This window comes from Phoca vitulina, unplaced genomic scaffold (genome assembly GCF_004348235.1).
Source record: "Phoca vitulina isolate PV1807 unplaced genomic scaffold, GSC_HSeal_1.0 scaffold3, whole genome shotgun sequence".
Lineage (NCBI taxonomy): Eukaryota > Metazoa > Chordata > Mammalia > Carnivora > Phocidae > Phoca > Phoca vitulina.
The window spans coordinates 51,863,147-51,935,235 of record NW_022589706.1 but is presented as its reverse complement, the minus strand read 5'-3'; the positions used below and the strand labels follow the sequence as shown (position 1 = coordinate 51,935,235).

At 38.7% G+C, this 72,089-nt stretch overlaps 2 protein-coding genes across 2 annotated transcripts; one reads left to right on the top strand and one right to left on the bottom strand.

The window, feature by feature from the left end:
* Positions 1-6,845: 6,845 nt before the first annotated feature.
* On the bottom strand, positions 6,846-7,786 carry LOC116628111 (glyceraldehyde-3-phosphate dehydrogenase-like). The gene has a single exon (XM_032398223.1). The coding sequence runs from the start codon at positions 7,769-7,771 to the stop codon at positions 6,890-6,892; it is 882 nt and encodes a 293-aa protein (XP_032254114.1). The 5' UTR covers positions 7,772-7,786; the 3' UTR covers positions 6,846-6,889.
* Positions 7,787-21,883: 14,097 nt separating this feature from the next.
* Positions 21,884-61,317, top strand: GC (GC vitamin D binding protein). Its single transcript, XM_032398215.1, has 13 exons — positions 21,884-22,349; positions 34,032-34,101; positions 34,710-34,842; positions 36,089-36,300; positions 37,436-37,568; positions 37,895-37,989; positions 41,350-41,479; positions 50,241-50,443; positions 51,173-51,302; positions 51,763-51,860; positions 53,685-53,817; positions 58,885-58,939; positions 61,161-61,317. The coding sequence occupies exons 1-12, from the start codon at positions 22,292-22,294 to the stop codon at positions 58,912-58,914; spliced, it is 1,425 nt and encodes a 474-aa protein (XP_032254106.1). The 5' UTR covers positions 21,884-22,291; the 3' UTR covers positions 58,915-58,939; positions 61,161-61,317.
* Positions 61,318-72,089: the final 10,772 nt, after the last annotated feature.

Genomic DNA, 72,089 nt, shown 5'->3' with positions numbered 1-72,089 from the left:
ACTCGATCCCAGGACCCTGGATCATGACCTGAGCCAAAGGCAGACACTTAACCTACTGAGCCACCCAGGTGCTCCAGAGTTGTTTTTCTGTTGTTGTTTTTTATTCTTTGTTTGTTTGTTTGTTTCTTTTTTTTAAGAGCTATGATTTTACACCAAATTTTATTTGTGGGAAGGAAGTAGAGTCCTGATATCTGAAGAGGACAAAAAAATAGAATAACAGAAATAGCCAGTGTTTGTATCCTGCATATCCCTTTAATTGGACTCCTTTTTCAGAGCACATCTTGTATAGAATTCACATGGCAGTACTTTGAATAAAGCAGAACAGGGAGAAATAGGTAATTTATCACCATTCATTACACATTAACCTGTTGAAAGTCTCCATATTTGAAGTGACAATCAGAAGTGAGCTTTCTAATAGGTAATCAGATGTCTTTCTTTAAAAAAAAAAAAAATTTGGTTCAGAAATAGACTGAGAATAAATTTCTGTTACCAGAAAACTTTTCTTTGCTAGTTCCTTTTATCCTCAACCAAATTAGAGTTTATGTATGACATCAAACTGAGTTCATCAGATCTTTCTATCTTAGTCCCCCATTTGAGTATTCCAAATGGTGGTTTGACTAAACTGGGCAGCAATTTGGCTGCTATCCAATCGATTCAATCAAAAGGATGTTTGAATAGCACTAATTAAACTCTGGGATATCGAGAATGAGAAAACCAATGTGAAAACAACTTAAAGGTTCTGTACGGTTTGATTTTTTAATTCCCTATAACATCACAAGTGTTGATGAGACTATCCTAAGGGTCTTGTTTTTCTGTTAAAGAACATATAGACCTAACCTGATCAGTGTAGGCACAGCTCTATGCAGATATGATCTTGCATGTGAATAATGCCAATATGATCTTGCATGTGAATAATGCTAGAAGGTAAATATCAAAAGAATAAAAATATTAAGCTCAAAGTCTAAATAAACATTAATTGCAATAATTAAAAGCACTGGAGAACCTAAGACTATTAAAACAATGAAGTATTTATTGGAATAGGTAAGAGTGAAAAATAAAATAATAAGTGTATGGAGCTACTAGAATAAAAGCTTAAATCCAATACTTAGTCAAGACAAATAAAATCTACTTTCCAAAGAAATAAAGGCATTATTCAAGACTGACTACAATTAAGTCAATTAGCTCAAAAAAATATTTTGCTCACTTCTACAAATTTAAAATTAAGTTGGTATTTTCAAACACTTAGTTTTTCTAATACTGATTAATTTTCATCTCAAAATCAACTTTGAGAACAGGTAAAAAGAAACTACCATGAAGTTATAGGAAAGCGGAATACAAATATTTAAAAATTAAAGACTAGTCATTTAAAAATATGACAGTGATATTTTTAAATAATTATTGTCAACACTTATAGGCAGAGCTTTTATATTTTAGGTATTTGTAATTCTGTTTATGTATCAAGAGTATATCCTCTTTCAGGTATGAAGGAATAACAGGAAAATCAAATACCATGCTAGAATTCCTGCTGTAAGAAACCATTAATGAGGTACCTGCTTTCAGGCATTAGACAACAGTTAAATTTGAATCCCTCTGAATGAGGAACCTCAGAAGCTAAGCCCCAAGGTCACCCTGGCTCTATTTGTAGAAAATGTGCTGACCTCAACTGCAACAAGCTGCAATCCATGCAGAGCACAGTGGCCCCACTATATGGAGGAATTTGCAGCATAGGGTATGGGGTGGAGGAGGAGAATATGCATGGTAGTAGGAAATGTGCTCAGGAGACAATGAGCTTCCCATTTGATCTAGGACAAAGATTGGCTGTGCATGCAGAGTGCAAAAGACATATAAGCCCTGCTTATGCATAATTTTTCTTTTTGATAATAGCTTTATTAAAATAAAATTCACACACCATATAATGCCTCTATTTAAAATATTAATCTATCCACAGATACATGCAATCATCAGCACTGTCAATTTTAGAACCTTTCATCCCCTCAAAAAGAAATTCCAGAACCCCTGGGTGGCTCAGTTGGTTAAGCAACCGACCCTTGGTTTCAGCTCAGGTCATGATCTTGGGGTTGTGGGATCAAGCCCAGCATTGGGCTCCACACTCAGTGGAGAGTCTGCTTAAGATTCTCTTTCTGCCCACTCTCCTCCATGTGTATGCATGTGCACTCTCTCTAAAATAAGTAAATCTTAAAAAAAAAAAAAAAAAAAGGAAAGAAAGAAATGCTATACCCTTTAGCTATCACCCCACTGATTCCCCCATTTCCCTAAACATAGGCAACCACTAAGCTACTTTGTCTCCATAGCTTGGCTTATTCTGGATATTTCACATGAATAGAATCATGTAATAGGTGGTCATTTAGCATAATGGTTTCAAGGTTCCACATGTTAAACATGTATCCTTACTTCATTCCCAGTATTCTATACGGATATATCACATTTTGTTTATCCATTCATCAGCTGATGGGCAATTAGGTTGTTTGTACTATTTGGCTATTATGAGTTGTGCTGCTATAAACGTTTGTTTAAAAGTTTTTGTGTAGACATAAAGTTTCATCTCTCTTGGGAAGAAATCTAGGAGTGGAGCTGCTGGATCACATAGTAACTATATTTAACCATCTGAGGAATTTCCAGACCATTTTTCAAAGTGACTGCATCATTTTATATCCCCCACAATCAGTTTATGAAGGTTTTAATTTCTCCACATTCTCAACACATTATCCAACTTTGAGATTGTAGTCATCCAAATGGGTATGAAGTGGTGCCTCATTGTGGTTTTGGTTTGCATCTCCCTGATGACTAATGAGGTCAAGCATCATGTGTTTTTTGTCAGCTTATATACCTTCCTTGGAGAAATATCTATTCAGATCCTTTATCCCCCCCCCCCTTTTTTTAATTCAGTTGTCTTTTTATTGTTGAGTTGTCAGAGTTCTATATATTTTGGTTACAAGACCCTTATCAGATATAATTTGCAAATATTTTCTCCTACTCTAGGGGTTGTCTTTTCAAGCTCTTGGTAAAAACCTTTGTCCTACAAAGGACGCTAGTTTTGATGAAGTCCATTTATCTGTTTTCTCTTTTGTTGTTTATCATCCTCGTGTCATATCTAGGAATCCATTGTCATGAAGATTACCCCTATACTTTCTCCTAAGAAATTAAGAGTGAAATAGAGCTGAGCACTCAGTGGCGGGAGCAGACATCAGGCCCAGGTCACCTTGGTGTGCCTCTCTTGTCCTTGAGCTCCTACGCACAAACCACAGCAAGGGCAGTTAGGGCTCAAGTTTTCTCAGTGATGCCATGCCCAAGGTTGAACCTATATCCCATGAGCAGGAGCTGGGCAGAAAAGGGGCACTTACTTTTCAGCCACACTCACCTGGAGCTTAGCCTCAGTAACAGGTAGATAAAGGTAGGAGGAGAAATGCTGGCATCCTGGCCCTCTGCTGGGTAGCCCTACCAACTGAGAGAGGAGGGAAAAGGGAGTCCTTTGTACTTATACTTGTCTTGCTGAGCTGGGAGTAAGGAGTGAGTGGGTCTTGTTTTAAATACCACAGACTATCCAAGTTTAGAACTACCCTACGATCCAGCAATTGCACTACTGGGTATTTACTCCAAAGATACAAATGTAGTGATCTGAAGGGGCACATGCACCCCAATGTTTATAGCAGCAATGTCCACAATAGCCAAACTATGGAAAGATCCTAGATGTCCATCAAAGGATGAATGGATAAAGAAGATGTGGTGTGTATATATACAATGGAATATTATGCAGCAATCAAAAAATGAAATCTTGCCTTTTGCAACAATGTGGATGGAACTAGAGGGTATTATGCTAAGTGAAATAAGTTAATCAGAGAAAGACAATTATCATTTGATCTCACTGATATGTGGAATTTGAGAAACAAGGCAGAGAATCATAGGGGAAGGGAGGAAAAAATGAAACAAGATGAAAGCAGAGAGCGAGACAAACCATAAGAGACTATTAATCTCAGGAAACAAACTGAAGTTTGCTGGAGTGGAGGGGGCTGGCAGGGATGGGGTGTCTGGGTGATGGACACTGGGGAGGGTATGTGCTCTGGTGAGTGTTGTGAATTGTGTAAGACTGATGAATCACAGACCTGTACCCCTGAAACAAATAATACCTTATATGTTAATAAAAAATATATAAGTTGCCTTCTAGTCTTTGTTCTACTAAATAGTATGCGAGGGCCATCTCAAAGTTGGTTTCTAGTGACTGATTTTTATCTGGATTATCGGTGACATTTTTCAGTTTCTTTTCATATGTAGTAACTTTTTCATTGTATACTGGACACTATTGAATGTTATTTAAAAAAAAAAAACACTGCATTCCATTATATTCCTATAAAGATTTGACTTTTTTTCAGTTGTCACTTCAATTATTGGCCAAATTCATCTTAAACTTGTGTGAGCTTAATTTTGCCTTTCCTTAGGGTGGATGAGTGAAAAGCAGTGTTTCTCAAGCCCCTGTAACTTGGAGGGACTGAATCCCTCTAAATGCTGTCTTTTATTGCTCTTATAAGGACTTGGATATTAGGCTCTGTACAGGTGGATCTAGAGTAGATCTTACTCTCCAATGAGATCTATATGTCTAGAGTGTAGTCTTTTTAGCATCTTAGCTGGGTGTTTTGATGTTTAAAAAGGTGGTGATGAAGCCTTTTCACTAGTGGGGTATGGAACCTGGGAGGTTCTAGCACTGCTTAACCTCTCTTCTCTTTTCCCTTCTCAACACAGTAACCACATTTTGGTAAGCCTCATATATTCTTTTTTTAATGGCAAAATTACTGAGATGTAATTTAAATTCCATAATGTTCATCTGATTAAGGTATAAGATTGAATGTTTTTTAGTATAGTCAGGCAACCATCACCATATCTAATTTTGGAACATTTTCATCATCCCAAAAAAGAAACCTTGTAGTTCCTTTGGCATGATAATATGAGGAACGCCATGGACTTGCTCCCCCAGGGAAACTAGTGAAAGTCTCTGGAAATGGTTCTAAGGGTATATAACAAATGAAGAAACATTTTTTTCCCCAAGAAAATCTAAATTTGGTAAGGGTAGCTCTATTTTCAACTTTTTGAGGAATCTCCATACTGTTTTCCAGAGTGGCTGCACCAGCTTGCATTCCCACCAACAGTATAGAAGGGTTCCCCTTTCTCCACATCCTCGCCAACATCTGTCGTTTCCTGACTTGTTAATTTTAGTCATTCTGACTGGTGTAAGGTGGTATATCATTGTGGTTTTGATTTGGATTTCCCTGATGCCAAGTGATGTTGAGCACTTTTTCATGCATCTGTTGGCCGTTTGGATGTCTTCTTTGCAGAAATGTCTGTTCATGTTTTCTGCCCATTTCTTGATTGGATTATTTGTTCTTTGGGTGTTGAGTTTGATAAGTTCTTTATAGATTTTGGATACTAGCCCTTTATCTGATATGTCATTTGCAAATATCTTCTCCCATTCTGTCAGTTGTCTTTTGGTTTTGTTGACTATTTCCTTTGCTTTGCAAAAGCTTTTTATATTGATGAAATCCCAATAGTTCATTTTTGCCCTTGCTTCCCTTGCCTTTGGCAATGTTTCTAGGAAGCAGTTACTGCGGCTGAGGTGGAAGAGGTTGCTGCCTGTGATCTCCTCTAGGATTTTGATGGATTCCTGTCTCACATTGAGGTCCTTCATCCATTTTGAGTCTATTTTTGTGTGTGGTGTAAGGAAATGGTCCAGTTTCATTCTTCTGCATGTGGCTGTCCAATTTTCCCAACACCATTTGTTGAAGAGACTGTATTTTTTCCATTGGACATTCTTTCCTGCTTTGTTGAAGATTACTTGACCATAGAATTGAGGGTCCATTTCTGGGCTCTCTGTTCTATGTGTCTGTTTTTGTGCCAGTACCATACTGTCTTGATGATGACAGCTTTGTAATAGAGCTGGAAGTCTGGAATTGTAATGCCACCAGCTTTTTCTTTTTCAACATTCCTCTGGCTATTTGGGGTCTTTTCTGGTTCCATACAAATTTTAGGATTATTTGTTCCATTTCTTTGAAAAAAGTTGATGGTATTTTAATAGGGATTGCATTAAATGTGTAGATTGCTCTAGGTAGCATAGACATCTTCACAATATTTGTTCTTCCAATCCATGAGCATGGAATGTTTTTCCATTTCTTTGTGTCTTCCTCAATTTCTTTCATGAGTATTCTATAGTTTTCTGAGTACAGGTTCTTTGCCTCTTTGGTTAGATTTATTCCTAGGTATCTTATGGTTTTGGGTGCAGTTGTAAATGAGATCGACTCCTTAATTTCTCCTCTGTCTTGTTAGTGTATAGAAATGCAACTGATTTTTGTGCATTGATTTTATATCCTGTCACTTTACTGAATTCCTGTATGAGTTCTAGCAGTTTTGGGGTGGAATCTTTTGGGTTTCCCACATAAAGTATCATATCATCTGCAAAGAGTGAGTTTCATTTCTTCTTTGCTGATTCAGATGCGTTTTCTTTTTGTTGTCTGATTGCTGAGGCTAGGAGTTCTAGTACTATGTTGAATTGCAGTGGTGAGATTGGACATCCCTGCCGTGTTCCTGACCTTAGGAGAAAAGGTCTCAATTTTTCCCCATTGAGAATGATATTCGCTGTGGGTTTTTCATAGATGGCCTTTTTTTTTTTTTTTTTTTTTGGCTGGGTACAGTATACCTTATTGATGGTACATGACAAGGTAGGGCTCCCAAAGCCCCTCCCCTTCTTCAGGGGGTCTGGGATGGAAATGATGGAGGTCAGGAGATTCTTAGTGTTTGTGGGGATAAGTTGGGGCAGGGACTCCCCAGCAGCTGAGGGCCTCTCTCTTCCTCTTGCTCTCATTGGGGCTGGTGGTCCAGGGGGCTCTTACTCCTTGGAGGCCATGTGGACCATAAGGTCCACCACCCGGTTGCTGTAGCCGAATTCATTGTCATACCAGGAAATGAGCTTGACAAAGTAGTCGTTGAGAGCAATGCCAGCCCCAGCATCGAAGGTGGAGGAGTGGGTGTCACTGTTAAAGTCGCAGGAGACAAACTGGTCCTCAGTGTACCCCAGTATGCCCTTGAGGGGGCCCTCTGATGCCTGCTTCACCACCTTCTTGATGTCGTCATATTTGGTAGCTTTCTCCAGGCAGCAGATCAGATCCACGACGGACACGTTGGGGGTGGGGATACGGAAGGCCATGCCAGTGAGCTTCCTGTTCAGCTCAGGGATGACCTTGCCCACAGCCTTGGCAGCGCCAGTGGAAGCAGGGATAATGTTCTGGGTAGCCCCTTGGCCATCATGCCACAGCTTCCCAGAGGGGCCGTCCACGGTCTTCTGGGTGGCAGTGATGGCATGGATGGTGGTCATGAGTCCCTCCACGATGCCAAAGTTGTCATGGATAACCTTGGCCAGAGGAGCCAAGCAGTTGGTGGTGCAGGAGGCATTGCTGACAATCTTGAGGGAGTTGTCATACTTCTCATGGTTCACACCCATCACGAACAAAGGGGCATCAGCAGAGGGAGCAGAGATGATAACCCTCTTGGCCCTGCCCTTCAAATGAGCCCCAGCCTTCTCCATGGTGGTGAAGACCCCAGTGGACTCCACAACATACTGAGCACCAGCATCACCCCATTTGATGTTGGCAGGATCTCGCTCCTGGAAGATGGAGATGAACTTTCCATTGATGACAAGCTTCCCGTTCTCAGCCTTGACTGTGCTGTGGAATTTGCCATGGGTGGAATCATACTGGAACATGTAGACCATGTAGTTGAGGTCAATGAAAGGGTCATTGATGGTGACAACATCCACTTTGCCAGAGTTAAAAGCAGCCCTGGTGACCAGGCGCCCAATAGGGCCAAATCCGTTCACTCCGACCTTCACTATCGTGTCTTGGGGACGCGGCTGGCACTGCACCAGAAGATGCGGTTATCTGTGGAACAGGGAGGAGCAGAGAGCCTCATAGGTGGCTTTTATGATATTGAGGTATGTACACTCTATCCCTACACTCTGAAGAGTTTTAATCAAGAAAGGATGCTGTACTTTGTCAAATGCTTTTTCTGCATTTATTAAGAGTATCATATAGTTCTTATTCTTTCTTTTATTAACGTATTGTATCACACTGATTGATTTGGGGATGTTGAACCAACCTTGCAGCCCAGGGATAAATCCCACTTGGTCGTGGTGAATAATCCTTTTAATGTACTGTTGGATCCTATTGGCTAGTATTTTGGTGAGAATTTTTGCATCCATCTTCATCAGGGATATTGGTCTGTAATTCTTTTTGATGGGGTCTTTGTCTGGTTTTGGGATCAAGGTAATGGTGGCCTCATAAAACGAGTTTGGAAGTTTTCCTTCCATTTCTATTTTTTGGAAGTTTCAGAAGAATAGGTATTAATTCTTCTTTAAATGTTTGGTAGAATTCCCCTGGGAAGCCATCTGGTCCTGGGCTCTTTTTTGTTGGGAGATTTTTGATTACTGCTTCAATTTCCTTACTGGTTATGGGTCTGTTCAGGTTTTCTATTTCTTCCTGGTTCAGTTTTGGTAGTTTATACATCTCTAGGAATGCATCCATTTCTTCCAGATTGTCTAATTTGATAGCATATGCTTTCTCATAATATGCTCTTATAATTGTTTGTATTTATTTGGTGTTGGTGGTGAGCTCCCCTCTTTCATTCATGATTTTATTTATTTGGGTCTTTTCTCTTTCCGTTTTGATAAGTCTGGCCAGGGATTTATCAATCTTGTTAATTCTTTCAAAGAACCAGCTCCTAGTTTCTTTGATCTGTTCTACTGTTCTTTTGGTTTCTATTTCATTGATTTCTGCTCTGATCTTTATTATCTCTCTTCTTCTGCTGGGTTTAGGCTTTATTTGCTGTTCTTTCTCCAGCTCCTTTAGGTGTAGGGTTAGGTTGTGTATTTGAGACCTTTCTTGTTTCTTGAGAAAGGCTTGTATTGCTATATACTTTCCTCTTAGGACTGCCTTTGCTGCATCCCAAAGATTTGGAACAGTTGTGTTTTCATTTTCATTGGTTTCCACGAATTTTTTTAATTCTTTAATTTCCTGGTTGACCCATTCATTCTTTAGTAGGATGCTCTTTAGCCTCCATGTACTTGAGTTCTTTCCAACTTTCCTCTTGTGATTGAGTTCTAGTTTCAAAACATTGTGGTCTGAAAATATTCAGGGAATGATCCCAATCTTTTGGTACCGGTTGAGACCTGATTTGTGACCTAGGATGTGATCTATTCTGGAGAATGTTCCATGGGCACTAGAGAAGAATGTGTACTCTGTTGCTTTGGGATGGAATATTCTGAATATATCTGTGAAGTCCATTTGGTCCAGTGTGTCATTTAAAGCCCTTATTTCCTTGTTGATTTTTTGCTTAGATGATCTATCCATTTCGGTGAGGAGGGTGTTAAAGTCCCCTACTATTATTGTATTATTGTCGATGTGTTTCTTTGATCATGTTAGGGGCATAAATATTTATAACTGTTAGATCTTATTGTTGGATAGATCCTTTAAGTATGATGTAGTGTCCTTCCTCATCTCTTATTATAGTCTTTGGTTTAAAATCTAATTTGTCTGATATAAAGATTACCACCCCAGCTTTCTTTTGGTGTCCATTAGCATGGTAAATTGTTTTCCACCCCCTCACTTTCAATCTGGAGGTGACTTTGGGTCTAAAATCAGTCTCTTTCAGACAGCATATCAATGAGTCTTGGTTGTTTGTTTTAAAGATTTTATTTATTTATTTGACAGAGAGAGAGACCGTGAGAGAGGGAACACAAGCAGGGGGAGTGGGAGAGGGAGAAGCAGGCTTCCCGCTGAGCAGAGAGCCTGATGTGGGGCTCAATCCCAGGACCCCAGGATCATGACCTGAGCTGAAGGCAGACAGTCAACGACTGAGCCACCCAGGCACCCCTGGGTCCTGTTTTTTTATCCAATCTGATACCCTGTGTCTTTTAATTGGGGCACTTAGCCCATTTACATTCAGGGTAACTATTGAAAGATATGAATTTAGTGATATTGTATTGCCTGTAAGGTGATTGTTACTGTATATTGTCTCTGTTCCTTTCTGGTCTGTTACTTTTAGGCTCTTTCTTTGCTTAGAGGACCCCTTTCAATGTTTCTTGTAGGGCTGGTTTAGTGATCACAAATTCTTTTAGTTTTTGTTTGTCCCAAAGCAGCTTATATTAATATGAAGGAAGATTTAAAGAATATGCTTAAAGAAAAACAAATATGGTCTTAAGTAAACAAAGAAACATAGTAGCAAAATAGAAACTATAAAAAGATAGAAATTTTAAAACTGAAAAAAAATGCCAAATTCTTTGAATGAGATTGGAGATAAAATAATAATGAGTTTGAGGCTAATGAATTGGAATTATCCAAACTGAGGAAGAGAACAAAGGTTAAAAAAGCTGAATAGAACCTCAGGGACATATGCTCTGGGATAACATCAGATAGTCTAATATACCACTAGGAGCATGTGTAATTATACTCCCAAACAAAAGATTAGGGCAGAAAAGTCCTTCAAAAATAACGGTCAAACATTTCACAAATTTGATGAAAAACATTTGATGAAAAACACTGCAGACAATCTGTTCAATGAAACCTTGAGATAGATGTAAAAAGAACCACACAGGGGACACCTGGGTGGCTCTGTCGGTAACACCATCTGTCTTCGGCTCAGGTCATGATCCCAGGGTCCTGGGAAGGAGCCCCATGTTGGGCTCCCCACTCAGCAGGGAGTCTTCCTCTCCCTCTGCCTCCTCCTCCCAGCTCTTGCTCATGCTCTGGCGTGCTCTCTCTCTCTCTCTCTCTCAAATAAGTTAAAAAAAAAAAAAAAAAAGGCGGGAACCACACTGTGCACAAACGCTAGAGGAAACGAAAGACAAAGCACTAGTACTGAAAGCAATCAGACACACCATATACCTGAGAGCAGTAAAAACTACCACTAACTACTTATAAGTTAATGAGAAAACATGTTTAAAGTGCTAAATAAGGCAAGAAGAATAACTTAGAAAGGTTTATAAAACATGAACAAATACAAAAATAGTACAAAGGGTGGTATGGGTAAATGGTATTATACTGTGTAAGTTTTAAATGTATGAAATGGAAAGTGAAAATATGAAATGAGAAGTGGGAAAGTGGGAAATAAGATCTATCAAATGTTAAATGGGAAGTGTGAAGTGTCAGATGTAAAACCAATAAGCTTTGATATATTAAAGACAATGTTAGTCCTAGAGCAACCACTAAAAAATAAAATAGTTAAAAAGCTGAATGATAAAAATATTCAATTGACATGAAAGAGGCAAGAACAGAATATCAAAGAGAAAAATGGAAAAGCATTCAAGCACATGAAACAAATAAGATGGTAGATTCAAAATCATATCAATAACATAAATGAACTAAACACTCCAATTAAAAGAGTATGTCTTAATTTTTAAGAAAGATATAACTAAATGCCTTTTTCAAGAAAGTCACTTAAGTACAAAGACAAATATTTTCAAAGTAAAAACATGGAAAAAGATAAACCATGTAAAAAGTATAAGAAACCTGTCATGGCTATATTAATATTAGACAAAAGAGACTTCAAGACAAAGTATTACATAAAGAAGGACATACTGAGGAAGGGGTAATTTATCAGAAGTAATTATAAGTCTCTATGTATATAACACCAGTTTCAAAATTTAAGAAGTTAAAAAAGTACAGAAATGGAAAAAAAAAAAAAAAAAAAAGGAAAGTTCTCAGAACTGGAGATGGTAATACCCTTGTTTTCTTGCCTTTTCCAACTTCTAGAGGCTGCCTACATTTTGGGGCTCATGTCCCCTTTCCATTTTGAAAGTCAACAATCACATCATTCCAATCTCTACTTTCCTCTTCACATCTCTTATTAATCTTTTCTAAACTTCTGCCTTATTCTTCCATGTTTAAGGGACTCTTGTGATTCTATCGGGCCCACCCAGATAATCCAGGAAAACCTACATATTTTACAGTAGTCTGATTAACAGCCTTAATTCCCCCTTACCATGTAGAATAACCTGTTCACAGGTTCCAAGGATTAGGATGTGAACATTTTTGGGGCGGGGAGGTAGAGAAAAGGGCATTATAAGCATTCTGTGTTTTATTTTTAAAGATTTTATTTATCTGACAGAGAGAATGTGCATGCACAAGCATGGGGAGCAGGAGAGGCTCCCGCTGAGCAGGGAGCCTGTCAACAATAGCGCTCCATCCCAGGCCCCTGGGGTCATGACCCGAGCCAAAGGCAGACACTTAATGACTGACCCAACCAGGCACACTCCCATAACTTGGTTTATTAAGTTTTCCTTTACTGAACGTCGCAGATACTGTTTTTGGTTTTCTGTAAACACAAATTGAAGGTTTGTGGCAACCCTGCAACAAGCAAGTGTATCAGTAACATTTTTTCAAACAGCATTTTCTCGCTTTGTGTTTCTGTGCCACATTTGGTAATTCTCATCATCACCAATTTCAAACTTTTCCATTATCATTATATTTGTTATGGTGAGCTATGATCAGTGATTATAACCTGCTGAAAGCTCAGATGGTGGTTAGCATTTTTTTTTTTTAGCAATAAAGTATGTTTTAGTTAAGGTATGTACATTTTTTTAGACACAATGCTATTGTACACTTAACAGACTACACTATAATGTAAACCTTCTATGCATTGGGAAACAATAATTTGACTTGTCTTGCTGTGATATTTGCATTATTGGGATGTGGGTCTGGAACCAAACCCATAATATCTCAGAGGTATGCCTACATTCTGCCTATTATAATTAGTTTCTCAAAATTTCCTATCTCTTGACATTACAACCCCCCCCCAAAAAGAAATTCATGAAAACCAAGATAATCTAATAGATCCTACTTGGGGAAAATATGTTATCTTTTAATTGTTACAATATGATCCTGGAAATGTTAAGCCCATGTAATCCAATTTAAATATGAATTTCATTTATTCAGATTCCCAGCCTTTCCTCTTTAGAGTCCTGCTTATTAGAGAATGGCTAGAAGGCAACATTAGAAGCCCTTAATGAACAGGCTACGAATATTAACACATATTCCATTTTTGCGGACTTCATTCTCTTCTTAGAAATCATTAAAAAATGTGGAAAAGAAATATGTATATTTCAGTCACATCAATCTGTACTGTTCATGATGGATATTTTACTATAAATTGGCTTATTTTCTCATTCTTTCTTTTTTTTTTTTTTTTTTAAAGATTTATTTCTTTGAGAGGGAGAGAAAGCAAGCACAAGCCAGAAGGGCCGAGGGAGAGAGAATCTCAAGCAGACTCCCCGCTCAGCGCAGAGCCTGATGTGTGGGGCTCGATCTCACAACCCTGAGGTCAGGGCCTGAGCCAGAACCAAGAGTCAGATGCTTAACCACCTGAGCCACCCAGCGCCCTTTATTTCATCATCTTTTTTTATCTTCATTCTCTCATTTTCTCATTATCAACCCCTGCCTCCTTCACTCTAAATGATGCAAAAAATATGCTACCACTGCAACGTTCTCCAAAAAGTAATTGCGGTTTTCATACTCGGGCCTGTTTTCACAAATTACTTGGCGCCATTATTGGAAAATAGTTGAACAAGAAGTGGCTATAAAGGGATTTCTTTTTAATGAACCGAACATAGCCATCACTTTTTCTTAGGCATTCTCAGTTGGCAGTTCCCTAGTTAGGACTATAGCCGCAGCAGTTGTGACCACAGAATTCTTCATTCCATCAAGCAGCAGTGGTGCACAGAGTTGTAGCTACTTGTCTAAGGTTGAGGCAATCTCGTATGAAACTTGTTTCTGAGTTTTTTAAATTCCATTTTCTTTATGTTTGCTTTTCCAAGCAGAAGACAAAATTGATTGCTTCTAGTCTAAATAAGCATTTCTCTTAAATATCTGATGTTCTCTTCAGTGAGGTTTATTTCTTTATGAACATGTTCGGGGGGAAGTTATGATTATTTGCCAACGTATGTAAGACTTCTTAAACCACAGCCTTAGCAGACAGAACCATGGTAGAAGTTAATTTATCTCTAATTTCAACTCAAATTTTCCTTTTAAAATAAATGAAGTCATCTTGCTTAATAAACCCATATGTATTTGTGAGATTTTCTAACTCCTGTACTCTGTTGAATATATAATAGCCTCTTGTTTAAAATACAAAATGAGTCATTTGTAGATTTGCATGAAAGTGCAAAATTTAAATGAATTGACTTGTTCATATTTTACCTGTATTTCAATGAGCAAAAACAAATTATAGAGTTCTATCATAGTCTTTAATTTCAAACACAGGGTTGACAACCTCACTAGATATTTAACTTGCTCCATTACACTATTATTGAAGATTTACCATGGTGAGTTTCTGTGCTAGCTGTTGGGAACTCTTAGATGAACGAGTCTCAGCTAGAGTAAGAGCACTGTGGGTGAACAGAGCACAGTGCAGGAAGACTCAGTGCAGCCTAAAAATTCATGTCTCTTGTGCACTCCAGAGTAGTAGATCATGTGCCGACTCAGAGTTCCTTCTAACACAGCATCTTCCCCAAACTGTTTCCTCCAGTGCATCCTATCATAGAAAATGGCATTAATAGTCACCTACTTGCTTAGGCCAGAAACCTGGGTGCTCACTTCTGACTTTTTCTCCCTTCTAACATATGGTCAATCACCCCTGATTCTATGTCCTAAACAGTGTCCCCATCCCGTTGCCAGTACCACAAGCCAAGCAACTGTCATTTTTTGCCTGGATTCCTGAAGCAGCCTTCAAACTGACTTCTCTGTATCCACTGACCTCTTCTGCATTCTCCACATATTCACCACTCAACACATTTGCTATTTTGTTTTCATCATCTGTCTTCCTAAGTAGATTAGAAGGTCCATGAGGACCATAGAGGTCTGCATGCCATGGAACACCAATAGCTTTGCATGATACCTGGCAAAAAGTGGTGTGAAATAGATATATGTTAAATAAGTGAAAGGCTTCTTCTACTGAAAACTAAGAGAGCAGACACAAAAAAGAGTAAGAGCTCTTTCAAGGAAAAGAATGAAAACAAAGACCTTTGGGGCGCCTGGGTGGCTCAGTTGGTTAAGCCATTGCCTTCGGCCCAGGTCATGATCCTGGAGTCCCGGGATCGAGTCCCACATCGGGCTCCCTGCTCAGCGGGGAGTCTGCTTCTCCCTCTGACCCTCCCCCTTCTCATGCTCTCTCTCTCTATCTCATTCTCTCTCTCAAATAAATAAATAAAATCTTAAAAAAAAAAAAAAAAAGAAAAGAAAAGAAAGACCTTTGGAAACCCAGCAATGCCATGTGCTCAGTGAACCACAAGCAGTTCAGCTGTACTAAATTTTAATATGTGAGGCAAAGAGAACCTTACAGAGGTGCATAGGATATAGTCATGAACTTTAAACACGGGCAATTAACTAAAGGGTTGTAAGTAGGGAGGCAATAATATGGTCTCATTTACATTTTAGGTAAATGATAGCAACAGAGGGAAGATTGGTCTAACATGTTAGTTAGAAAGCTTTAATTGCAAATAAGGGAATTGCAGCATGAATAAACTTAAATAAAAAGGGAGATTATAAGAATATTGGGATTTCTCATGGGAGTCGAGAACAGAAAAATGGCTATCCTATAAAGAATACCCTGCAGGAAAAACAGAGAGATTTCCCCCTAAGGTCAGGAACAAAACAAGGATGCCCACTTTCACCACTTTTGTTCAACATAGTACTGGAAGTCCTATTCACAGCAATCAGACAACAAAAAGAAATAAAAGGCATCCAAATCAGCAGGGAAGAAATCAAACTTTCACTATTTGCAGATGACAGCACACTACATATAGAAAACCTGAAAGACTCCACCAAAAAAAAAAAAAAATGCTACTAGAACTGATAAATTCAGTAAAGTCACAGGATAAAAATCAATGTACAGAAATCTGTTGCATTTCTGTACACCAATAATGAAGCAGCAGAGAAATTAAGAAAACAATCCCATTTACAACTGCACCAAAAACAATAATATACCTAGGAATAAACCTAACCAAAGCAATAAAAACCCATACTCTGAAAACTATAAAACAATGATGAAAGAAATTAAAGATGACATAAAGAAATGGAGAGACATTCCATGCTCATGGATTGGAAGAATCTTGTCAAAATGTCTAGGCTCCCCAAAGCAATTCACACATTTAATTCCACCAGCACTTTTCACAGAGATAAAATAAACAATCCTAAAATTTTTATGGAACCACAAAAGACCCCGAATAACAAAAGAAGTCTTGAAAAAGAAAAGCCAAGCTGGACGTATCAATTCTAGACTTCGAATTTCATTACAAAGCTGTAGTGATCAAAACAGTATGGTACTAGCACAAACAGACACATAGATCAATGAAAAAGAATAGAAAACACAGAAATAAACCCACAATTATATGGTCAATTAATCTTTGACAAAGCAGGAAAGAATATACAATGGGAAAGACAGTCTCTTCAAAAAATGGTGTTGGGACAACTGGACAGCTACATGCAAAACAATGAAACTGGACCACTTATACCATACACAACAACTTAAAATGGATTAAAGACCTAAATGTGAGACCTGAAGCCATGAAAATCCTAGAAGAGAGCACAGGCCGAGATGTCTGACACCAGCCATAGCAACATTTTTCCAGATACGGCTCCTGAGGCAAAGGAAATAAAAGCAAAAACAAGCTATGAGGGCTACCTCAAAATAAAAAGCATTTGCACAGAAAAGGAAACAATCAACAAAACTAAAAGGCAACTTCCTGAATGGAAGAAAGTATTTGCAAATGACACATCCAATAAAGGGTTAGTATCCAAAATATATCAAGAACTTCCAAAACTCACCAAAAAAAAAAAAAAAAAAAAAAACAATTAAAAAATGGGCAGAAGACATGAACAGATATTTCTCCAAAGACAACCTACAGATGGCCAACAGATACATCATCAGTGATGAGCATCTTTTCGTCAGGGAAATGCAAATCAAAACTACAATGAGATATCACCTTACACTTGTCAGAAGGCCTAAAATAAAAAACACAAGAAACAACAGGTGTTGACAAGGATGTGGAGAAAAAGGAACCCTCTTGTACTGTTGGTGGGAAGGCAAACTGGTGCAGCCACTGTGGAAAACAGTATAGAGATTCCTTGAAAAGTTAAAAATAGAACTACCCTATAATTCAGTAATTTCACCAGTGGATATTTACCCCCCCAAATACAAAAAAAACTAATTCAAAGGGATACATGATCCCTATGTTTATAGCAGCATTATTTACAATAGCTAAATTATGGAAGCAGCCATCAACAGATGAATGGAAAAGAAGAGGTGATGTATACATTGGAATATTACTCAGCCATAAAAAAAAAAAAAAAGAAATCTTGCTACTTGCAAGGACATGGATAGAGCTAGAGAATATAATGCTGAGCAAAATAAGTCAATCAGAGATAGACAAATACCATATGATTTCACTCATCTGTGGAATTTAAGAAACAATCAAAGGGAGGGAAAAAAAAAAAAAGAAACCAAGAAACAGAATCTTAACTATAGATAACAAACTGATGGTCACCAGAGGGGCAGTGGGTAGGGAGATGGCTGAAATAGGTGATGGGGATTAAGGAGCGCACTTCTTGCGATGGGCACTGAGTGATGTATGGAAGTGTTGAATCAATATATTGTACACCTGAAACTAATATAACACTGCATATTAACTATACTGGAATTAAAATAAGAATTAGGAAAAAACAAAAAAAAAGACCAGCGGTAGCCTGGGTGGCTCAGTCAGTTAAGCATCTGACTTTGGCTCAGGTCATGATCTCAGGATCCTGGAACTGAGCCCCACATCAGGCTCCCCACTCAGCAAGGAGTCCGCTTCTCCCTCTCCCTCTGCCCCTCCCCCTGCTCGTGCACTCTCTCAAATAAATAAAATCTTAAAGTATTCTGCAATGTAGATCATGTTCTATTCCTGCTCTGCACATCAACTTTAAGGATAATACATACTTTATGCTATTAAGACATCCACCTCATGAGGTCATTCATCAGGGCAAGATACTGACACCACACTAATAGCATAGAAAGAACCTGAATTAAAAGAACACTCTGGCAAATTAAATCATTTTGAAGGCAATTTCTACTGTTATACTATAATGGAAGAGTTTCTAAGCAGCCTACAGCAGCATAGAAGTGTTCAAAATACAGCTTTGGTAAAGAGTGTATGGTCTAGGAGTTACTAAAAGAAGAGAAAACAGGGAAAGAATCAAGATTGGCTTTGTCTCACACTTTTGCCTAGAACTAGCCTTGCTTATGTAAAAAACCTGTATTTCTTCTAAAGCCAATGGCAAGATAAAGAGAAGACTACTTTTTTTTTTTTTTTTTTTTTTTTTTTTAAGATTTTGTTTTTAAGTAATCTCTATACCCAACATGGGGCTGGAATTTACAACCCTGAAATCCAGAGTTGCATGCTCTACCAACTGAGACAGCCAAGAGCCTCATTTCAATTCTTCACAGGTAAAACAACTCCTGTAAAATTCTACTGCTTATTTAATAAAGAATTCTTTTTAAAAATCTATTTCAATAATAAATTTAAGTTGCCGTAACTGCTACTGTAACACTTCAGATGTACTAGTCATTGCAACATGAGACTTCTCATTTAAGCCAATTAGGGTTATTTCTTCCCAAATTTCAAATCATTGTAAGCAATCAACATTTGAAAGATTAAGGAAACTTACAGAAATAAGACAGAGCAAAGATTCATATATTTAGCTACTAGCATGTGAGAGCTAATTTTCAGTTAGGAAAAGATACTCAGCTAAGGGAATGCATTTGGCAGCTTGTGTAGAGATTTCTCAAGAGGACACCTAAATGAGATGTTGCAATTCTTGCTACATGTAGTTTGTCATTAAACAGGAATGGTAGAGGCTACTGCAAAAGCAGAGATAAAGTTATCTTTTTTAAGTGCAAGAACAGGCTGATCTTAAACCCTGTAGCAAATTTAATGGGAAACAATATACTCTGTCTTTAAATGAACTAATCAAAAGATGACTAAAATACTGTTAAATTAAAAACTATAAGAGTACATACGTTGTGTTATCTTAAAAATGGAAACTAATCTGTCAGTTATTCGGAGTTCTGGGTTTCTTTATTTTTAAACTCTTTGGCCCTCATTTAGAGTTGATTTCCAAATAATTTACAAAAAGACTAAAGCACTTTTTTAATTAACTTACAGAGTAAACTCATAGTTTAGCCAAAGGAAAAGTTTAGAAGATTTTTAGTAGGCAGAAAGTTAATTTTTGAACAGTATAGAGTTGGTTCTTAAACAGCAAGACTATCTTCCCATACGGTCTCTAGCAAGGTTTATAGTATCTTTTCATCTCCTTTACCACAGATTTCTATTGGCCTTACAGAGGTAACTAAACAAGATCAAAGCAGACATCTTTTTCCAACTAACTGGACTCCATTTTCTGAACCTAAAACCCCACTATTTTCAATACAGATGGGGGATCAGACTAAAAATGTAACCTCTTAGAGCAGTTTACTAAGATTTGGATGGAATCTGCCAATGCAATTAATCCTTAGCTACTAAATGGATACTGAAATTCTAGATCATTTGTCTGTGGTCCTAGATCCAAGATACAGGGCTGGCTTTAAAATATTCCACTGAGTCCCAGTGACCTTCTTGGTTTGGAGAGCCAGCGAAGAACGTGAACAAAAACTAGAGTAAGAGTAATAGCTAACATTAACAGTCATAGATAATGTTAATGTCATCATCTGTTTGATATAAACCCTGCACATTGATTATCTTCATTAGCTCACAACAACTTTATGACAACAGTACTAGAGTTATCACCACTTTGCATACAAGAAAAATAAGGCTTAGACAAAACTTCCCAAGATTACAGGGCCAATAAGAGCTGAGGAAGGGGGCGCCTGGGTGGCTCAGTAGCTAAGCGTCTGCCTTAGGCTCAGGTCATGATCCTGGAGTCCCTGGATCGAGTCCCGCATCGGGCTCCCTGCTCGGCAGGGAGTCTGCTTCTCCCTCTGACCCTCCCCCCTCTCATGTGCTCTCTCTCTCAAATAAATAAATAAAATCTTAAAAAAAAAAAGAGCTGAGTGAGGATTTGGTTTCAGGGCTTGTGTCCCAATCCTGACCTGACACTATTTCTGGAAAAAAAGGGCTACTGCAAGACCCAGGCACTGACCCGATTCCAATGATGGGATGAATAACTGTGCCTCTCTGGCCAAGTTACAGAACCTATCTGGGACTTGGTCCCCTCTTCTGTAAAATACTCCCTCTTCTGCATTCCACAAGGCCACTGTGAGCTCTCAAGTTATACTATCCCAAAATACACTAATTTTATAGAATTCATAGAAATTTTTTTAAAAGATTTGAGAGACAGAGAGAGAGAGAGAAAAAACACAAGCCAAAGGGAAGGGCAGAGGAAGAGGGAGAAGCAGACTCCCCGCTGAGCAGGGACCTGACCCCACCCCCCCTCCCTGATGCCGGGCTCAATCCCAAGACCCTGAGATCATGACCTGAGCCTAAGGCAGACACAACCAACTGAGCCATCCAGGCACCCACATGGAAAGAACTTTAAATGAGCTCTAGGGAGTCCAAGATTTGCAACTAGCTTTTGTGATTTGGAGTAAGTCATTTACCACCACCATCCTAGTTATTTGCCTCACTTCAAGGGCTATTTTTTTTTTCCAGGTTTGGGACAATGCTTGTTTTAATGGTAGATTCAAGTACACATTGCATTCAGCTGCTACATATGGGTTCCATATAAAGCTCAATTTCCATATTATTTTTGTCATTTAATATCCTGTGGTATTTGATATCACTTACTTGTGAGGTTCCTTGATAGACTTGTACGGTCTTCCAGTTTAACATTAATTTATTCTTCTCATCTTTCTCAGTAAATCCCAGTAACATTTTCTAACCACATTAGAACTGGGCCTTAAACCAAGAAATCATCAACAGAACCATGCTGGGTGAAAAAACAGTAGAGGCCGAGCTTGTCACTTGCTGTTGGAAGTGTATGAGTGCAAAGGAAATATCACAAGACAAAACATCTCTACTGGTTTAAGGACATTTTTCTTAAATTAAAACTTAGCTAAAATATGAACACTAAAATGGTGACTTTAATGGAATTTTTTTTTTTTTAAAGATTTTATTTATTTATTTGACAGAGAGAGACACAGCAAGAGAGGGAATACAAGCAGGGGGAGTGGGAGAGGGAGAAGAGGCTTTCCGCGGAGCAGGGAGCCAGATGCGGGGCTCGATCCCAGGACCCTGGAATTATGACCTGAGCCGAAGGCAGACGCTTAACGACTGAGCCACCCAGGTGCCCCTGGAATTTTTGACTATGTATTCTATCCGAGGGGTTGAGGGGGGGTTTCAATGTTTGGAACTGGGTTCAATGTTTTATTTTAAGGGCTATTTTTAATATGTATTAAAATAAGGGTGCCTGGGTGGCTCAGTCAGTTCAGTGTCTGACTTCAGCTCAGGTCATGATCTCGGTCCTGGAATCGAGTCCCGCATTGGGCTCCTCACTCAGTGGAGAGTCTGCTTCTCCCTCTCCCTCTGCCCTTCCCCCCTCTCATGCTCACTCTGTTTCACTCAAATAAATATCTTTAAAAATATGTATTAAAATATGTCAGTGCTTCAAGAAGTATAATATAGCACATAAAGTACTATCCCACCATCTTCAATAAAATTTTAGAACATTAAGATTATGGAACTAGGCAACTGTGATAAATTGGCTTCTCATCCCCTTGTGCCTTAGGACTTAAAAATATCTAGTCTTCAGTATTTTAAGGTAATCTTTATTTGTAGTAAATTTGAAGAAAGAAAAGCAGACCAATAGAGAGAAACCTCCAGGTTTCCATTTATATATGAGAAGGGTAGGGAAGGTCAAAAACACATAACCCTGTAAGTGTTGGGGGGGAGGGATATGTGCCAATTAATACATTAATTTTAGAAAAAAGCAGCAGTGGGAAAAAATAATTCTATGTATTCCCTGACTCTTTGGCAGTTTGACAAAGTTAATGATTAAAATGTCCTACATTTTCCCCAGAGTGTCTATTTGCCTTGATTGATATTATTTTACCTCTTGTGGGCCAAGGATGACTGCCCTTGCTTCTGTGTAGAGATTAATAATTGATTAGTTCACAGTCAGGAATCTTAGTAAAAAGAAATTGGTTACTTTGGGCTGCTACTTTGTACTGGGTCACATACAGGAGACGGGGTGTTGCAGAACTTGCTGGCAGAAAAATGAAGGTGATCCTGGTTCTTCTGCTTGCTGTAGCATTTGTGCGTGCTCTAGAAAGAGGTAAGACCTTCCAGTGGTGCCATCACTTATAAGAACTCTTACTAGTTTGATTTTCCATTACCATTTTTAAAAGTTCTACAACAGGTGAAGAACAGAGTTGGTAAACATGTTGAGGAGTAAGGGTAGAATCAAAGAGGCACCAATCTGAGTTCAAATGGGGCATATAACATTGAATTGGAATGGGCAAGAAATCAAGAACCTCATAAAAAAAAATCATAATTTTTCAATTATCCCTCCCTGCTTTTTTGAAAACCAAGATCTGGAGAGAATTGCTTGAAATTAGAAATTTTTTCATTGTTAAAAGATAACACAAATGAGGGGCACCTGGGTGGCTCAGTGGTTGGGTGTCTGCTTTCAGCTCAGGTCATGATCCCAGGGTCCTGTGATCGGTCCCCTGTCGGGCTCCCTTCTCCGCAGGATGCCCTCTTCTCCCTCTCCCACTCGCCCTGCTTGTGTTCCCTCTCTGTGTCAAATAAATTTTTTAAAAAATCTTAAAATATATATATTATATATAATGCAAATGGAAGCTGTAGTCCATCACGGAGTATTTTTTCCCCCCAGACTTCAAAGATTTATTGTTTTTGAGAGCATAATATACCATATCAATGATGCATGAAGTCAGCTAAGATCTTTGATCCTCTTCAAGGAATTCTGTGTATGTGTAATATTTGAAAATGCATTATAGTTTCTAAAAGATCCTACATGAAAGAATTTAATAGATATGAAACATGACTCAATAATTAAGCTATATTTTTCATTAATATTCTTCAAATGATGTCTTTATCTCTGAGCAATGTTTAAAAACCTTTTTAAATGATACAAGCTAAAATATGTGAAGCATACAACTTCATGAGAAGTTCCCAAGTTGCAAAATTCATAATCTGTTCCAATTAACTTTTCTGGCTGATTCTTTAATGCTTATAAGGAAATCTGCATTTGTCTTGCTTTGGCAAATTAAAACTTCCATCTAGTGCTCTCAGTGAACAGCCTCGCCCATATCGCAGGGTAATATTCATATCGGTAACCTATCTAACCAGTAGAAGATGTGTATCCCAGAAATTGTCAGTTACTGTGACATGAGTAACCTTATCGCTCTTTTTACATTCACTTTTCCTTCATCTTTGGTCATTGAAGTTACTTTAAATTTTAAGTTACTCACTTACAGATTCTTAAGGAAGCTATGGGTCCTTATGTTAGACTACTAAGTCTGAGATATAAATAAATGGTGTCCTTTACAAGACCTCTGAATAGGCCAAATCCCAAGAAACCCTGACAGCTTACTCCTTTGCCCAAGGCTTCCCTGGGGCAGATCTGAACCTGAAAAATCCTACTGAAATACGTTCAGATCAAGATCTTCAAAACACAGAGGATCTCGGAGTGACTAGGTCCTGGGATTATGTGCGGACACCATAGCTTGGGGCATGAGTCATTTTGAACTGCTGACTCAGTAAGTATATATTAGATTCACCACAAAGGATTACAAATGTCCTCTGGAAAACAGTATTCTGCACCCTCTGTTTTGACATCATTCAGTTCTGTCTCATGCTCTGATGAAATGGATGCTAAAAACTACAATTCACCTTCCTTAAAGGTCTGAACTTCACAATCAACTTCAGTCAGATTACTTAGGTGCCACAGGTAGATGATATCCCGAGACATAAAATACATTTGTAAGTGATACATGTCCAATATTTGGGAACAGTAGTCCTGACACATCAGTCCTCTATTCTACAATACATGAGCATGACCCAAATGACCAAGCCAATGATTTACCTGGAAGCTAGGTGTACGGTCTCCTGGAAGAAAGTTACAAAGTACAGATTAAAGGAATTGAGAGGAGGCTTGGGTGGTAGGGGATGGGTTTGGGATCCAATTCTCTCTGCCTTTTATAGTTCCAGAAAGTGGACCAACAATCCACAGCATGTATCTAGAACACCTTTTTGAAAGTATTTCATTCAAGACTCCTCTTGGAAGAAAGTCTCTATGGCCAAACACATTTAAGAAATAAGCCATACATTAGTCCTTCTTGGTCAGTTTACAATCAAGGTCTTTGTTATCCTAAAGATTCTGAGAAATCATATAAGAAAGAAATCTTATTTAACCCAGTTTCCCAAACACATGGGCTCGTTCCTAAAGTGCCTTTGGGAAAGGAAGTGTTCTTTGGGAATCGTCAGGTTTAAGATGGACTGCTACAGCTCACCGTGAAGATCAGCTCTAGTTAGGCCAGGCCTCCCCTATCAAATGCACCGGAGACTCAGTTCACAAGACCGTGGGTACATCTTGGGAGAGAAGGCCCTTGCCAAATATGCCAAATCTGGATGGAGTCATAAGAAAATATCCACTTTAGCTACCCCATGAGAGGCAAGCAGTCTGTGCGTGCCAGCTGCCTCTCCACTCAGCTTCTTTCCTCAGGACTGAAATCTAAAATGCACCTTTCCCTGTTCCCAATGAAGCAGCAGGAAGGCTGCTGACACAGCTACAGGATTGCTAAGGAAATAATCCTACAGGAAACAAACCTCTGCATTTTATATGAGCTGTTGGCCATAACAGGTATTTATTATGAACATTTTCTTCTTTGCTTTAAGCAGCTCATTCTCAGCATATGTATTGTTACTAGATGGGATATCAAATAGTAAGAAGAAAGTAAGTCCTTTGGGTTGGTGGGTAAGCTGCATTTTTCCTTCTCCCACTCGCCTGCCAGACAATATGGGCTATCCCAACCTCCCCACTCACCACTGAATCACTGTTTCTCTTTTCTACAAGTTGCCCCTTCGTCAGCAGCCATACTAAAAACAAGTTGTCCTAAGTTTGATTCAGGGACATAGCTGTACAGAAAGCATGATAAGTAGGTAATCTTCTCTATTTTCTCAGAGAAGTCTTTATATCCTCTCTGCAAAACCTATATAATGGTTATTGAGGGGGTGACCTAGGATAGGAGATCTACATGATGAAAAGACAGCCATGCAAAGATCTAGAAGTGTGTTTCAAGCTGAAGGGATGGAGGTGTGGAAGTACAAGCCTGGCCTGATTCAAGTTCGAAAAGCAGCCAGAGTCGAAGCCCAAAAGAGGCTTAGCCAGGAAGGGGGAGGAGGAGGAGCTGAAATCAGAGAGATAACGAACTTTTGTCATCAAAGGCAATGTTAAGCTCCCTGGAAATCAACAGCGACGTGACGCTCCACTGTTGTCAGGTATAACGCCAGGTACGCCCTCACCACCATGTGTATAGTAGAGGGGCAGGTGTGCACGCTTTTGAAGGCCAGGAGATCACTCTATCAGTAAGAGATGAAGACTCCTTAAGAGGCATTGATTACCTGTCTCCCTGGGTACCTATGGCCACTTAACCTCTTTGTTCTGCCCACAGCTACCCTGCTCTGTTTTCCCCTTCACTCTGCATCAGCCACAGACCTCTACACTCTCCCACACACTACGTGCTCTGCACCTAAGGGGCTTGCACTAGCTCCCCCCTCCTCTTAGAACACTGACCCCCCCGATATCTACATGGCTCCCTTCCTCACCTCTTTCATGTGTCTGCTCCAAGTTCATGTACAGAAGAGGCTTCCCTGACCAACCTATCTCAAATAGCACTGACCACTTCATTTTTCTCTATCCCCTTACCCTGCTTTATATTTTTCTTTTTGGTACCCATCACCTTACCTGATCACCAGCTGTTCATCTGTTTATTATAACAAATACAAAATGTAGACCCTAAGCTCCATGAGATCAAGGAGTTTATTTCTGTTCCTTAATTCCCAGTTTTAGAATACCACCTGCCAGGTAGTATGTGTTCAACAGAGGTTTTGTGCAAAATCACAAAATTAGGATTGTTAGAGTACCGATCTCAAAAGGTAGTTTTGAGTATTTAAGGAAAATTGAGTTTCAATTAGAATACCTAATAGACATCCTGAAAGTAGTAAACTCTATTAATTCTAAAAATAAGATTTATAAATTATCCACTGTGAAACATTGGTCTTAGAGTCTATGCACTGAATAAAATAGACAATATTCACAATGTCCCAGCATGTTCAAGATCTTTTGAATAGATCTATTTCATCATTATAACACCCTGATCAACTCAGCATTATCATTCCCACTTTAAAAGTGAGAATCTGTAGGAGGGAGGAGTCAGTGGCTTATCTAAGGAAACCAAGCTAGTAAGTGGCAGAATCAGAATTTTAGAGCGATTAGTTAGGTTTACAAAGACAATGCTCACAATCATGGCTTGGCTGCCTCTCATGGGACAGATATCTGAACAATCTTTCACTAATATAAGAATAAGAGAGAACACCAGTTCACTAGCACCAGTTTAGGGGGAATTAAGTAAAATTCATGCTGCCTACTATGATCATCTGTAACTGATCCAAACTCTAGTTCATCTGTACTCCATGGATCCAGCTCTGTCTTCTAATTTCCCTATTTTCCCAGTACCTTGGAATCATTTATGTCCCATCCTGTAGAGACTTCCTGGATTTTATTGTATCCATTTTTGCTGTCTATATTTAATCATTTCCACATTCTACCATTTTCAGCTCCGAAATACATCAGCCTTATACAGAACCTTCTACTATAGAAAGCTCCTCGGTATTCCCTTTTTCTTCTCTCCTTTACCCTCCTACATGTTTCTAGCTCAAGGCCTGGTGAACACTACCTCTCATATCCACTACATTTCCACATACTGTCTTTGTCCAGATCCTGTTCCCCTTCACCTGACTATTGCAATGGCTTCCTAATCAAACCCTATCTCTTCCCCAATCAATTCATATTAAGATACAATACCAAACCTGATAATCTGGTAACTGGAATCCAAAAGATGAACTACATCAAAGTCAGGATCACTCTTGAGAGATTAATGAACTGATGAGCTTGAGCATGTACAACTGACTGGTAGGATTCCAGGGTTCAGGCTGTCTGATACAAATCCACCCAATTCTGGTCTCTGTTTAGAGCCACCTGATGGTGACTTGAGGCTTAAATAGGAATATATGGTAAGCAGAATAAGGGCCCTCCAAAATGGTCTACATCCTAAGGCCTAGAACCTGTGAATAGGGTAGGTTACATTGCAAAAGGGAATTAAGGTTGCAGATGAAAAAAGGAATCAGTGGTCTTTCAAACAGAAAAATAATGCCAGATTATCTGGGAGGGGTCAGTGTAATCACAAGGTGCTTTAAGGTGGAAGAGAATCAGAACACAGTCAGAGGAAGGTGTGACTAAGGAAAAAAGAGGTGCAAAATTGCTGGCTTTGAAGATAGAGAAGAGGGCCTGGACCCAAGAAATGTAGGCCACCTCTAGAAGCTGGAAGAGGCAAGGAAACAGATGATCTCCTTAAGCCTCCAGGAAGAACACAGTCCTACTGACACCTTGACTTTAGCCCAATGAGACGCCTGTCAGAACTATAAGCTAGTAAACTTGTATTGATTAAACCACTAAATTTGTGGTAATTGGTCACAGTAGCAATAGAAGTCTAGTACAGTAGGTTTCTTGATCCTGTGACAAGTTGAAACTTCTCAGAGAAAAAGAGCACTGAGCCAAGGCATCTCAGTGTTGACAGGCTACCCTTTTATTTGCCAGATCCAGTGAAAGCTGGCCAGGAGATGACTGGGGTGCATGTTAACTCATTTCCCTGCTCTCTGGGAGTTTTCTATTTTTACCTTCTCTTCTGTATTCTTACTAGAAAGTAATTTAACCTACCACCTGCAAGAAGGACTGGAACAAATCCCAGGACATCCACATCAGAAGATTACAGAATATCTGATAATATATATCATCATTGGATTTTGCTATAAAAAGTTGCTAATACAGGGTGTTCATCACATTAGGCAGGAGAGGTGCTAAGCATTTTTACTTAGATTAACATTTCATAGAACAGCCTCATGAAAGGGTACCACTGACTATCTTAAATTCAAGATTATTTTTCCTTGAATTCCCCTACAGGAATATATTTCAATGGATACCCCATTACCTAAAAAGTAAAACTTTGGCTTTAAAGCATGTGTTAAAGTCCACCTTTCCATTTCCTTATAGGACTTTTTTTTTTTTTTTTTTTTTTTTTCAGGTAGGACTTGTGATTTTTTTAACTTCAGATCTCTCCAAGTTGTTCTCTCCACTTAAAATACTTCTTCCAATTCATTTACTCCTGTTAAAATCCTGCCCACTATTCATGATCCACTTCAAGTAATAGTTTCTTTCAGGAGACTTTCTAAAAGCCCTCTTCATTCTGAGGTTTTGTAATGCTTTGTTTCAATCTCCTCTATGGCAATGAGCACTATTGGTGTTATATGCTTAGCTCTATGAGACGTCAGTTCCTTAAGTATTGGTGGCTTCAGAGTTTCTTGCATGGTACCTTTTCATTCTTATATTGCTTAAAAACTAAGCCCTGCAATGCATTCTAAATTTCTAAATCAGGTTGTTGAAGGTAGCACTCTCATGCATCCCAAAGATGGCAGAAAGAAACTTGCTCCCTAATCTTCACCCCTGCAAAAGCATTTGTAGATAACAAGATGCCCAACCTGTGAAGGGAAGGGGAGGTAGAATGAGATGCATGAAGGAAGAATGCCTCCTTTGAGACTTTGGTGGGTGTAGCATCTATATAGGCAACCGCCCGCAGTGGACCCAAGGATATTAAATTTGAATGAGTCTATGAAGTCATTCTCTATTGCAATTTTAGGTTTTGGGCAACTGACTCACTGACCCTGTATATCCTACTGCTTTTTTAATGTTCAAAGTCTAAAATGAAGATTTGTTCCTCTGATGGTATCCTAAGAGGTACATTTAATTTCCTCTAGATGGTTTAATATATAGATGTCATGTAGAGTTCTAGGTTTAGTATTAAAAAGATTGAATTTCTTTCTATGGACTCAAACCCAGAAAACTGCACACCTACCTGCAATCATTATCAATATGAAAAACCAGATCAATGCTTTATGATGTAAAATGTCAATAGATAGGAGAACCAAAAAAGCTGAAAAATGAAATAAAGTATTAATTTGCCACTTCATTGACAGTGTTTCCAGTAATAAATCAGTAGTTTTCTTTAGCTCCAATAATTAGGGCAGCTTCCTAAATCAGTCCAGCAATGTTCAATTTCTCAAGTAAAACCACTACCCTGCAATCAACATCTAACCTGACTAGTCAGAATAAACACTACAAACTATATTTTTAAACACACACACACACCAAATACCCTGGCCTTTTCTGACAAATTAGTCTATCAGTGTATAATAGAAATGAAAATGCCAAAGGAATGAAATTACAGAAATACAGAATGCCCAACAGAGCTCTGAAAGCCCATGATTCTCCAGAACACAATAGGAAAATAGCAACGTAATGTAGTTTCTAGCATTTTGTATAAGCATTTTTCAATTCAATGTTATTTAGAGTACAGCAATCATTCCTGGTATACAAACAACTTTTATAAAAGACCAAAATGGTTTCAGAGGAATATTCTAACTGTGGTTAAAGCGTTCAAAATACACTTTTTAGCGACGTTTGTACCAAGATGGTAGTAGCTGATTGTCTATCCCCACTAGATTGAAAGTTCCATGAGGGCAGAAATAGGTCTATTTTGCTCTCCATTGTATATTCAATACTGAACCCAATACCCAGTACAGGTCTTCAAAACATATCTGTTGCATGTATGAATATTGTTAGCTATGTTGAGAGGTACACGAAACAATAAAAATTTCCCGAAAATAAATCAAGTTTTCAAAAGTCTAGAATTAGATGCGATTTACCAGAATATTTCACAATACAGAGAGAAATGAGACAGGCTATTGCAAAAAGCAAAACTGTTAATGAAATTTGTAAACATTTAGTGCCAAGGGGTCACTTGATGTGAAAATGATTTCACCAGGGTCACTGAGATTATGCCAATATTTACTGGGACCATATCAAAGTTCAGATTGCCTTCTTTATAACCACATGGAACATTAAAGAACAGACTATGTCATTTACAATTCATTCTAGATAGGATTTAATTATATGAATCAAAGGGAGTTCCACCAGTATGAAAACATTTAGCAGTACTCCATGGAATAAGGAATCAATTTGTAATAATCACATTGCAAATTAACTTCAGTATTTGCTCTTTGGACCATGAGAAAATTATTAACATATTTGCTTAGGCTTAGAAGCTATAGATCTCTGTAGATAAATAAGTGAAAAAAATTTTTTAATCAGAAACATTTTGAGTATTCTACCTGAAAGATACATAGTACAACAGCTTCCTCTACAGGTTATTTCTTTAAGAGAAATATTTTACCCTTATATTTTAATTCTAAACTTTCTCAATGACTCTCTTTTGAACTTCCTTCCTTGCTTCTGTCAAGCCCAAGGCTGAATTTTCAGCAAGAATTATTCCCAAAGCACTTTAAGTCATTAGGTGATCGAGTTTCCCCACTTTGCTGTTATTTTGCATTCTAACTAAAGCAGTACCTAACACCTGTGGATTCTAATGCATTTTGGTGCAAACACCAGTTGATTGAATTAAAGCTATTGAACAGAGGATAATCTGTGGCATCTACTTATACTACATTCACATGTACTCCCATTCCCATAACACACTGAAACTTCTTTGTGAAGTGGGAAATCTGAATCTGAAAGGCTAGAAACAAAATATTTCCTTAAACGTTCATCGGAGGTGCCCCATTTGAAGACAGGCTCTCACTGTTCATGTTACTGAGTGTTTGCAATCACAGTAACAAAATGACCTCTCTTTCTATAGGGAAAGTTTACTAAACAGTTAGCTCCTCTGCATTAAAAAGAGAAAAGTTCTTATTGGAGAACTATTTTTTGTGGTTTAAAACACCATAAACTTTGGGGGGGGGGGTCCATATAATTTCTTACTATTTCTAAAAGGAATTATTTTGTAAACCTTCGGATGTGATCTTAGAGATCACGAGGATACAATCTTGTACTAAATTCAGGAATCTTTAATAATTATGGTTAAATTCTACTTGATTATTTCCAGGGCAAAACAAATTCACCTTTTCAAAAAGCAGTTCATTTATTAGTCATGGCTATAATAAAATTCTCGCACATTGAACTAAAATCTAACACCCAGCTCTTTTTCCTAGCTCTACCTTAGGAACAACATAAAACAACAACTCTATGGACATCCTAATGGCACATTCTTCACTATAGGAGGACAGCTCTCCCCTAAATTCTTTCCCCCATGCCCTAATCACTGGTCTCATTGAATACCATTAATGATTAATGGAAGTTTTTGGTACTATTTGATCTTTTGAAACTGTGACAATATCCGACCTTGTAAACTAGTCAATACATTTCAGAAGATGTACTAGATGTGAAGGTCCTCAGCTCTAACAGGTTCACTGCAAGTAGCTTTTTATACTCCATTGTTAACTTTATCAATCCTATGGTCTTGTCCTGATTTCCAAGATAACATGAGATCTGAACATGTAGTTTCTTTCACACCCTTTAGGATTTTGATGGAATTTGTAATAAGGGGCTTAAACAAAGTGCTGCTTAGGAATGTCTTTGTCCCTCAATTCTGACTCCCCCCACCGCAGTGATATACTTTGAGCAGTCCACCTGAAAGACAGAGGGGCAACAGCTTCCTCTACAGGTTTTTGCCATTAAGTCTAACACATCCTCAAGAGAACCTTCTCAAAAGAAAAATAAAAACAAAACAAAAGTAAAAAAAATTTCTCCCCGCTTGTATCCAAGCGACACCACCTGCTCTCCAAACCATCAGAGACCGCTTTCAACCCTGGCTTCCTTATGTTCCTGCTTTCAAAGCTGTAACTGCGAGAGGCAAGGCCATGTAGGAGGGTCAAAGTCATGACAGAAGTTGCCATTGTATCACCTGAGATGGGTTGCTCAATATTTAAAATCCAGGAAAAAAAAACTTACTAAACTTTAACACACTTAGAAACTGGGCCATTTATATTCTTCTTACATTTTTCCCCCCAAAAGCTGTATCATGAAATGTTGGAATGTTTCCTAGACTTACTTGCATAAATGATGCATCAGGAAATAACCGCATGGACTACTTCCCCACATCCACCCTATTGTATTATGTAGTAGGTATGGTGAACAGGTGGGTCTTCAGCAGTAGAGAACTCCTCTCCTCCTGTGGGAACTACCTCTTCCCAACCATTTGGACGGACCTAAGAGTAGGTTCGATGATTTTTCTGTTCACTTAAAGAGGTCCTCTCTGGTCCTTTTGAACCTCAAAAGGACTACCTCCTAACAGTCATGGGAATGTCTGGTTTGTTGAATAGTCAGACATTTGTAAGTTCTTTTGAAGTTGAAGCTACCCCCCCCCCCCCCCTCAGGCCTGTGTTAGTCCTGTTGCCTATGGCGGCAACAAAGGACCTGTACACTTTTCTTCTCTCCGCCTTCCTCCTATTCTCTAGGCTTTTTTTTTTTTTTTAAGATTTTATTTATTTATTTGACAGAGATCACAAGTAGGCAGACAGAGGAAGAGGGAGAAACAGGCTCCGTCCTGAGCACGGAGCCCAATGCATGTGGGGCTCGATCCCAGGATGCTGGGACCATGACCCGAGCCAAAGGCAGACGCTTAACTGAATGAGCCACCCAGGTACCCCTCTCTAGATGGTTTTTACCTTTTCCAGTTTTAACATAGGGAAGGGAGAAGCTAGCAGGAGAGGTAAGCAGCAGGAACATTAATTCAACAGATAGTTTTCTGAGATAGTGTTTCCACTGCTTATGGGAGGTATTCCAAGTTGATATTTTTCCTTTATGGGTTCTTTAGGGAGCTCTTTACCATCATTTCTGGGATCTCTTACATCCAGCCAGTACCTTCAGACTTTTCAAGTCCACTGTTGGCAGCCCACTGCCCTCTAGATAGCCTAGCTCCACCCCAAAATTAAGACAAGTCCAGGCGGGCTTGCTCTCCTGCTTGATCTTCATCAGGTCCACAGGTCACAATACAGCTCCCACTCAAAGCCTTCTCCTTTGTTGCCCCAGGCCACTTCGCCAGCCCCTCCCTCCCTCTAGCATTCTCTAGTCTGAATCAGACACCTGTCATCATACCCCAAACTCCAGGAGTCCCCTATCTAGGTCTGAGTGTTTTCCTTTAAGCCTTTCCCTATGCTTGAAATGAGAGTAAGTGCTCTCCACCCATTCCTCCAAACCCACCACACAGGCAAGTTATTTTTTGAGAAAGCGGTCAAATTTCCACTTTCCCCCCCCTGAGCTGAATTCCTAGCATTCCTGGATAGAATTTGGAGGTGGGTAATGGGGTTACGGTGGCAACACCAGCTCACATACCTCCTTTAAAGTCCTGCATTAGGTGGGGCTAGCTCTCCACTATGTATATATGTAGACATACTCTCCATTTATTTTTTTGTTGTTTCTTTCAATGCCTTTGGTGACATAGAGACAAAGAAGGGAAGGATAAAGAGTTCCATCTTAGCGTTACTGTAAAGGGGCCCATGAGAAGGATTACCATGTCAATGGTTCTGACATCATTTGACTTTTCTACTTTCAGCATTAGTGCATTTGTTCTGCTGTCCATCACAATTTATAGCAGGCCATAAAGTTCATCTGTAAGAAAACAGCTAGAAAGGCAAGCAAAAATGAAATTGTATATAGAGAAAAATGCTACTTTCACCTTAAATGAATCCTGTAGAAGACACATACATATAATGTAGCAGTCATTAAAAAGGAAAAGATATAGATTCTTCTATTTCTGGTTCCTAGGCCGAGATTATGAGAAGGATAAAGTTTGCAAGGAACTTGCCAGTCTGGGAAAAGAGGACTTCACATCCTTGTAAGTATGAGGTATTCGCTCAAGCTCTTAGTTACTGGACCTTGAATGAAATCACATCTGAGGGAACTTCAATTCAGCATGCTGAACCACTCTCTGCACATTTTAAAAGGATAGAACCCAAGGTCAATGTGGGCATGGACATCAGGCCAGTGGAGGACATCCAAAGATTCCGGTTGAATTATTGTTACTAGACCAGTTAAATTATTGTTACTAGGGTCTAAGAATTTGTTAGCAGTAAGTTTATTAATAGAGTTAGGAGAACAAGCACAGTTTTCTAAGGTAAATTCGAATGCAAAGAGTACACAGAAGGACCGAGGCAAACAAAGACAACAGGATACAGAACGGGTCCTACTGGGGAGGCTTGAGAGAAGAACAGGAGGCTGCTCAGATAAAACCCCAAACCCAACTTCCATTTTACAAGAGAAGTTTGCCTAGAACACAAACTATGTTTTTAAAAGTCAACCTCCTGTTCTTTTCACTAATCAAGGTGTGCAATATGCTTGTTAAAGACTGAACAAATTTCATGTTTTAATTTGTACAAATGTGAAATTTTTTGAAAATTTTTAAAAATTCTCTCTATATATTGACTTGCTTTTTTCCCCCCTCAGATCAATGGTCTTATACAGCAGAAAGTTTCCCAGTGGCACATTTGAACAGATCCGTCACCTTGTGAATGAAGTGGTCTCCTTGACAGAAGCCTGCTGTGCTGAAGGAGCCGACCCTGACTGCTATGACCGCAGGGCAGGTTCACGTGGCTGGCCATGTCCACAGTGGCCCAGAGAAAGAAGCCAGGATAGGCTTTTATGCCATATCTTGGAGAAATCTTAGACAGCAACTCCACCTACTCCAAGTTTGGGAGACATATAAAGCCTGTTACCCGCAGAGCCCAGACTTATTCTAGTATAATGAATCAGTTTTGCCCAGCAGTCTTACAAGGTTCAAATGAGAAAACTGGGACATATATTAATTCATGAACCTCTTGTAATATATTCTGTCTCTTAAAAGCCTACTCATGCACATACATTTATCATGTTAAGACTGGTACCAACTGCCCCAGAATAATTTAGTGTTTGCCTCAAATTATTTAGGGGTTCAAAAGTTGCCCTATAACCATATACCAGGTTCTCCCTTCAAGTATATATGCAGAAGTTAAAATGCCGAAGTGACAGGGTTCAAAATGTAGACAGGAGCTGAAAAAAGTGAAACCACAGGTGTTTCTAGCAATTTACTAATGCAGTCATCAGGCCTCACGCAAAGGACATTTAGATGCATCTTGATAAAGGCCTCTACAAATATCTGCTTGCTCAAGCCTGCAGAAACCATGCTCCAAAGATCTGATTAGAATATATCCTACACAATGATTATTCTTACCCATTAATTGCTTCATCTGGCCCTTATGTAACTTCTAAGAATTTTAATCCTTTTCTCCTACCACCAACTCCGCAAATATCCATCATTTAAAACCTGACCTTCTGCACCACCTTAAAATAAACTACCAACCATGATCACTAACACATTATTTTATTTACATTTTATTTCATGTATTTGCTAAGTGATCCCTTGACCAGAGATAAGCTCCAGGTTTGTAGAGACAGATCATAACAAAATAGAAATGGCACTGCCCCTTTTTTTTTTTTTAAAACACCTTCTTTCTCCTATTTGTTCAAAGCATTTTTAAAAACGTGTTGACTCTTTTCAAACTTTTTTGAAAGGAGGTAATTTAAAAAAAAAAGAAAAAAACAGGAGATTTTTCAGGGAAAGAAATGGAAAAGGAATTCACTGAAAAAAGAGATAAGGACAAAAAGGAGTTCCTAAGAATTCCTAAGTTCTGAGAGTCTGATGGAAAATAGGTTGAACCTTTTGTCATGGATGGTTTGTTACTAGTGAGAATTTTTAAACTTAAGACTAAGATGGTCATATTGAATGGAGAACTAAGAGCCTGGAGACTTCCATTTAGGAGCTGACTGTTTCTCTTCTCTCATTCTAGACCTCAGCATTGTCTGCTAGGTCCTGTGAAAAGGACTCTCCATTCCCAGTACACCCAGGAACTGCTGAGTGCTGTACCAGAGAGGGCCTTGAACAGAAACTCTGTATGGCTGCCCTGAGGCACCAGCCACAAGAATTTCCTACCTACACAGAGCCAACAAATGATGAAATCTGTGAGGCATTCAGGAAAGATCCCAAAGACTTTGCTGAGCAGTAAGCTGCTTTCATCCTAAGTAAAACTTCAGGGCATAAAAATACCAGAAGTGTGTCGAATCTAACCCCCTCCTCTATACAAACACCTCTTCTATAGAAACCTGGATCATTTCCAATAAGAACTTAACTCCTACCCAAGACTTTTCATCTCCATCAGTGCTAATTATTGTAAATGCCTTTCTCAGACAGAGATGAAGTCAACTTTCTAAAAACTCCCAAACTTAGTTCTATTGTCTAAAGCAGAATCACTTGGATTTCCTATGTGACATTTTCAAATATTTGACAGCTATTGGGATTCTCTTTATGCGAGGGATCCTTGCATACTCTATCAGATAGATTTCTCCCCCATTTTTGTTAGTTTTTGTGATCTTCCAAGGCTAATATAAGAATATATGACCTGGTTACTCATGAATGTTAGACAATGAGATGGTCAAAGTTACATGTTCACTTATGTGGTATAACATGTCACGTTCACAACTGTTTCCAGGGATGTAGGAATAAAAAAACCTTAAACTTTTCTGAACATTAAGCATTTAAAATGTGCACAGCAATACAATTCTGTTTATGATCATGGCAAAATACATATACAAAAGTCAAATGCAATGTCACTCAAATTGGCTTTAGAAGTTTATAGTTAAGGTCATGATTTTATAAAAACTCATTGGCTTTCCCATCCCTGAAAATTTTCAGAGAGGATTTTGCCCAAGATTTCAGAGTATCCAATAGACCCTTAAGGGCTTATGCTCCTAAAAATTAAAGATTTCAGCAAATAAGCAAGCCTACACATAGCAATTATCGAATAGTAAACTGGGATAGATCATGAAAGCTAAATGTATCTCATTTTAATTTGTTCAATCAACATTAATAAGCAATTACCACGGGCCATGCAGCTTGTGGACATTAACTAAAGAGAGACAAATAGCCCTTCCTCTTAAGTAATCCACATGGAAATTTAAGAAATTAATGAATACTGATTAAAATTGACTAGTATTGTAACCCATTCTTTAAATCCTTAGTGCTTTTCATATAATAAAACTAAACTAATGTAATGCATCCTTTGTCTATCAAATGCCTATGAAAAAGTAGATTCTGCTTCCCACCAATGTTTTGACCAATCTTATTTTCCCCCCCACAGATTTATGTATGAATATTCCATTAACTATGGACAAGCCCCTCTATCGCTCTTAGTCAGTTATACCAAGAGTTATCTGTCTATGGTAGGATCCTGCTGTACCTCACCAAGCCCAACAGTATGCTTTTTGACAGAGGTAGGTATCATTTTATTATGTATTTATGTTCTATTTTTTTCTTCTATTAATGCCATTCAACTTAAATAATGGGAGTTCAGATTCTATAATCAGTAAAACTTTCTAAAATGCCTCCTTTACATTTCATTCATTGGAAAAACAAACATAACCACCTCTAGGAAAGGAATATCAATAAGTTCTTTTGGTCAGAATTCAGTTTTATAGTAAAAAAAAAAAATAGTTTTGAGGTTTTTGGGGTTTTTTGTTTGTTTGTTTTTTGGCCATTCCTGCACACTGCTTTCAATGGATCTTGACCATCTAATAGGATTCTCTCATTTATCTCCTAGAGACTCCAGATGAAACATTTATCACTTCTCACCACTATGTCAAATAGAGTCTGTTCACAATATGCTGCTTATGGGAAGGAGAAATCAAGGCTCAGGTAAAGATTAAGCATCATCAATATGTTTAGTTGTTGCTTCTATAATATTAGGATGCTCTAAGAAAATATTTGTAATAGAATATATACACCATAGTCTTACGTTCCTATAATTCACAAAAATAGTCTAGTTCTTCTCTATGTAAAATCTGAGTAAATAGGCTATTTTGTAAAACATAAGATTTGCTCTTAATCAACCTTTTCCACATGCATATGGGAAAACTGGTAGACCATTAGAAATTGTTTCTTCAGTATTCATGTTAGTATGTATTACAAACACAAAAACAAAAAATCATTTTTTTGTTCATCACCTGTTATTTCCTTTGCCTATTTTTTTTTCCTTGGGATGAGACTTCCTGAATTATTTGTTCTATGAAGTTTTGTGCTATATATAATGTGTATCTCTTAAGCTTTGTGAATGTATTCTAATTATTTGTAAACTTCACCTTGATTTTTGTGTGGCTACTGTTAACACTAGATTTTAATTTTGACAGTTTCTATGTTAACACATCTCAGACTTCTAGACTTTGCTCAGATTTATCTTTCCACTATCTATAGTCCCTAATTCTTTTTACTCTGATCCACAAGTTTTTCTCCTCTAATGGTAATAAAAAAAACTATTTTGTGCTGGCATCAGATCCTAAGGTTCTCTAGTGGTAATAGAAACTACTTTAGGTTCTTTAAAAATAATCCTCCAGTAGAAATACTCAAATACTTAATGGCATATTCTCTAGACCTTCCCTCTCCTTTTCCTTTTGCATTAAGATGGTGTATTTGGCAAATAGAACATAAGGATTTATAATACAAAACCACCTATAAAATATATATCTATCTTAATCATTAATTTATACTTGCATTAGTGTCTGGGAATTTATCCCAGGGAAATAGCATTGAATGTGAACAAAGATTTAGCTAATATATTGCTGCATCATTTCTTTTTAAATATGAAAAAATTAGAGTCTTCCTAAATTTCCCTAGAATGGAGACTACTTCTATCAGTTATAGTGTATCCATATGAGAATGCTATATGGTTTGCTATAATGCTATTGTAAAAAGATATTTAATGAAAACTATAAAATAGTGGCAAAAGAAACTGAAGATACAAATAAATGGAAAGACATTCCATGCTCATTGAATGGAAGATTATTATTAAAATGCTCATACTATTCAAAGCAAGGTACAGATCTAGTGCAATCACTATCAATATCCCAATCGCATTTTTTGCAGCAATAGAAAAAAAATCCTAAAATTCATATAGAATGTCAAGGGACTCTATGTAGCCCTAACAATCTTGAAAAAGAAAAACAAAGTTGGAGGCCTCACACTTTAGGATTTCAAAACATACTACATAGCAATAATAATCAAGATGCTATGGGACTGGCATTAAAAAAAAATAGATGGACTAATGGAACAGAGAGCTCAGAAATACACTCTTACATATTTGGCCAAGTAAATTTCAACAAAGGTGCTGTGACTACACAATGCGGAAAGGACAGTCTTTCAACAAATGGTGATGGGAAAATTGGATATCCACGTGCTAAAGAATGAAATCGAATTCTTACCTTATACATACATTAAAATTCAAAATGGATTAAACCTAAACATAAGGCCTAAGACTATAAAACTCTTAGAAGACAACAAGAGGGAAAGCTTCAGAACATTAGATTTGGTGATGATTTCTTACAAATGACCAAGAATAGACAACAAAAGCAAAAATAGACAAATGGTGCTACATCAAACTTAAATTTCTGTGTGTAAAAAGATAACCTACAGAATGAGAAAATATTTGCAAGTATATCTAACAAGGATTTGATATCCAGAATGTAAGGAACTTCCATAACTCAGTAAGAAAGTATTCAATTCTGTTTCATTGAGTTGTTTAAACAATTATCCAAGAGATGTATAAAAGGCCAACAAGCACATGAAAAGATGTTCACCATCACGAATCATAACAGAAATGCAAACCAAAACCACAAAGAGATGTCACCTCACACCCATTAGGATGGCCACTACCAAAACAAAAAATGACTGTTGGCAAGAATGTGGAGAAATTGAAATTCTCGTGCACTATTAATGGGAATGGAAAATGGTACAGCCATTATGAAAAACAGTATGGAGATTCCCCAAAAATTTAAAAATGGAATCCTATGATTCAGCAGTACCACTTTTGCGATTTGCACACCCTTGTTCATTGCAGCATTATTCATAATAGCTAAGAGGTAGAAGAAATCCAAATGTCTATTGATAGATGAATAAAGCAAATGTAGTATATATATAGAATGGAATATTATGCAGTCTTGAAAAAAAAAATCCTGTCACATGCTACAATAGAGATGAATGCTAAGGACATTATGCTAAGCAAAATAAGCAGTCACAGGAGGACAAATACTGTATGATTCCACTTCTGTGTAGTATCTAAAGTAGTTTAAAAAAAAAAAAGTAAAAAGGTAGCTGTCAAAAGACTGGGGTGGAGGCGATCAGTGTTTAATGGGTACGCAGCTTCAGTTTAGCAAGATGAAAAGATTCTAGAGATTTGTTATATTTACAGATATTTACTTTTTTTTTTTAAGATTTTATTTATTTGACAGAGAGACACAGCGAGAGAGGGAACACAAGCAGGGGGAGTGGGAGAGGAAGAAGCAGGCTTCCTGCTGAGCAGGGAGTCCGATGCGGGGCTCGATCCCAGGACCCTTACAGTAAATAAATTTAACACTACTGAACTATACACTTTAATAGTTAAGATGACAAACTTAAGGTTATGCGTTTTGCCACAATTTAAAAAGAATACTCAATACAGAAAATATTCCTGATATATTAAGTGAAAAAGGCAAATATATAAGTAGTATAGCAGAGTATAATCCCTGATGAAATACTTAATACTTGATAAACCTTATAAAATGCTTCAGGGTTATAAACCAAAATATCAACATTTATTAATTCTGTGATCTAGGGCCATAGATCTTCTTTCTTTTTAATCTGTAGTTTCTAAATGAATTTATAAACCATTTTTAAAAGTACAATGAGGGGCCACAAATATATGACATTGGCCCCATGAATAGGGACATTAGTGCTTTATTGTTCTTTTGGATCTAACATTTTAAAGGCATGCTTTGAGTAGGTAGACCTGGCAAGAAGAAAAGCTGCATATCAGTATTAAAACATAAAATGATTCCTTGGGGATGACTGAATTTTGAATAGTGGTTCTAGCACATGGGACCCATCACATACATAGCAGATTTGTTCCATGCAGCTATTGAGGACAAAGAGTTGAAACTATGGTATTATTCCTCCAGAGTGTAGATTCATAATGAAACCAAGAAAACAGAGTGTGGCTGAGCTAACAATTCATTTTTAACTGTTTAGCCATCTCATAAAATTAGCCCAGAAAGTGCCTGCTGCTAATCTGGAGGATGTTTTGCCACTAGCTGAAGAGATCAACACAATCCTCTCCAAGTGCTGTGAGTCTACCTCTGAGGACTGCATGGCCAAGGAGGTAAGAGAATCCTCATCATGGGCCGTGTACTGAGTGGCAGGCACTCTAGGTTGCTTTTTACCTACCTCAGCTCAATGAATCCTTGTAACATTTAAGTGTATTGTTAACCCCATTTTATAGATAAGAAAACAAGATTAACCAGGATGAATAATTTGAAGTCTTACAACTAGGAAGTGGCCAAGTCCACACACAAGGACAAGATCATCTAACTGCGGAGATCTTATTCTACCTGCACAGCCCAATGCAGTTTAATTATAATTAAACAAGTTCTTTAACTTAATTCCTAAAACTTAATATTTAAACTCAATTCCTTGGAAACACTAGTCATATTTTTTTTAATTTTTTAAAATTTAGGTAATCTCTACACCCAACATGGGGCTGGAACTCTCGACCCTGAGGTCAAGAGCCACACGCTCTACCAACTGAGCCAGCCAGGCGCCCCACTAGCTACACTTCACATGCTCAATAGCATTGGACAGTATAGATAGAGATCATTTCATCGCAAAGTTCTATTGAACAATATTGCAACCATTAGATTATTGGGAACTGCTCATGTTTATACCTGTTATAAATGGGTCGATTTTTTTTTCCACCATTTTTCATTTACAGAATCCTTTTAAGCAGATATGAATTTGAGATCTATAAATTTTATTTTTTTTTCTTTTTCTTTTTTATTTTTTTTTAATTTTTTTTATTGTTATGTTAATCCCCATACATTACATCATTAGTTTTAGATATAGTGTTCCATGATTCATTGTTTGTGCATAACACCCAGTGCTCCATGCAGAACGTGCCCTCCTCAATACCCATCACCCGGCTAACCCATCCTCCCAACCCCCTCCCCTCTAGAACCCTCAGTTTGTTTTTCAGAGTCCATTGTCTCTCATGGTTCTTCTCCCCCTCCGATTTCCCCCCCTTCATTCTTCCCCTCCTGCTACATTCTTCTTCTTCTTTTTTTCTTTCTTAACATATATTGCATTATTTGTTTCAGAGGTACAGATCTGAGATTCAACAGTCTTGCACAATTCACAGCGCTTACCAGAACACATACCCTCCCCAGTGTCCATCACCCACTCCAGCAACCCTCAGTTTGTTTCCTGAGATTAAGAATTCCTCATATCAGTGAGGTCATATGATACATGTCTTTCTCTGTTTGACTTATTTCGCTCAGCATAATACCCTCCAGTTCCATCCACATCGTTGCAAATGGCAAGATCTTATTCCTTTTGATGGCTGCATAATATTCCATTGTATATATATATACCACATCTTCTTTATCCATTCATCTGTTGATGGACATCTTGGCTCTTTCCACAGTTTGGCTATTGTGGACATTGCTGCTATAAACATCGGGGTGCACATAGCCTTTCGGGTCCCTACTTTTGTATCTTTGGGGTAAATACCCAGTAGTGCAATTGCTGGATCATATGGTAGCTCTATTTTCAACTTTTTGAGGAACCTCCATACTGTTTTCCAGAGTGGCTGCACCAGCTTGCATTCCCACCAACAGTGTAGGAGGGTTCCCCTTTCTCCGCATCCCCGCCAACATCTGTCATTTCCTGACTTGTTAATTTTAGCCATTCTGACTGGTGTGAGGTGGTATCTCATTGAGGTTTTGATTTGGATTTCCCTGATGCCGAGCGATATTGAACACTTTTTCATGTGTCTGTTGGCCATTTGGATGTCTTCTTTGGAAAAATGTCTGTTCATGTCTTCTGCCCATTTCTTGATTGGATTCTTTGTTCTTTTGGTGTTGAGTTTGATGAGTTCTTTATAGATTTTGGATACTAGCCCTTTATCTGATATGTCATTTGCAAATATCTTCTCCCATTCTGTCAGTTGTCTTTTGGTTTTGTTGACTGTTTCCTTTGCTTTGCAAAAGCTTTTTATCTTGATGAAGTCCCAATAGTTCATTTTTGCCCTTGCTTCCCTTGCCTTTGGCGATGTTTCTAGGAAGAAGTTGCTGCGGCTGAGGTCGAAGAGGTTGCTGCCTGTGTTCTCCTTTAGGATTTTGATGGCCTCCTGTCTCACATTGAGGTCTTTCAACCATTTTGAGTCTATTTTTGTGTGTGGTGTAAGGAAATGGTCCAGTTTCATTCTTCTGCATGTGGCTGTCCAATTTTCCCAACACCATTTGTTGAAGAGACTGTCTTTTTTCCATTGGACATTCTTTCCTGCTTTGTCAAAGATTAGTTGACCATAGAGTTGAGGGTCCATTTCTGGGCTCTCTATTCTGTTCCATTGATCTGTGTGTCTGTTTTTGTGCCAGTACCATACTGTCTTGATGATGACCGCTTTGTAGTAGAGCTGGAAGTCCGGAATTGTGATGCCGCCAGCTTTGCTTTTCTTTTTCAACATTCCTCTGGCTATGCGGGGTCTTTTCTGGTTCCATACAAATTTTAGGATTATTTGTTCCATTTCTTTGAAGAAAGTGGATGGTATTTTGATGGGGATTGCATTGAATGTGTAGATTGCTCTAGGTAGGATTGACATCTTCACAATATTTGTTCTTCCAATCCATGAGCATGGAACGTTTTTCCATTTCTTTGAGTCTTCCTCAATTTCTTTCATGAGTATTTTATAGTTTTCTGAGTACAGATCCTTTGCCTCTTTGGTTAGATTGATTCCTAGGTATCTTATGGTTTTGGGTGCAATTGTAAATGGGATCGACTCCTTAATTTCTCTTTCTTCTGACTTGTTGTTGGTGTATAGGAATGCCACTGACTTCTGTGCATTGATTTTATATCCTGCCACTTGACTGAATTCCTGTATGAGTTCTAGCAGTTTTGGGGTGGAGTCTTTGGGATTTTCCACATAAAGTATCATATCATCTGCAAAGAGTGAGAGTTTGACTTCTTCTTTGCCGATTTGGATGCCTTTGATTTCTTTTTGTTGTCTGATTGCTGTGGCTAGGACTTCCAATACTATGTTGAATAGCAGTGGTGATAGTGGACATCCCTGCCGCGTTCCTGACCTTAGGGGGAAAGCTCTCAGTTTTTCCCCATTGAGAATGATATTCGCTGTAGGTTTTTCATAGATGGCTTTTATGATATTGAGGTATGTACCCTCTATCCCTATACTCTGAAGAGTTTTGATCAAGAAAGGATGCTGTACTTTGTCAAATGCTTTTTCTGCATCTATTGAGAGGATCATATGATTCTTGTTCTTTCTTTTGTTAATGTATTGTATCACGTTGATTGATTTGCGGATGTTGAACCAACCTTGCAGCCCAGGGATAAATCCGACTTGGTCGTGGTGAATAACCCTTTTAATGTACTGTTGGATCCTATTGGCTAGTATTTTGGTGAGAATTTTTGCATCCATGTTCATCAGGGATATTGGTCTGTAATTCTCCTTTTTGATGGGGTCTTTGTCTGGTTTTGGGATCAAGGTAATGCTGGCCTCATAAAATGAGTTTGGAAGTTTTCCTTCCATTTCTATTTTTTGGAACAGTTTCAGAAGGATAGGTATTAATTCTTCTTGAAATGTTTGGTAGAATTCCCCTGGGAAGCCATCTGGCCCTGGGCTTTTGTGTTTTGGGAGATTTTTGATGACTGCTTCAATTTCCTTAGTGGTTATAGGTCTGTTCAGGTTTTCTATTTCTTCCTGGTTCAGTTTTGGTAGTTGATACATCTCTAGGAATGCATCCATTACTTCCAGGTTATCTAATTTGCTGGCATAGAGTTGCTCATAATATGTTCTTATAATTGTTTGTATTTCTTTGGTGTTGGTTGTGATTTCTCCTCTTTCATTCATGATTTTGTTGATTTGGGTCATTTCTCTTTTCTTTTTGATAAGTCTGGCCAGGGGCTTATCAATCTTGTTAATTCTTTCAAAGAACCAGCTCCTAGTTTCGTTGATCTGTTCTACTGTTCTTTTGGTTTCTATTTCATTGATTTCTGCTCTGATCTTTATTATTTCTCTTCTCCTGCTGGGTTTAGGCTTTATTTGCTGTTCTTTCTCCAGCTCCTTTAGGTGTAGGGTTAGGTTGTGTACTTGAGACCTTTCTTGTTTCTTGAGAAAGGCTTGTATTGCTATATACTTTCCTCTTAGGACTGCCTTTGCTGTATCCCAAAGATTTTGAATAGTTGTGTTTTCATTTTCATTGGTTTCCATGAATTTTTTTAATTCTTCTTTAATTTCCTGGTTGACCCATTCATTCTTCAGTAGGATGCTCTTTAGCCTCCATGTATTTGAGTTCTTTCCGACTTTCCTCTTGTGATTGAGTTCTAGTTTCAAAGCATTGTGGTCTGAAAATAGGCAGGGGATGATCCCAATCTTCTGGTACCGGTTGAGACCTGATTTATGACCTAGGATGTGATCTATTCTGGAGAATGTTCCATGGGCACTAGAGAAGAATGTGCATTCCATTGCTTTGGGATGGAATGTTCTGAATATGTCTGTGAAGTCCATTTGGTCCAGTGTGTCATTTAAAGTCTTTATTTCCTTGTTGATCTTTTGCTTAGATGATCTGTCCATTTCAGTGAGGGGGGTGTTAAAGTCCCCCACTATTATTGTATTGTTGTCGATGTGTTTCTTTGCTTTTGTTATTAATTGCCTTATATAATTGGCTGCTCCCATGTTAGGGGCATAGATATTTACAATTGTTAGATCTTCTTGTTGGATAGACCCTTTAAGTAGGAGATAGTGTCCTTCCTCATCTCTTATTACAGTCTTTGGTTTAAAATCTAATTTGTCTGATATAAGGATTGCCACCCCAGCTTTCTTTTGGTGTCCATTAGCGTGGTAAATGGTTTTCCACCCCCTCACTTTCAATCTGGGGGTGTCTTTGGGTCTAAAATGAGTCTCTTGCAGACAGCATATCGATGGGTCTTGTTTTTTAATCCAATCTGATAGCGTGTGTCTTTTGATTGGGGCATTTAGCCCATTTACATTCAGGGTAACTATTGAAAGATAGGAATTCAGTGCCATTGTATTGCCTGTAAAGTGACTGTTACTGTATATTGTCTGTGTTCCTTTCTGGTCTATGTTGCTTTTAGGCTCTCTCTTTGCTTAGAGGATCCCTTTCAAGATTTGTTGTAGGGCTGGTTTCGTGTTTGCAAATTCCTTTAGTTTTTGTTTGTCCTGGAAGCTTTTTATCTCTCCTTCAATTTTCAATGACAGCCTAGCTGGTTATAGTATTCTTGGCTGCATATTTTTCTCATTTAGTGCTCTGAATATGTCCTGCCAGTCCTTTCTGGCCTGCCAGGTCTCTGTGGATAAGTCTGTTGCCAATCTAATGTTTCTACCATTGTAGGTTACATATCTCTTCTCCCGAGCTGCTTTCAGGATTTTCTCTTTGTCTCTGAGACTGGTAAGTTTTACTATTAGATGTCAGGGTGTTGACCTATTTTTATTGATTTTGAGAGGGGTTCTCTGTGCTTCCTGGATTTTGATGCCTGTTTCCTTCCCCAAATTAGGGAAGTTCTCTGCTATAATTTGCTCCATTATACCTTCTGCCCCTCTCTCTCTTTCTTCTTCTTCTGGGATCCCAATTATTCTAATGTTGTTTCGTCTTATGGTATCGTTTATCTCTCGAATTCTGCCCTTGTGATCCAGTAGTTGTTTATCTCTCTTTTTCTCAGCTTCTTTATTTTCCATCATTTGGTCTTCTATCTCACTGATTCTTTCTTCTGCCTCATTTATCCTAGCAGTTAGCGCCCCCATATTTGATTGCACCTCATTGATAGCCTTTTTGATTTCTACTTGGTTAGATTTTAGTTCTTTTACTTCTCCAGAAAGGGTTTCTCTAATAACTTCCATGTTTTTTTCAAGCCCAGCTAGTATCTTTAAAGTGATGATTCTGAACTCTAGATCTGACATCGTACTAATGTCCGTATTGAGTAGGTCCCTGGCAGTCAGTACTACCTCTTGTTCTTTTTGTTGAGGTGATTTTTTCCATCTTGTCATTTTGTGCAGAGGAGAATAGATTAATGAGAACAAAATGCTAGCAGGGTAACAACGTCCCCAGAAAATATACTCTAAACAAATCAGAAAAGACCTGAAGCAGTGGGAAAAGAAAGGGAAAGAGAGAAAAAAGAAAAGGAAAGAAAAAAAGAAAAAAGAAAAAGATAAAGATAAAAACAAACAAAAGCAGAACAAAACAAAACAAAACAAAAACAGAATGTGATCAAATATGATCAGGCTGGATTATAGATCAGTGCCACACACTAGATTTTGGGTGTATTTTGGTCTGTTAAAAGAAAGTCCCTCCCAAAACTTTAAAGAAAGAAAAACTTATATATGTACAAAAATAAGGGTTGATATGATGAAGGGATGGAATATGACTGTAAAGATGGAAATTATAAAAAATTTTTTAAAAAAGGATTTGATAAGTTGTTTGAAAAAAGAAAGAAGAGGATTAAAAAAAAAAAAGAAAAAAGGGAGAGAATGTGATCAGGCAGGGGAATAGAAAAAAACCATACACTAGAGATTTAGAGTATATTTTGATCTGTTAGAAGAAACTATCTCAAGATTTTAAAGAGAGAACAACTTATATATATATGCCAAAAATACGGGTAACTACTATGAAGGGATAGAATATGACTTTAAAAATGAAAAATAAAAATGTTTTTTTTTTTTTTAAAAAGGGATTGATAAGATGTTGGTTGAAAAAGGGAAAAAGAAAAATTCAAAAAAAAAGAAAAAAAGACAGTTAAAAAAACCAAAATAATAATTAACTTTGAAAGACTAAAGAATCATGGTAAAAAAGCCATGAATTCTATGTGCAGTATTCCCCTAGCACTGGAGTTCTGCCGTTCTCATTGATCGGTAAACTTGGTCTTGGCTGGCTATTCTCGCTGATCTTCTGGGGGAGGGGCCTGTTGCCGTGGTTCCCAAATGTCTTTGCTGGAGGCAGAATTGCCCCGCCCTTGCCGGTCCGGGCTAAGTAATCTGCTCGGGTTTGCTCTCCGGAGCTTTTGTTCCCTGCAAGCTTTCCGTACAGCTTTGGAGGCGGAGAGTGAAAATGGCGGCCTCCCAGTCTCCGCCCCGGCAGAGCCGAGAACTCGGGGTCCCGCTCCTCAGTGAGCCCCCAGAGAAAAGCAGTCAGTCACTCCCTTCTCCCCGGCCTCCGGCCACACTCCGGGCTCACCCGGCCTGTGACCGCGCCTTTCTATCTGGCACCCGACCCCGGGTGGAGTCTCCAAACCCAGCAGATCCCCGCAGTGCGCTCCCGCACCTCTCCTCCCGGGGGAAGAAGGTGAGTCTCCCCGGATCTGTCACTTGTTGGGTCCCTGCTGGAGGAGCAGTGGCCTGACTGTGCCGCGGATCACGGTTTATAGCAACCCCGAGCTGAGAGCCCGCGCCTGGGCTCCATCTCTGCAGCCGGCTTCCCTGCTCCAATACCTGGGAGCTCTGCCGCACTCAGGCACCCCCGGTCTTCCTGTGACCCCGAGGGTCCTGAGACCACACTGTCCCGCGAGGGTTCCACCCCCCACTTCGCCACCAGAGTGACGTCCCTCAGCGGAGCAGACTTCTAAAAGTTCCGATTTTGTGCTCCGTGGCTCTATCACTTGCCAGAAGCGGCCGACGGAGGCCCCTCCCCCGCCGTCTATCCTCCCGAATAACGCCTCGGATTCACTTCTCCGCACGTCCTACCTTCCAGAAAGTGGTCGCTTTTCTGTTCAGAGAGTTGTTGCTATTCTTTTCTTCGATCTCCTGTTGAGTTTGTAGGTGTTCAGAATGGTTTGATCCCTATCCAGCTGAATTCCTGAGAGGAGACGAAATCCAGGTGTCCTACTCCTCCGCCATCTTGCTCCGCGCCCCTAAGCAGATATGAATTTGAACAGTTGCTTTAGATAAAGGTTACTCTAAATCTTTGGACCTCTTTAGAAATAGGTATATTGTATTGCGTGGTCTTTTTCCTCTAAGAAAACAGGTCTGTGTTAATAGGTGTTTTTCTATAACCTGACTTAGAACCTTTCATACATACCAGGCCAAGGCTTGTAAGCCTACCTAAGCCTTATTTTTCTTAATTTTATTTTATTATGTTATGTTAATCACCATACGTTACATCATTAGTTTTTGATGTAGTGTTCCATGATTCATTGTTTGCATATAACACCCAGGGCTCCATTCAATACGTGCTCTCTTTAATACCCATCACCAGGCTAACCCATCCCCCCCACTCCCCTCCCCTCTAGAACCCTCACTTTGTTTCTCAGAGTCCACAGTCTCTCATAGTTCGTCTCCCCCTCCAATTTCCCCCCCTTCATTTTTCCCTTCCTACTTTTTTAACATATAATGTATTACTTGTTTCAGGGGTACAGGTCTGTGATTCATCAGTCTTACACAATTCACAGCGCTCACCATAGCACATACCCTCCCCAATGTCTATCACCCAGCCACCCCATCCCTCCCACCCCCCACCACTCCAGCAACCCTCAGTTTGTTTCCTGAGATTAAGAATTCCTCATATCAGTGAGTTCATATGATACTTGTATTTCTCTGATTGACTTATTTCGCTTAGCATAATACCCTCTAGTTCCATCCACGTTGTTGCAAATGGCAAGATCTCATTCCTTTTGATGGCTGCATAATATTCCATTGTGTATATATATACCACATCTTCTTTATGCATTCATCTGTTGATGGACATCTTGGCTCTTTCCATAGTTTGGCTGTTGTGGACATTGCTGCTATAAACATTGGGGTGCACGTACCCCTTTGGATCACTACATTTGTATCTTTGGCTAAGCCTTATTTTTAATGAGGCAAACCAGGAAACTAACAATGCACAAACTCACAATTGCTTTTATAGCTGCCTGAATACACAGTAAAAATCTGTGACAACTTATCCACAAAGAATTCTAAGTTTAAGGACTGTTGTCAAGAAAAAACCCCCATGGACGTGTTTGTGTGCACTTACTTCCTGCCAGCTGCCCCAACACCTGAGCTGCCAGCCATCGAGTGGCCCACAAATACAGACGTGTGTGACAAAGGGAATGCCAAAGCCATAGATCAGTAAGTAGAGTTGATCGGAGTAATTTTTTTCATGACGGTATTGATATTCACTAGCACTAAGTGACAAATTAAAGGTTTGCCATTTCTTCCCATTTATCTGTTTTCATCCAATGAAGAACTAAAATAGGCCATATGTTGCATAGACCGTGAGCTGCATAAGCTACGGGTATGTGCATATCCGTGGCATAGAAATATTTCACAGACAGGTTGGATTAACAAGTCGGAAAATGACCAATATTAGAGATCAGAATTTAAACTTTAGACTAATGTATATTTGTCTAAATATTTTCATAAATGCACAGAGCGCAATGGAATAAGACAATGGAAGGATTGACACAAATCTACTTCCACAGAAAAGCCATTCCCGGTACCTACTTGATGCTTTATGTTGTGTTCATTATATTATAGTTACACAAAAGCTAGCTCCATATGCATTTGAAATAGATGTTTATATATAATATATACATGTGTATATATAGTACACATAAAGCTTTAATTATTAACTAGTCAGAATAGCTCCAAAGCAACTACTAATAATTTGCATTTTGATGAGAATATTAATCCCAAACCTGTTGATTTGGAGTCAGTTTTACCTAAACCTTTTATTTCTAATTAAGATGCAGAAGCCAGGTGATCAGCCTTTATAACAGAGATCCAATTTCAAACACGACACACATACACAAGTCTACTCATGTTAAAAAGTACTCGCTCCTTTCCCTCTCATGCCAGGTACACATTTGAATTAAGTAGGAGAACTCATCTTCCAGAAGTATTCCTCAGTAAAATACTTGAGCCAACCTTCAAAAGCCTTGCCGAATGCTGTGACTCTGAAGATGCTACGGGCTGTATGAATGCTCAGGTACCCCTCGCTACATTTTCTTTGCCAACCTTGGTAGAAGTCAAGGGTTGGAAAACTGTAGCTCATGGGCCAAATCGGACCCAGTGCCTGTGCTGTATGGCCTGTGAGCAGAGAATGGTCTTCTATTTTTAAATGGTTTTTAATTTTACAACACAAAAATGTGAAACTCAAAATTCAGTGTTCATAAAGTTTCGCTACAACCCAGCCTTACTCCTTGTTTGCACATTGTTTAGAGTTGCTTTTGTGCCATATTGGCAGAGTTGAGTAATTACAAAAGAAACTATATATAGCTTACAAAACCTAAAATATTTACTATCTGGCCTTATGAAAAGAATGTTTGCCAATGTCTGGTGTAGATAACAAACCCACATACTAATACATTAAACAGAATTCTGATTTAATGTTCTTCTAGAACAATGCTTCAAGACAAATAATTTTGTATGTAATTGTTTTCTTACAGGGCCCTCAACTGAAAAAGGAATTATCTTCTTTCATTGACAAGGGACAAAAACTATGTGCAGATTATTCAGAAAACACTTTTACTGAGTATAAGAAAAAGTAAGGGACTTTTCTGGCTGTTTTGTCTACATTTATCAATATTAGTAGTTTGGTATTGTGATTTCAGAGTATAGTTGAAGATTAAGATGTGGTAAGTGAGCAACAGAAAGAAGAGGTGCAATCAAGAGTTTTAAAAAGTAGAATCTAGTATCTATGTAGGAAGAAATGGAGTTCTTTTCAGAGGGGAAAAAAGTCATGTGTATCAGGGGAGATCAATTAGAACACAGCCACAGCAGTATAAATTGCAAGACCTGCAGGAACTTGATTCAAAAAACACCAAATTAGCCCAGAGTTCATCAACATTCTTGCCCTAAAACTTATGTAGATGTCGCCACACATAATTGAACTGTAAAACTGCGGAAAAAGGTTACCTAACTTGGTGGCATATTGTGTCTGACAAGACAACCCAAACTCTCAATCAAGTGTGATACCACCCATAACCAGCATGTATTCTTTACAAATTGAAAATAATTAATCATCAGTAATGTTGTACAAGAGTCAATAGTCATGTTTCCCAAGAGAAGAAAGACCATACTAGTGAAATGAATTTTACTGGGTTCCTAAAGATCCATGGCATTCCCAACTTCATTAAGTAGATTTCTTAGATCCATTTCAAATCATCTTGATCAACATAGGCCTAAAGCAAGCACAAATAGAACTCCACAAAAAGAACTAAGAATTCCAAAAGTAGGTCACCTCCTTCAATGACCCCCCTGAAGCCTACTTTAGCAAAGCTCTAAAAGAAAATGAAAAATTGTGAAAGCCTTAAGTTCAAAATGCTTATTTCCCCAATTATCAGAAAACAGTATAGAATAACATTAAACAGATAATACAAGTTTTGTACCCCAGTGTTTCCTTGGGCAACTGACAATTTATATAATCTCAATACATTAAAAATAGCAATGAAGTAGCATTGACCTTTGGGTTATGAAATCAAAAATTGAGACAACTGCATCGAGGTATTTGAAATCCTGCACAAGTGTACACACACATACCCACACTTTTTCTTTCTCCATTCTCTGAGTTCCTTTTGGTCTGACTTGCCTCCTCTTCCAACTGGGACCGACTCTTTTCAGTAACGCTATTATGAGTAAACTAGTCCCCCTCACCCTCTTGTCCCTTCCCAGCATCCACCTTACCGCAACTAGGTAAATTTGGGTTTCTACCACCTCCCATTGCCCACAACTAGGCTGGCAAGTAGTTCCTGGAGATGGTCCTAAAACCAGGCTGAATTGCCCATTATAAGAGTAGAGAGATACCAAGATTCTACAGACAATCCAGAGGACTCGAGTCCTAGCACCATCTTGAAAACTAGATGGAAAGTTAATTGATAGTAGAGCTAAAAACAAGAGCCAAAGTTTCTGACCTTTTTTGTGTTTCTCCAACATAGCCAGTTGAGAAGTAGGTACACTGAGGAGGAAATTGTGTAAAATGAGAGAAGAGAAAAAGTATTAAGGTGGCATAAAGTTCCATGAGGGAAATACTCTTTAAGAAGCTTGAAATCTAGCACTGGAGAGATGAAAAGTCAGGAAGAATAGGAGAGGAAGGGATCCATGTTAATATAATGGAGCAAATGAAAGGGGAAAGACCAGAATTCAAATCCAGCGACAAATTTTAAGTTTACTTTTAGGGTCTTAAAAGAGATGTGGAGATTTCACTTTCTAACCTTGAATTGAGTCGCTAAAAATCACTCCACAGATCTGAAGTTTAAGAGCAACTATTTCCATTTTTCTATTGTAAAAGACCTGAAGTGGGTTATCATCTTGCATCAGAAAGGTTTATAAAATACATCTAGTAAAACCTTACATAAATATGGCCTTTCAGACTAGCAGAGCAATTAAGAGCACAACTGCCTGATGCCAGTGCGGTGGAACTCCAAGGGCTGATTGACAAGCGCTCAGACTTGGCCTCCAAGTGCTGTTCCATAAACTCACCTCCTCTCTACTGTGATTCAGAGGTAAGAAAATCTAACCCTCTACTTAGCACTGCACAGTATTTTAAGAATTTCTTTACTCAAACTGGCTCATTCCTTTGTTACTAAAATGCCATTATGTGGCAGACTTTTCCTGACACTTTCATGAGAAAGACAAAACAATTACTGTTTCCTTGTTATGTTAATTTAAAAGCAAATTGAGGCAGTTGCAAAACTTTGTTGCCTATATTCATAAACCCTTGTGTTAAAGTACACTTCAGGGGCGCCTGGGTGGCTCAGTCATTAAGTGTCTGCCTTCGGCTCAGGTCATGATCCCAGGGTCCTGGGATCCAGTCCCGCATTGGGCTCCCTGCTCCGCAGGAAGCCTGCTTCTCCCTCTCCCACTCCCCCTGCTTGTGTTCCCTCTCTCGCTGTGTCTCTCTCTGTCAAATAAATAAAATCTTAAAAAAAAAAAAAAATACACTGCAGTGTTTTTCAAACTGAAGGTTGTAACATTAACACCTTTTTAAAATAAAAAAAAAAATACGGTAGAAAGAGTCCATCTCACACAGTAAGGGTAAATATTTTGTGAATTTTACTTCATATATGTACATGCATATAGGTATCAGTAGACAGAAATACTTTTAGAAACCTGGATCACACACCTTCTCTCAATTATAAAAATTTAATTTTGTTTTAAGAAAAAAATGCAACTGAAAATTAACGGTCACTGATGTGTCTTTAGAGTAAGAGGTTCTAAAAGTTAAGATGCAGTCATTTCTCATTACCAAATTTTTTTAGATGCTATCGATTTGCTTCCAAACTTTAAAAGCTAAAGAAATTAGCTTGGGTTCATTTTTCTTTAAATGTTAATAATGTTAATCCCCCTGCTCCTCCATTCCCTTTCCCTTATTCCCCTCCTCTCTAGCTTTCCTTCTGTCCCTTAAATGTAATTTGCATAGATGCCAGATCATTTATTTTTTTTACATTGTGCATGACAGAGGCATTTCCAGCCAGACTTTTTTTCTGTAGTCTGTTAGTGTATCCTTTTCACTACCTCTGAGCCTACCGGCTTTCTCCTATAAGCCAGCGTGAGGCAGGTACTTAGTGCCCTACCTTTATGTCGGCTGAAAGTATAAAGGAGGGGAGGAGAGCCCAATTTAGGACACGTAGGTCCGCTGCAGGTAGATCTGGTCATACTCTGAGATTTTGTTCAATGTTTTAAGCTAGGATGTCCTCCTCCAAGTCAGTATCTATCCTATTCCATGGGGAGAGGTTCTGTTGGCCTTTTTCAGATATAGTAATCCCATTCACATCCTCCGTTTGACCTGTTCCTCCCCTGCAATCATATCAATTATTTAGAAGAGTCAAAAAGACAACATTTCATTCACTTTACTGCTAATTTGGTGGTTTTAGTGATCATTCCAAGAACTGTGTTGTCTGACCCATTCCACTTCTGGAATACAGAGGCAGGGTTAAGAACAACTCTATGCCAAACCAAAATATCTTCTTCCTTTGCTCACCTCTTTCTGAAGCTCATGATATTAAATTATATCCCTTTCTTACTCTGGCAGTGGCTGTTGAGATTTGACTGATTTTACTATTGTTTATTTTGTCATGTGTTGGGGAAGAAGCAATTATGATCCATTCTTGACCTGTCATTTTTGTGTTTTTACATGAAAAGAACTACAGTGGAAGTCAATATTTAGGCTAATAATTTAGTGTCAATTAGAAGTCCTCTTCTATAAGCTGGACAAATTCATATAAATTCTTGAAAGATCTTCATTTAAACCATGAAAGTGACAAAAGTTTGGTTTCATCTTGTTCTATTATTTTTTCTATTTCTAGTATTCTATTAGAGCACATTTGAAAATATCTAAGAACTTAGTAGAAATTACAAAAGTTTAAATGTCAGAAAAAAACTATAAAGATCATCTAGTAGAACTTTTCACTCCACTAATTCCTTCCAGAGGTCATTCAGCCCACACGTAAATGTCTATAATCAATTTATTTTCTCCTAGAGGCAGCCTATTTCACTGCCTGGTGGCCTCATTTATGAGAGCTTTCTTCTACAAGCCACAGTATTACCCTCATGATTTCCACTGACTGGTCTGGTTTTCTTTATCAGCTAGAAAATGTCTCTCTTCTCAATAGCAGCTTTTATACCTAAAATGGCTTTTTAAAAGTTAGCCAAGTCTTAAGTGATACATCTGATAAAGGGTTAGTATCCAATATATAGAGAACTTATAAGACACCACCCAAAAAGTGAATAATCCAATCAAAAAATTGAAAAAAAAAGTCTATTCATGTCTTCTGCCCAAGAAGCCATATGGATAGCCAACAGACATATGAAAATATGCTAAAAAAAAAAATCACTGGATATCAGGGAAATACAAATCAAAACTACAAGGAGATACCACCTCACAACTGTCAAAATGGCTAAAATCAACAACACAAGAAACAACATGTGTTGGCAAGGATGTGAAGAAAGGGGAACCCTCTTGCGCTGTTGGTGGGAATGCAAGCTGGTACAGCCACTCTGGAAAACAGTATGGTTTCCTCAAAAGGTTAAAAATAGAACTATTCTATGACCCAGCAATTGCACTACTAGGTATTTACCCAAAGAATATAAAAATATTGATTTGAAGAGGCACATGCATCCCTATGTTTATAGCAGCATTATCTACAATAGCCATATTATGAAAACAGTCCAAGTATCCATCGACGGATGAATGGATAAAGAGGTGGTATATATACACAATGGAATATTACTGAGCCATAAAAAAGAATGAAATCTTGCCGTTTGCAACAACATGTTGGAGCTAGAGAGTATTATTCTAAGTGAAATAAGTCAGAGAAGGACAAGTACTATATGATTTCACTGCTATGTTGAATTTAAGAAATGAAACAAATGAGCAAAGTTGGGGGGGAAGAATAAGAGTGTTTCTTGGTTTGCCTCTAACTATGGAGAATAAACTGATGGTCACCAGAGAGGAGGTGGATGGGGGGATGGGTTAAACAGATGATGGGGATTAAGGAGCACTATGTGATGAGCACTGGGTGATGTATGGGAGTGCTGAATCACTATACTGTACACCTGAAACTAATATCACACTGCATGTTAGCTGGAATTTAAAAACTTAAAAGTTAGGCAAGTTTGGTCTCTGAGTACTAACATTTTAGTGAAGTTTTATTTGTTTTTGACTGTATAGCACCTAACAAAGTCCTAATCAGTTTGCCAAACTGAGCTACATCACCTTGTTTGTTGTTCTGTTTAATATCGTGGGAGATTCTGATTTCTCTTCTAATTTCTACATTCACACCGTAGAGCCAAACCTATTAGCCAATCTTGTTTGTAGCAATTTTAAAGTTAGAACTCCAGATGAAGAATAAAAGCCTATTCTTTAAATTCTGCTGAGAAATAGATCATGTTCATCTTTCATGAAAATTCAAGCCAAGTGAGATTCTAAACATAAAAATTGGAGGAGTTGGATTGCTAGAATATTTTGGTCATTTTCAGCATTAAAACGCTTAGCATAAAACAACTGAGCAGTCCCTTTGTTACTACTAACCTACAACAGCTGAATTAGGTTGCCTCATCCCAGAAAAATAAAACTACCTCACTTAGAAGTTATTACCAGCAGATTTTGCTGAGTCTCGCTCAATTATTAAAAGGACTAAGTATTTTTTTTTTTTACATTCTGTCGAAAAGCAGCAGTTTTGTAACCCTTCCCTACTCTTTTTGTTATCTGTTTAACCATATACACACTTTCCTTTTTGACATCATACAAGACAAACTGAACAATTGCACACAACACATGCTTCCTTCAAGTCCATTGGTTTTTTTTTTTTTTGAGTTGCTTTTCAGAATTTTTATTATAACATATGGCCATTTAAAAACACTGTATTTTCAATTACAATGATGAAAAGTCAGGCTTACAAAGATGTTCTTGCTTTATACCCAGCAAATGTAGAGCAGTGCTGCTGCTGAATAGCCAATCTTTCAGAAACCTTCTAGAGAAGAGGGGGACAAATGGAGTGGAGGCACTTGCACACGTGATTGTTTGGAGCACTGGGAGAGGAGACCCTCTGTGGTTTGCATTAGCCCTTTAGATGGTCTTTCTACGCTAATCTCACAGCTAGGTTAACGAGCTGGCCTCTGGGACTTCATGTTAGAACAGCATTCACTTTGATTCCCAGTGCTTGGTGTGAGTATTTGTCCGGTCACCCTGTAATATTTGGGATATAATTTATTAAATCTCCTTGCCCTATATTTGCTTGACAGTTTTTTTTCCTTTAAAATAATGCCCGTCTACTACTACAAGTTGAGGCACAAGCAATAATAAATCCTATCAATTCTAACACCTCAGTATCTCTATCTCCCCACTTATTTCTACATTATTGGTATTTAAGTTTAGGCAAACTTTTGCCTGCATTATAATGTCCCAATTGGTCTCCCGTCTCCAGTCCCACCACCTTCCACACCTCACATCCACCCTCATCTCTATACAGAGGTCAAAATAACCTTTGTAAAACACAAAATAGTACATTCCTCTATCTCCATTGCATCTAAAGTTTTGTAATAGAGAGTTTGGACCCTTGACTTCCTTTCCAGTTGGATCTACCATTACTACTTGTTCCTCCCGCTTTGGTTCTCCTGAACTACTTGCAATTTTTCAAGTACATTCAGCTTGCTCTGACCTCAAGGATTTTGCACATAATGACTCATCCCAGATTGCCTAATGCTCACTCCAACCTGGATAAATCTTTCATCAAGTCTCAGGATTCAATTTAGGACTCACCTACCACCTTTGGGAATCCTTCCCTGGACTCAAGCTCTTCTGTTAGCCCTTAGTATTCTGGGCACACCCAGTAATTGGCACTTATTAACTATTGTCATTTCTTTCTTGTCTATTTTTCCTGGAACACTGTAAATTCTAAGGGCAGGGACAGTATAAAACTAAATAAATGTGAATGATGGCTAATAAAAAGTTTAATATAAAGCTACTTTTGACAAGAATCTTTTTCCCTAAGCAAGGTTCAAATTTGTGTATACCTTCTGCAACAGTCTTCGAAATACTTTATGACTTAGATAACATTTTTTCATTTCAGATTGATGTTGAAATGAAAAATATCCTATAGTCCTGATGCATGTGTGTGGTCTTAGGTAAGTATAGTTTAAAGGCAGCAAAGAACCCAGATTTGTATTTTAAAAATCTGAGAACAATTTGAATAGTCTCCTTTCTAACTATCATCTATTCAAACTCATTTTACAGTGAAAACGTTAAGCATATGGAAAGGTTAAGGCACTTATATGCATATACACAACCAACTTCTGACCTATTTAGGCCTAGAATCCAGGTCCCCGGCTTGGTACTATATCCATTACAACTTCACATCTAAGATAATGACAACATGGAGATCACTTCAGGAATTTTGAGGCATTCAAAGTTTAAAGACTCAGTTTAAAGACAGAGTCCATCAAGTCTTAAAGACAACAGGGTTCTTAGGAGGAAAGAGGCATTTTTCAAATTAAAGCAACATGTTTGAAGTATTATCACTTGCTTATTTTAGATATTACACTTTCACCCATTAAAAAATGCATGAGGATGTTAAGAGCATAAAGTAGAACCCCATACCTTAAACCGAAGGTGACCTCAACTCTGCACATTACAAAATTATTCTCTCCAGATTTAATTGTATTCATTTTAAAGATATTACTTTTGAGATAAAAAATGATGAAAATCATTTAGGTTTATCTCAGACCTTCATTGAACAGAGGTTTTTAATGCTCTAAGACTGTTATTTTGATTTATTGACAACATTCTTCAAAATGATATGGAAGCAAAGATCATTGACTAAGGAAATTGAATCATTTCATCATATCCAGGCTTTCAATATAAACTCTTTGAATATAAAATGGTAAAAAAGAAAATTAACATCCTGAGAAGCAGGACAATGGGGTGGTCATGGAAACTTTTGAAATTACCCACTCTACATTAGAACCCCCACTCCAACTATCTATCTTTGTGAGCAAGTTATTATACTCCCTAAAGCCCAGTTTCCTTTTCTGTGAAAAGATATTACAGTATCTCTCCGCCTTGTTGTAATGATGAAAGGGAGGGGATGTGTAGAAACGCCTAGGAAATGGCAGTCCTACCAGCAACGTTGCTGCTGTTGTTTCTACTACGTATAACGTGAATCTAAACTCAAACGAGTTTCCTCCAGATCCATGTCTTTTCATGTTTTAAATTGCTCTAGAATAGATCCCTTTTCTTCTGAGTTTCCTCTTCCTAGAACATGTCAGCTCTCCCATGGCAGAAGGGGCACGTACTGTTGAGTGTGAAGCAGTTCCTAAAACCGTTAAACCAACTGTGGCTGGCTCTGCATTCTATCTCAACGAAAGCCTGTATTTCGGCAGATGGAGGAGCTGAAGCCTTGGTCTCAAAAGGTTCTCATCCTTAAGTACACCTCCAATTCAGGGCTTCCAGCCAACAGTGTGATGCAATTTCATTCTTAACTAAAAGCATATTATAAACCAGAGTTGTCCTCTTGACCGTTATTGGTCCCCTTGATCACTTTCTTTCTTCCAGCCCCAAAATTGATTGTGGCATACCCCACTAGAGAGAGAATTACAGTCTCCTGATAAATCCCACGAGGCCAGTTAGCTTTTTCCTTCAGCTTTGGAAAGCGTGTTCCCTGGGTTGCCAACAGATAAAGGAATAGGCTCCCATTGCAGATTCAAGTTGGATAGAAAACACTACCAGAATCACACTCAGCACAACCAGGTGCTTACACCAGGAGAGAAACCAGTGAGGAAAGCACAAACGGGTCTCCCACGTCAAAGGCATAAACTCAGGACAACGAAACATGGAATTTCTTGCACTGTGCAAACAGAACTATGGTATAACTTTGCTGTCATGTCTTGGTGGGTTTGGTAACCAAGGTGGGGCGGGGGGGATCATATGTGCCTCATTACAAAGTAGAGGGGGATTGGACAAAAACTCACACTGTTTCACTAAAAAAAAAACCTATTATCTCAGTCCCATGACCAGGGAGGCTCATGTGCTATTGGTTGCTGCATTTTTTTGTTTTGGCCATAACCATTCATTCTCTGAGCACAAAGTTACACACAACATTAATTCAAAGAAAGAAAGAAAAGCTATGATGTACCTTGACATAACAGTGATGGCCTCCTATACAGGTCTTGGGAATTTCTTAATTTTTATTCTGGACCCATCAGGTGGGTCATAGTGGATAATATGTGTCGTTAGCCAGGTCTCTCTTTCAACAAAAAAATAACCAGACCTTATAAACATCTGCTGAGCGGTATTATGATTGTTGCCCATTAGCTCTTTTTCTAACATTTATTTTCATTATTCTCATAGATCTGGTGTTGGAACCACCTGGGAATATCTGATGGCCTAACCTAAGCAAAACCAGAGCTCCTGGGGAGACCAGGAGGATACTCCCTGCTTTTTATCAGCTACATTTTCTTTATACAATAAGTTTGATAATTTGCTATAAAAATAAATATAATGCAGACCATAAATTTTACTGAGGATAATGTTACAACACTGATCTTCAGCTCTGTCCCTGTGATTTTCACAAAGATGCTGCGATAGGCAGCCCCAACCTCACGAACCCCTGCTTTTTTCTAGCTCTCTGCTGTGTCTTTCTAGAAGATTCACAACATTAAGTATCCACTTTCAAATTCCCAACACCCTAAGGTCCATTTCTTGATTGCTTCTCAGGCTTAATAGGTACCATTAAGGAAAAGTTAGCCAGACTTCTATCATAAATAGCCTGGGATAGCTCACTTCTTAAAGAACCACCACCACCACCACCTTCCTGAGAACACCTTTGTACTCCCAGCTGCAGGCTGTGTGGCATTAAGTAAGTAACATCTGCCTTGCATAAAAAATCTCTGTGGTCTGAACATTTTTAGCTCTGCTAAAGACGACTCCTCAGAGAAATTTATTGGGTCAAAATTCTAAACACCTGATTTCAGCTTAATTCAATTTACCACGTGTACAGTGTATAGGATATTATTTCTATGTGCTTTCTTTGCTCAGGGGGGAAAAAAAAAAAATCAATGTTCTAAGTTGACAGGTTTTGTTTTGAAAAAATGATCATACTTTTAGAATAAGCACCTCTCTGAAACCAATACAAGCCAAGGAAACCTTCTATAACTAATTGCCTGAAGGAATTTACATTTATCTCATGGTAGATGTAGAGTTATATGGTAGAGATGAAGCATATTTTAGAGCAAATATAAGTGGAGTCCCATTAACCAAAATCATCCCTGGTCATGCCTCAAGATTCTAAGTCTTCTCAGCAGAAAGAATTTCATTAACTAAGCCAAGGTCAAATACTCAAGACTTTAGCTGCCAGTAACTGGGAAATAAAATGCCTGTCCCCTTGCAGCTTCTGTAGAAGGTTCCAGTCTTACCTCCCACAAAGATTCCAAAATGGGAAATTAACCTCAAATAGGAAAGTTCTTCAGATGCCATGGGGAAAAAAAAAAGGCAACAAACTATGCACTACATATTTAGTTCTTTTTTTACTTCCAAAAGTACCTTGCTGAAGCTTCAAAACCAACTCTGGGATGTAAACATCATTGATAAAAATAAGAAGAGAATGCAACTCCAAAAAATGAGTGACCCACGGTTAACAGTGAAGAGCAAAGCAGAGACTTAGCCTTCAAGTCCAGTATGCCATACAAGATTAATGGGCATACTGGAAGAATGTGTTCCCTGATGAAATTAGTTCTGGAAACAATATAATGTGTCTCCCTTGAAGAGTCACAATTGACCGTGTACAATTTAGTATTCCCTAAATTTAACCACTGACCCCTTTTTCTTTGGATATCACCCAGAATTATTGCTCTATAAAATTAATCTTGGAAAATTCTGCTCCGTTCTTGAGAAGTTACGTTTACAAATTGTTCATTAACCACTACAAACAAGCCCGTTTTGATCAAGCATTTTTATGCCTGACCAAGTAGAATGGAGTTTTTTTTGTCACTAAGTATTCGATAAATATTACATGATGAAGTAGTGTTTTCATGGTTCCCCCGAATATATTTTCCAGCAAGCTCTGAACAACTTTCATTGGTTTCTTTTATATTAGGGATCTCTGACCCAAATATACCATCATTCTAATACAAGTTTTAGTTTTAGACTTTATATGCATAGTTATGCCTGCACTTGTTCCATTTTATGGGAAGCAGAGATCTTTTGAGAAGATATTGCCAAAATTTACACTTCCTAAGTGCTTCTCATCATTAAAGAGAGGGCTTTGAATTTCCATCTACTGTCAACAATAGCTGATTTTACTTGTCTATTATATGTAAATAATCCTCAGTTTTTCATGCATTACCTATCACCTTCCAAAAACGAGGTACTCACCATGATAGAAACAAATACAATTCTTTGTTTCTAAAAATGGCACTTACAAACTGTATCAATAAGGTTCTCCAAGGAAACAGAACTAAGAGGAGATAGAGAAACAGAGAGATTTTACAGAATTAGCTTACACAGTCGTGGAGCTGGCAAGTCCGAAGTCCACAAGGCAGGCCAACAGTCTGGAAACTCACACAGGATTTCTATGTTGCAGCCTCGAGGTAGAATTCTACTCTGGGTAGAGTTTTGCTTTTAAGGCCTTTGATTGGATGAGGCCTATGCACATCGTCAAGGGTAGTAATCTCCTTTACGTAAAGTCAGCTGGTGTTTGATGTTAATCACATCTACAAAATACCTTTACAGCAACATCTAGACTAACACTTGACTAAACAAATGGCCACCATAGCCTAGCCAAGTTGACCCATAAAGTTTGGCCATCACACAAAACTTCTGTAACTTGCATTGTCCTTTACGAGGCTTAGTGTCTTTCCAATTGTAGTACTAACCCCCTGTGTTTTTCTAGATGCCTAAGTCATTCCACAAGTGATTCTTAAAGGATCACCTGAGATCATCCCCTTAAGTGGTCTACACAGGATTAGTATATTAATGCCTTTTCCTGGAAATTCTTAAAACAAACAAAGCTCCTTTTTATGGAGATTTTAATTTAAAAACCTACAAGGGGAAAGCCTTTCTATTATGTCATTTAATTCAACAGCAATATACTCTAATGAAACAAGAATTGAGTCAACTTGACAGTTTACCTAATTTCCAAATAGCTAAAAATAAACAAGAAGGCTTAGAAGCTTGTGTTTTTATGACTCTGGTCTTCCTTCTGTGTACCTCTCCCCACCACCAAAACCTCAGCTTCACCCAATCTATAGACCAGCGATTCTCAGAGATTCGGGTTTAATCAGTCTTGAATGGAACCTGCTGTGCAAAAGCCTGCACATCATTGCTTTAGAAGCTTGGCACACGGGGCACCTGGCTGGCTCGGTCGGTTAATCATCTGCCTTAGACCCTGTCAGGCTCTCTGCTCAGCAGGGAGTCTGCTTCTCCCTCTCACTCTCCCTCTGTTCTCTCTCTTTCTCACAAATAAATACATAAAATCTTAAAAAAAAAAAAAAAAAAAGCTTGGCACCCTCACCCAAATTAGAAAAAGAGAAGCATCTGAAATCAACCAGTAAAGGACCTGTTGGTTGGCTAAGTGGTTATCCTGGGCAAGGGTGAATTTCTAATATCACTTTCCCTCTGTCTGCCATTGCATTATGAAAATGCTGTCGATTATGGAATGAAATTTTTGTCTCCCATTAAAGAAAACCCAGTCATAGATAATCAAGTCAAAAGATGGACTTTCCCAGAGGCTATTTCTTCCTCGTCCATTTCTTCCAGGATTTGAGATATTCTTTTCCCCCGTCAGGCCAAGAAAGTACCTAATTATTCTTTCCACTACACACACCACCGCAAGTCTCATTTTATAACATGCTTTTCGGCAAATTCTAGTTTGCAATTACGATAGTACCTACTTACCCATCTTGCTTCTGCCCCAGTAAGAAAGTTTCCAACAATGAATTAGGTGTCTTTTCTCATGCTACCATCCCAGAAATACGGATTTGGCAGCCCCGTGTGCTGCACCATGAACAGCCTCGGGAGGACGTGCCTGTTTCAAATAAAAGTATCTTTGCCTCCACCTTGTGGTTGACAGGCCTAAATGCAGACAGCTGTGCCGAAATCCATTCTGAAATCAGATTTGCATAAAGTGGGTGGTACCTGATCACCTGTAATACGCTGACTCTGTGCTACAGCTCTACTTAGAACAACGTGAAAGGCCAAGTTAACAAGATACAGAATTCTCAACCTTTATTCTCAGAGATTTCAACACCTGTGTGAATTTGGCAACTTTGTACACAACAGACCAAATGATCTGTCTAAATAGATCCTGAGAATGTTTAAAATTTTAAGAAAAAAAAATTTAACCCCATTTTTCTCTCTGAAAAGATAGCATCAGTGATGGAGGAGTATCTTCTAATATTAAACTCCTGCTAAGATTAGGTAAGAAAATGTAAGGAATAGTACAATACTTCACTTTTCACACACTGTTGTTGTCAATAACCAACCTCTGTGCTTCGGAACTAAATTATAACTGGAAGACAGAGTTTGGGATAAAGAGGAACAAGAGCTTTATTGTTTTGCTGGGAAAGGAGGACGCAGCAGGCTATGGCCTTCAGAAACTGCAAGCCTGGGCCCTTGGGAGGCTCAGTGGGTTAAGCGTCCTGCCTCCGGCTGGAGTCATGATCCCGGGGTCCTGGGATGCAGTCCCGCATAGGCTCCCTGCTCAGCCCGGAGACTGCTTCTCCCTCTCCTCCCTGCTTGTGCTCTCTCTCCCTCTCCCTCCCTCTCTCTCTCTCTCAAATAAATAAAATCTTTAAAAACAAACAAAGAAAGAAACAAACAAAAACACTGCAAGCCCTCCCAGAGCAAGGGGCTGGGGGCTTTGGGGGGAAATACAGGATCTAGCGGGTTTCAACAGGAACTGGGGCTGTGCTGCCAGCCTTAGTCGTTTTCAGGGTGGTACCAGGTTCCTGAAACAAAAGGCTAAGAAAGGAGGAGGGGGAAAAGGTTTTCAGAAAAGAGGGAGAAGGTTACTTTAAATAGAGCTTCTCTGAGTGCCTGGGTGGCTCAGTCGGTTGAGCATCCAAAACTTTATTTCCGCTCAGGTCAGGATCTCGGGGTCTTGGGTTCAGCTCCGCACTGAGCAGGGAGTGACCGGGAGATTCCTTCCCTCTCCCTCCGCCCCTCCCCGCAGTCGCTCTCTAAATAAATAAACAAACAAATAAAATCTTTTTTAAAATATCGAGCTTCGCGGGAGCACTGGTGCAGCTGCTTTGATTTTTGTTCAACTTTATGCTTTTAAGCGGTCTCAGTATTACTTTTTCAAAAACTTTCCCATCTTATCTCGTCCAATCTTCCTCACACTGACATGAGGCAGATAATCTGGGTACTGATACATCTAATTTACAGGTAAATTGGGTTCAGAGGGATGAACGCGCGCTAACAGCAGAGACGGCCCCAACAATGCGGAACGTCTCGTAGCGCCTTCCGAAAGTCAGGTGTAGCAGGTACCACTTGGCGACGGTGCGTGCCACGGATCTATTGCTCAGGAAAACGCCACCCTGATGGAGCAGCTGAGAACAATAGCAATCATTAAAAATTGGCTCACGCCTATCAGTGTTGACGGAGCTCGGGGTTCCTCGTGCAGTTGCAGTCAGGCCGTGGCTGGGTCCATCCTCAAAGCGTTTTCATTCACAGAAGCTGCCCTGGGATGGAAGCAACCAACCATGGGGCTCCTTGAGCATCTCGCTCCTGGCGCTCTATTCACGTGGTCCCCGCAGGCAGCCTCAGGGCAGCCAGCCCTTCCCCGCGGCGGCTGCACATTTCCGAGTGTCCCAAGATAGAATGGCGGAAGCTGTCCTTTCTAATCAACCCTCGGAAGTCAGGCGGCATCCTTCCCACTGCGTTCTAGCCGACAGGCGGGGCAAAGACCCCACCAGCTTCGAGAGCAGGTGAGATAGACTGCAGTTCTTGATCAATGGAGTATCAAATAATTTGCAAACGTTTTAAAACCACCATCAGTACAAGATTTTTAGATCAGCGTATTTATCATTGGCAGTGGTTGTGCAGAATATGACAAAGCGCTCCCAAGGCTGGGGAAATGATGTAAATAGGAGTCTAATCCAAATATAGATTTGCTGAACAGAAAGAAAATCACCAACATTTTTTTAAAATTACTTTCTATATCAGTAATCTGAGGAGTAGTTCATAGAATATGTTTAGGTATAAAATTAGTCAGATGAAAATAAGAAACTAATATAAACTCAGAATAAGGCCAATACTACTACAAACTCAACATTGAAAAAAGTGAATTCCAGTCTCCAATGAATTTTGTCATCCAGTTTATCATATTTGGTTCCTTGTCATTCATATGTTCCCAATTATGTCTAATACACTCAAGTTAAACCAACAAATACACTCAGCTGTTACTCTAATTTCTAAGAGTCTCTATGTAAAAAGCAGAGAATTACATAGTGATACATCATCAGTTATCAACTCAAAGACAGCAATGATGAAACCTGTGATTACTTTTGATTCAAATAAAATCAATACTCTCATCAATTGGCAATTATATGTAGTCATTTATATAATTTTTAATTAGCATGACTGTACTTCAAAATAGTTGCTCTAAGCATTTCCATGTAACCATGGAAACGCTGAGTAAATATAATGCAAACATTGAGTAAAATTGTCTGACATGTTAAAAATTTTAGAACGGCATCGTTATTGCCATAAAGATAGGATAGATCATCATCCCCGAAAATAGACCTCCCAGGTCTTTCTTCTATTTCTTAGCTATTCCTGAAAAACAACCCTGAAGCCAGGATGTGCCGTGGCTTAATACTTAACTAAAAAGAAGAGACAGTTCTCTCCGGAGCACCTGTCTGTGAGACTGGTCACTGCCTCCACTCCTCTGCTGAAATTTATGAGCAGGATATGGTAAACATGAAAGGACTGGACTTCCACCCAGAAACTCAAGCTATCAGAGCATACCAGCTGCAAGACCTCGATCCACCCACACCTTTGCTCGTGCTCCAAGGGCAACAAGGTCATCACTAGTTATCATTCGTCTCCTTCATGAAGATTTGAGACACAGGAAGGATGAGAAATAACCAGTCATTTGAACACCACTGTCTCTCTGACTTGCATATCTGTGAGATTTGATTCTTTTCTGCTACTTTATACAAAATACAGTGCCGCTGACCCCTCACAATCAGAGATTAATTTGTGACTCTGCCAGTCCAGAGCGTAATCTTTACAAAATAGAATCAAGGGTTGTATCTTACCCTCTTCACCCTCCCCTCCTTAATAAAAGACTCTTTCATCTCATTAAATAATATGCTAAGAACATCCGTGATGTGGACTTCTCAGGACTGAGCCCCTTTTTCTACGCACAGATAATTAAGAAAACACATGATTTGATTTTAAACCCCGCCACAACACAACTTTAAAACAACTACACTGTCCATACTTGCTGAAGTTTCATTAAAAAAGGCTTGCTTTCCCCAGTCACCATCCACACTTCCAGCCTCTGTTTTAAGTCACTCCATTCTCTTTTAATAGCCAGGCTAGGGGCACCAGGATGGCTCAGTCGGTTAAGCGCCTACCTTCAGCTCAGGTCATGATCCTGGCATCCTGGGATCAAGCCCTGCTTTGGTCAGCGGGGAGTCTGCTTGTCTCTCTACCTCTGCCCTTCCCTACTGCTCATGTTCTCTCACTCTCTCTCAAATAAATAAATAACATCTTTAAAAAAATAGCTAGGCTAAGAGGGAACCTGTGGTTCATATCTACATTATGCAGGTAGAACAAAAAGAGGAGGGATTTGGGGGAAGATGTCTCTCTTCTCATAATCCATACTTCATTTCACCCCCAAAACGGAAAGCTCTCCCCTGCATCAGGGGGTTAGGCAAAACTGTGCCTCTTCAGAATTTCAATAGAAGGCTGATACTTCTTTCTTCAAAGCCTAAAAGAAGCAATAGTACTTGACCTGTCTTGGGCCTAGGCACACAGAGCTCCAGCTCTGGGCACCATACTTTAGGGTACCCTGTTCTCACCTTTGTCTAGCCAGGACCCCCCCCCACCATGGGACCAGGCATCCATGGAGCCAAAGGGACATGCCCACCCTAAAATCTACTCTTCCTCCTTCCAGACCTCATTCTAGTACCCAGGATGCCAGAATTCCATTCCATTCCAGCACCCGCACAGGCCTCTTCTCTAGGGGGACCACGTGGTTGGTGGGTCAAGAGGCACTTGTTTGTAGAGGATGTGGACAGGGTTGAGACAGGTGGACCAATGTCTGCACCTGCATATGTATGAGATCATCACAGAGGTGGATGGAGTTGGATCTGGGAGGGAAACAGAGACAGGCCACAGGGTCGAGGCAGGCTTTCTGCATTTTGCCAAGTTCTGTTACAGAATTAAGAGGGATCTAAGAATTTTAGGCCTACACCTGGATTTTCAGGTTGTTCAAGGATTATGTTTGCTGAACAAGGAGGGTAGAACGTATTTTATTTATGCAACAGTTTGTCAGATGTATTTCAAGCCGTCAAATATTTAGACATGTGCTCTGTGAGGCCCCACTTGTGCGTTTCCCCCTGGGCTGGCAGTTCCAGGTCAGGTCTGTATCTTACAGGTACCGCAATGGATCAAGTAGGTGACTTTTTCCCTTTCCCCCACCCCCCAACAAAAACATGAAAACAATACACAGCCTCATTCACACAGGCTTAACAACAAATTTCCCCCAGGCTCTTCAGCATGGTGACTTCAAGCAAGCTGCTGGTACTCTTTCCTCCAAGCCTGGAAAACTATAAATGTGAAGGGAAACTAAAATGATTTGAAGAACTAACAACCATACTAACAATAGTTATGAGTATCTTGGGAGAGTCTGAAGGCTGGGGAATTCCCTAAAGGCTGTCTTGATCTTGGGAACACAGTAGGGGAGAGAGGTTGATGGGAGTGGATTCAACCTTGGGCAGAGTAAGGGGAAGAAAGCTTCTAAAATCTGCTCAGGCATTCAGAAAAGTTTAAAACGCTAATAAAATCATAAAAGGTGGGCTGAATAAGTGAGAAGACAGTCCATGCTCTTGAAGTGCATGACTCACTATCACAAAAATATCAATCCTCTTCAAATTTATCTATGAGTTAAATGAAATCCCCCATTAAAATTCCAGGTGAATTTTTTAAAAAATTCAATCAAAATCCCTTATTTGAAAATGTATGGAGAAATTTAAAAATCTACAAGAAAGAAGTCTAAAAAAGGAAGAGTAATGTGTGGGAATGTACATAAGCAGATATTAAGATATAATACAAAGCCATACAAATAATAAATAATATAATAACATACAAACAGTTAAGTAAAATGGAATAGAAATCCAGGCATATATGGGAACTTAAAACTATAGTAATGGTATCATAAATCAATGTGAAAAGGTTGGATTATTTTGTAGATGGTGTGGAATTTTTCTTCAATGTGTAGAAAAATTAAATTGGAATGCTATCAAATAGCATATGTGAAGATACAAATGGACTAAAGTCTTTAAGGTAAAATTAGAATACACTGGAGTTAATAGAGAAAAATGTAAGTAAACATATTCATAAAGGGTCAGAAACATCCTCCTTCAAAAAGGACAAATCATAAGCAAAATAGTGATATATTTGCAATTCTAAAACCGATGAGGCATTAAAATTTAGAAAATAAAACAAAATCCACAAGGAAAAAAATAAAATGCATTAATCAAATGGCCAGGAGAACCACAGGAGATTTTTAAGGTAGTGAGGCTATTCTGCCTGAGTCTGTGATGATGGACAGACAAATGACATTATATGTTTGTCAAAACGCACAGAACTGTACAACTCAAATAGTGAACCTTAATGTATGCAACTTTAAAAACATCATTTATGAGGTCAAAGATCACAGGAAAGAATGCAGACTGTGACAAGAGAATTTAACTGTATTATAAATGTATGAACAACTTCACCAGAAGGGTTAGGGGAAATGGTGTCAACCTACATAACTTTAGAAACAAATGAAGTCTGTAAGACTAAGAGCAAAAGGAATTGTGCATAAGCACTAAGCTCCAGTTGATAAAGTTATTTCCCGTGGGGATACTTGTTAACAATTCTGATACTGCTACACATGTGTACTGGAACTGAATAATTAGTAAGTGGATGGAAGATAGTAGGAGCCAAGTTTCTCACTATTGGAATGGACATTTACAAATAAGTGAGGGGAGTAGCCTGAAATGATCCACATGGTAATGGAGTAGAGTTGGAGACATCAGTAAGAACTCATGTTTAACTTAAGATAGCTACAGATGATTACACACAGAAATATTTACGGATGTGTGTATATATACCGGGTTTAGTATACACACATGCATGTGCTTGTGCTGTCGGCAGAGAAGGCCTAAAAGAAATTATAACCCAGAAGCAATGAACATACCTGGCACTCTGACCTTAGTTTCTAATACCATTCTCGCCAATAAAAGGAGGTAGGGATTGTTGGAGAAATGGGCTGTTAATATTCAAAATGAGCCTAGAGTATATTGTAGTATCAGGAAAAATGGAAGTGCTCAAAAAAGGGGGAAAAAGCCCCACGAAGATTGGGGTAAGTGAGTGGGACATAGGAGCCAATGTAAGGAGTTCCCAGTGGTCAAAGCTGGAACAAAATAGATACAGTAGTGTTGGATTATAACCCGAAGTATAAATAAATGTCCATGAGTTGGTCCATACTAATATAAATAAATGCGTAAATTCATAAATGAGAAGAGACAAAACTTCCCTGCAAAAGCATTACAAATGAATTATGCAAATATTTGCCCCCTAAAAGAGGGGGAGCGTAAGTCCCCATTCCTTCTGCATGGACACTGCATAGTGACTTTCTTCCAAAGAGATTATGTAAAAAAGGAAAAAAAAAAAAAAAAGATCTTACAGGAGAGAAACCTGAAAAACACTGCTTCAGCCAAGTAATCAAAATCAACATCAACAATCATAAATCATGTTGATAGAATGTACCCTTGATATGATGGAATGAAAATGAAACTTGACTTCTGTGGTCTTCCTCCTAAAAATCTGTAAACTCAATTTATTAATGAGAAAAACATGAGACAAATTCCAAGCGAAGGACACTCTATACAAAATACCTGGGCCAGTACTCCTCAAACCTCTGTCAAGGTCATCAAAAACAAGAAAAGTTTGAGAAACCATCACACCGAGAGGAGCCCAAGGAGATATGAAGACTAAATATAATGTGATACCGGGTTGGGATCCTGGACCAAGAAAGGGTATGAGGTAAAAACGAAGGAA

What these genes read in the sequence shown, in the direction of transcription:
- GC (XM_032398215.1), top strand. Translation starts at nt 22,292, where the DNA reads ATGAAGGTGATCCTGGTTCTTCTGCTTGCTGTAGCATTTGTGCGTGCT. An exon ending in TGTGCGTGCTCTAGAAAGAG is followed by an intron (nt 22,350 to 34,031) that starts GTAAGACCTTCC and finishes TCTGGTTCCTAG; the next exon opens with GCCGAGATTATGAGAAGGAT. An exon ending in AAAGAGGACTTCACATCCTT is followed by an intron (nt 34,102 to 34,709) that starts GTAAGTATGAGG and finishes TTCCCCCCTCAG; the next exon opens with ATCAATGGTCTTATACAGCA.
- LOC116628111 (XM_032398223.1), bottom strand. Translation starts at nt 7,771, where the DNA reads ATGGTCTACATGTTCCAGTATGATTCCACCCATGGCAAATTCCACAGC.